We start from the raw sequence: 60,948 nt of genomic DNA, 5'->3' as shown, positions 1-60,948 counted from the left end.
AATGAATAAGTACTAGTGTCTATTTAATAGGTAGTAGTATCTAATGAATGAGTACTAATATCTAAAAAATACACACTAGTACCTAATGAATAACTACTAGTACAAAAAAATTAAGTACTAGTCCCTAGTGGAATACATACTAGTCAAAACTCAATAGTTGATATCTCAATGACGGATCCCCATAGAAGTCAATAGCAAAAAAATTAAATTTGTTACTGGTAACAATATAAAAGTTACTAGTCACTATTGAATTAAGTACTAGTATCTAATGAATAAGTACTAGTGTCTAATAAATAAATACTAGTATCTAATAATAAGCACTAGTATTTAATTAATAAGTACTAGTATCTAATTAATAAATACTAGTACCTAATAAATAAGTACTAGTATCTAATGAATAAGTACTAGTATCTAATTAATAAATACTATTACCTAATAAATAAGTACTAGTATCTAATGAATAAGTACTAGTACCTATAAATAAGCACTAGTATCTAATGAATAAGTACTAGTATCTAATGATTAAGTACTAGTATCTAATTATTAAGTACTAGTATCTAATGATTAAGTACTAGTATCTAATGAATAAGTACTAGTACCTATAAATAAGCACTAGTATCTAATGAATAAGTACTAGTATCTAATGATTAAGTACTAGTATCTAATGATTAAGTACTAGTATCTAATGATTAAGTACTAGTATCTAATGAATAAGTACTAGTAACTTTACAAAAGACACTAGTACCTAAAGAATAAGCACTAGTACCTAAAGAATAAGCACTAGTACCTAATAAAATGAGCTATAGTACCTAATGAATAAGTAGTAGTACTTAATGGAAAAGATAATAGTATCTAAAAAATAAGTACTAGTAACTTGAAAAAAAGATGCTAGTACAGCCTATAGATTCATTGTTAAAAAGGCTTTCCATAGTGAGTCTCACTTGTGGAGTTTCTGCGGGAGGGCGCCCTCCGGCAACCAGTACGAATTAAAAATAAATTCATTGAGTACTCATTATTGCTTGCAAAACCCTAATTTGAGTAAAACTAGCTAAAATAATTAAGAAATTTGAGGTTAAAATTGGCAATATGGACACCCTTGGTAAATATGATCAAAGAAGGCTGTGAAAATTAATCTGCATTGTTAATCCTTTTGATCTTTTATTTAAAAAATGCAAAAAATTCTAACCTTTCATTGAATAATAATAATTTGAAATGGGGGGAAATATCATTATGAAATAAATGATTTTCTCTAATACACATTGGCCACAATTAAGGACACCTTTTTATTGAATTATTTTTTAAACCTCCATTTTCCAGTTTAACAGGTCTAAATTTTCTCCTATAATGCCTGATGAGGTTAGAGAACACCTGACAAAAGATCAGAGACCATTCCTTCATCCAGAATCTCTCCAGATCCTTTAGATTCCCAGCTCCATGTTGGTGCTTCTCCTTCTTCAGTTCACTCCTCTCATTTTCTCTAGGGACTGGAAGGGCTATAGCAGAAGCTTGGTTTTGTGCCCAGTGACCCATTTTTGTGTTGTTTTTGAGGTTTGTGTTTGGATTATTGTATGGTTGGAAGATCCAAACATGTTCATTATAGGATTTCTAACAGAGTCAGTCACTTTTTGATTTTTTATATTTTAGTATTTGATATAATCAAAGCCATGTATTTAAACAAGATGTCCAGGACCTTCAGCAGAAATATAGCCCCACAACATCAAAAATACAGCAGTATATTTCATTGTACACATGGGTTACTTTTTATCTCTGTGTTCACCAAACCCATCTTGGGTGTTTGCTGCTAAACAGCTCATTTTTTATTTTCATCTGACCATGGAAGCCAGTCCCATTTGAAGTTCCAGTCATGTCTTATAAATTAATATGCTTTACCTTGTTTTTGGATGAGCTAGGATAATTTTCTTGTAACCCTCCTAAACAACATGTGGTGATGTAGGTTCTGTTTGACAATTTTTCTTTAAGGTTTTCTGAGCCCGTGGCTCAACTATTTTCTGCAATTCTCCAGCTGTGATCCTTGGAGAGTCTTTAGCCACTCAAACTGACCTCCTAACCGTGCATTAGGACGATATAGACACACGACCTCTTCCAGGCAGATTCATAACATTTTCTGTTGATTGGAAATTCTTAATTATTGCCCTGATGTTGGAAATGGGAATTTTCACTGCTCTAGCTCATTTGTTAAAATCACTTTCTAATTTGTGAAGCTCAATTATCTTTTGCTGCACATCAGAAATATATTCTTTGGTTTTTCTCATTGTGATGAATGATTAAGTGCATTTGGGCATTGTTTTCCCTCCTCTTTATATTTCTGTGAAACAGGAAGCAATGGCTGGATCATTTCATGTTTATAATAATGCTGGAGTGCTCAAAATTGTGAATATGACTGGGAATATACTTTAGAGTTATTTTACTCATAAGAATTTCTAGGGGTGTTCTTAATTGTGGCCAATGTGTATTAGAGACAAACACTTATTTCATAATAATATTTCCCTCCATTCTTATTATAATATCCAATGAAACGTTAGATTTTTGTGAATTTTCGAAATAAAAGATCAAAAAAGATTAACAATGCAGATTAATTTTCACAGCCTTCTTTGATCATATTTACCAAGGGTGTCCATATTTTTGGGCATTACTATATATGAAAAAAATATATAATAAAGTTAACATACAGCTCATGTATGATATGTATTGTTTTTACTGGAGGAAAAATAGGAAAATAACAGCTAATGCAATTGGTGTCGTATCTCCATCCTGCCAGCCGAGGTCACTCAAAGACCAACAAACACATTAGGCTACTATATTTACGAAATTACAGTTAAAAAACTGACAAAATACGTTTTCTGTGTGCTTGTGTACAAATAATCGTTTCTTTTCTATTTGGTTTTCTTAAAAAAAGTACGTCCATCTCCTTTTTTATGTTTCCTTTTTAATCTCTCTCCTATATGTTGCTGGCTCATTAATATTCAACATACAATTAAGATACTGGGCAGAAATGCAAATTTAAAAAGTACTAGTATCTATTAAGTTTAGGATATCTCTGGTCTAAAAAGTTACTAATAAATAACTAAGTAACTAAGTACTAGTTCTATTTTTTGTTAACACGAACAGTTCAATTAAATACTAGTCACTATTGGAATAAGTACTAGTATCTAATGATTAAGTACTAGTCACTTTACAAAAGACAGTAGTACCTAAAAAATAAACACTAGTACCTAAAGAATAAGCACTAGTAGTTAATGAATAACCACTAGTACCTAATAAATAAGTACTAGTGCTTAATGGAAAAGATACTAGTGTCTAAAAAATAAGTACTAGTAACATGAAAAAAGATACTAGTACAGTTTATAGATTAAATGTTACAAAGGCTTGCCATAGAAGAGAATATATAGTCAATATATGCCAATAGTGATAATTGGCAACAGATGTGTGTGTGTGTTTGTGTGTGTGTGTGTGAACAGATTGTGACCAGGTGTGTGGAGTAAAGGTAAATGAGTCCGGGATCATGGGAAATGGTGCCCTCTGGTGGTGAGAGGGTGGAACACCGGGTCCGGACTCATGACAAGGATTTGATCATCCTGTTACAACAGCAATTCTCAGGCTTTTGGCACCCTTTGCAGCCATTTGTAATAATATAATAGCCTATGTAAGGTACATAAATTGTTTATTTTGTATTACATTATGTATTTTAACAGTGTTATTCAGTGAAAGCATATGCTTTTTATTAATTAACAAACTCATTATTGCCTCATTGTTTTTATTTAATGTATTTTATGGCATTTTAAAGGTTATTGTTAGCTAAGGTCTGTTTTTGTAACCACAATAATATTATCTGAATTACTTACTTCATAAATTATTATTTGAAGCAATTTAAAGTATCAAAGCATGGTTAATTTGTAGTTACTATTGCTACAAGAACCAATTTAAGGAAGGGAACATGAAAATTCTAAGAGAATAATAAAGCAGATGCAGTGGTGATATTTTCACCCATATTAAAACACAATATTAACCTAATGTTATCAAGATCCAAAAAAGTTTCACAGAATTATAAACGTAGGGTGAATTGCCCTAATGTGGGACATTTTCTGCATTACTAATTTATGTGACATATTGCAATGTGTAGCCAAAATATTAAACCCACACCTAATACCATTTCAAAAAACCCAGGATGTGTTCTAAATAAATCAAAAGAGAAAATGCAGATAGCACTTTCATAAAAAAAATGATAGACATATTTGTGCTCTTAGTACAAGTCGTCTGAGAAAATCTGCAGCTTCTTAATGTGGGACAGAAGTGTTGATAATGTGGGACACTAATAAGTCTATGATAAAATATAAAAGTTAGTATTTCTATTGGTTATGGATGGATAAAATAATCAAACACCATCAGACAAATAATACAATATGATAGTTTTGATGCATTTATTATGCATTTATTAAGACATTAAGTTACTATTATCATAGACCTGTGCTGTGTTATGTTATGTAGGTAGAATTCTACAACCACAGTTAAGTCAAAGTTGACTTTAGGCTAGATCAACCTTAATTCAGAATACTGAGCGTGCAGTGAAATGCTGTTAATAACATTTAAGACCAATTTGCCTAATTCTTTCTCTTTTACCAAACAAACATAAAATCATAACTGTCTTTTTGAAAACCTCTAATAGCTAGCCTGCACAGACCTTGAGAACTACCTGAATAAAAACCACCTACAGAGGTTGAACTCATTGCAACTCTGAAAACAAGCAGTCTTTTGCATGTCAAGACACCACCTTTATCATCTACAATCCCGTGCTTTATCATCTACAATCCCGTGCAGTAACAGCATTCTAATATTGCATAACAGCAATAAAACCCTGTAAATAATCATTTTTACCCCACAAACCATGCCCCTCCACACATTTTTGACTGAGTGAACTACTGTCCCACATTAGGCTAATCATACTGCCCCGTTCTTAAAACTACATTACGTGACACAAAAACTATATTTGATCATTTTTGTGGATTTGGGTGTCCATCATGACACTTGCTGTGAGAAATACTGGAAGCAGAGAAACAGTGAAAGGGCATTTCTGTAGGATACCAGTACAATATATCATAGTTCTTAACCAATCAGATTTGAGAACAAGGACGAACTGTTGTACAAACCTGATTCCAAAAAACACTGGGACACTGTACAAATTGTGAATAAAAACAGAATGCAATGTTGTGGAAGTTTCAATATTTTATTCAGAATACAACAAAGATGACATACCAAAGGTTTAAATTGAAAAAATGTATAATTTTATGGGAAAAATAAGTTGATTTTAAATTTCATGTCATTAACACATCTCAAAAAAGTTGGGACAAGGCCATGTTTATCACTGTGTGGCATCCATTCTTCTTTTTATAACAGTCTGCAAACATCTGGGGACTGAGGAGACAAGCTGTTCAAGTTTAGGAATAGGAATGTTGTCCCATTCTTGTATAATACAGGCTTCTAGTTGCTCAACTGTCTTAGGTCTTCTTTGTCTCATCTTCCTCTTTATGATGCACCAAATCTTTTCGATGGGTGAAATATCTGGACTGCAGGCTGGCCATTTCAGTACTAGGATCCTTCTTCTACGCAGCCATGATGTTGTAAGTGATGCAGTATGTGGTCTGGCATTGTCATGTTGGAAAATGCAAGGTATTCCCTGAAAGAGACAACATCTGGATGGGAGGATAACTTGGATATACCTTTCAGCATTGATGGTGCCTTTTCAGATGTGTAAGCTGCCCATGCCACACGCATTCATGAAACCACATACCATCAGAGATGCAGGCTTCTGAACTGAGCGCAGATAACAACTTGTGTTGTCCTTGTCCTCTTTAGTCTGGATGACATGGCGTCCCAGTTTTACAAAAAGAACTTCAAATTTTGATTCGTCTGACTACAGAACAGTTTTCCACTTTGCCACAGTCCATTTTAAATGAGCCTTGGCCCCGAGAAAATGCCTGCGCTTCTGGATCATGTTTAGATATGTCTTCTTTTTTGACCTACTGTATAGAGTTTTAGCCGGCAATGGCGAATGGCACGGTGGATTGTGTTCAACAACAATGTTTTCTAGAAGTATTCCTGAGTCCATGTTGTGATTTCCATTACAGTAGCATTCCTGTATGTGATGCAGTGCCGTCTAAGGGCCCAAAGATCACGGGTATCCAGTATGGTTTTCTGGCCTTGACCCTTACGAACAGATATTGTTCCAGATTCTCTGAATCTTTGGATGATATTATGCACTGTAGATGATGATAACTTCAAACTCTTTGCAGTTTTTCTCTGAAAAACTCCTTTGTGATATTGCTCCACTATTTTTCGCCGCAGCATTGGGGGAATTGGTGATCCTCTGCCCATCTTGACTTCTGAGAGACATTGCCACTCTGAGAGGCTCTTTTTATACCCAATCATGTTGCCTATTAACCTAATAAGTTGAAAAATGGTCCTCCAGCTGTTCCTTATACGTACATTTAACTTTTCCGGCCTCTTATTGCTACCTGTCTCAACTTTTTTGGAATGTGTCGCTCTCATGAAATCCAAAATGAGGCCAATATTTGGCATGAAATTTCAAAATGTCTCACTTTCAACATCTGATATTTTATCTATATTCTATTGTGAATAAAATATAAGTTTATGAGATTTGTAAATTATTCCATTCCTTTTTTATTCACAATTTGTACAGTGACCCAACTTTTTTGGAATGGGGTTTATATAAAACTTTATGATTTCATTCTTTGTTTTTCGTTTCTGAATAATGAATGTAAAGGTTTTGTGTGTTGGTTTAAAAAACAATTCTTCAATTACCCTAATGTCTTTCTTTATTCTTTGAAACGTGTTGGACAAAATCCTGACAAACTGTGTGGAAAAAGCATAATATCTCACTACACTGTTATAGTAAACGGTGCCAAGATCCAAAAAAGAAAGAAAAAGCCTAAGTGGTATTCTTTTATTGTCCATTTTGGTCCATGGTTTATTAGTCATCAAAGGGATAATTAACCCGAATATGAAACTTCTGTCATCATCTTTATGTCTTCAAGTTATTTTTAATATTCTCTCATTTTTGTCAATCCATTAAAAGTTCATACAACCAAAATGTTTACCTGTTAAAAAAGACATTTAAAAAAAAAAGTATTCTGTATGAATCTAGCAGTTTAATTTCAGGGTTTATGAAAAGAAACAAAAATGTCAAATGATAAACATATTTAATTTAGGCTTTTATTTATATATAGACATACAGACTGATGCATACAGAGCACATTAAATATAATATATGGTATAAGCTCAAATATTCTTGCTAATCATGCAAGCTTGGTTAAGCTTTCATGTTTACTATATTTAATTAGATATTTGATGACATATTTGTATTACATTTGTATAGTTAACGCTGCTTCTGTGAATTTCTCACAGGATTATAATTATTAGAACACTCAGTAGTGGAAGCACAGCGATATATGAACACCAGAGCAGTTTCACTGACTCCAAGCTCTGGAGCTCCACACAGACAACAACACATGAAATGGTCAGTTGTGTAAAAGCCCAGTTTAAACACACATACAGCCATTTCCTCCACTTGGAGGTAAGCATTGGATGCAAGAAGTGATGCATTTTATAGTCCCCTTGCACGGTGACAGACCAGATGATAAAGCCCAGAATCTGACCTGGATGAAGGCCATGCCACCATGCTGAAAACAAAAAGGTCATAAACAGTGGAGATATGTTGGATCTTTTGAAGACCATTCTTCGAAGCCACACTGCCGTGGTTCTGTTCCACTGGCGTGCAAACGCTGAAGGACGACTCAATGCTTCAGTCACCCATGGACTGCCATCAGAAAACCCATCCCATGATTTTTTTCCACTGTGACTGTACCCATGGAAACCTATGCCTGCAGCATTGTTAACACATTCACTGACCTTCCAGTGTGCATAATAGTTCATCTTAAGTAGCAGTGACAGGATCCAGATCCATATTATGTTTTGACAAACGCAAGGGCTGTTTACTCTAAATGTGATTGATTTTAAGAGCTCCTTGAGAGGATATTTAATCCACACCAAAATTATAACTTGCAATATCTTTGAAGTAAGTCTCCTTAAATATGGAGTCAAATGTGGAGTCACACTCATTTGCCTAACAGACTGCACAAAAGTGTTAAAACTGCAAAGTGGCCCTCCAAGAAGTGCAGGAAAATTAAGCGAGTAGCTTAGAAATGGTATAAGGACAGACAGATCTTGACTGCTGTTTTGAAAAGAACTAGTGATTGTTCCCTCCTGCAGATCAAGAGATAGAGAAGAAACCCTCTGTGTCATCAACATTAGAGCAGATATGGCCAGTAATAGCCTGTTAGGAATAAAACGAGAGCTCACAATAGGTTCAAATTAAGTAAATTTATACAATTCATAATTTTAGAGAAATACCTGGAGTCTGGTGTCTCTTGAAGCCAGTATAACTGGTACTGGATGTACAAGTGCCAGACGGTTTGCCAACACATCTGCAGTCCCAGTGTCCAATGATGAATATGCGTTGGGTGTAGACAATATATCAGCAGCAGGAGAAGGACGGCACTGAAGAACAGCAATAAGCTGTATGAACCCATTGTTAGAATAGCAAAGATGAATCCTCCCAGTGTCAAATAGACATACCTTACAAGAGGAGATAAATGTAATTTCATAAATGATCTAAGAAAACGGACACAAGGATTATGTTGTCATACTGTACCTGTTAATTACTGAGAGATGTCCTTGCCTGGCTAAACAATAAAACAGAAATGCAAATGGCATGTTCACAAACTGGTAAAACAGCTGTGGGTTTCCATCACAAAATAGCCAAAAGAGATCCATCACCAGCCCAGAACTCTTCTAGTAGGCTAATGTGTGTGAGTAAAAGAGATAGCCTATTATAAATATGTACAGTATGGCTGACTTATTTGAATTTCAGAGTAAATTGTGTTTCTGGATTCCAGACGTGCATAGATAGACAGATATTCAGTATGTCACAGCTGTGTACTTATTTCCTAAATAGAATCTGAAAGAGTGCCAACCAAGTTATGAGTAAACAATCCTCTAAAACAGAATAATGGAAACACTTTTTACACACACAACAGGCAGAAAGACAGACAGACAGACCAACAGATAGAAAGACAGACAGATAGACAGGTAGAAAGAAAGACAGACAGACAGACAGACAGAAAGTGACAGAAAGACAGACAGATAGAAAGAAAGACAGATGCAATGACAGACAGATAGAAAGACAGATGGACAGACAGATAGAAAGACAGACAGACAGAAAGACAGACAGATAGAACAGATAGAAAGACAGACAGATAGAAAGACAGACGGACGGACAGACAGACAGACAGAAAGACAGACAGAAAGACAGACAGACAGAGAGAAAGACAGACAGACAGATAGATAGAGAGACAGATAGACAGACAGACAGAAAAACAGATAGAAAGATAGATAGATAGATAGATAGATAGATAGATAGATAGATAGATAGATAGATAGATAGATAGATAGATAGATAGATAGACAGACAGACAGACAGGTAGACAGACAGGTAGATAGATAGATAGATAGATAGATAGATAGATAGATAGATAGATAGATAGATAGATAGATAGATAGATAGATAGATAGATAGATAGATAGATAGATAGATAGACAGACAGAAAGAACAGATAGAAAGACAGACAGACAGATAGAAAGACAGATAGACATATAGAAAGAGACAGAAAGACAGACAGAAAAGATAGAAAGACAGACAGACAGACCAACAGACAGATAGAAAGATAGACAGGTAGACAGAAAGTCAGAAATAAAGACAGACAGACGCAATGACACAGACAGACAGACAGACAGACAGACAAACAGACAGACAGACAGACAGACAGACAGACAGACAGACAGATAGATAGATAGATAGATAGACAGACAGACAGACAGACAGATTGAAAGACAGACAGATCGAAAGTGAGCCAGACAGACAGACGGATAGAAAGATAGAGAGACAGAAAGTCAGACAGACAGAAAGAGACAGAAAGACAGATAAAAAATACAAACAGAATGTCAGTCAGACAGACAGACAGACAGAAAGAAAGAGAGAAAGACAGATAGACAGATAGATAGAAAGACAGACAGATGGAATGATAGAAAGACAGACCGACAGATAGATAGACATATAGAAAGACAGACAGACAGAAAGAATGAAAGACAGAAAGACAGAATGTCACATAGGCCTATAGATAGATGTATTCCCCACACTCAAAAAAAAAAAAAAAAACATCTCCATCCACAACCCTATGTGCCTTAGATGTCCTATTGTGTATATGTAGGGAACTTAAGTATGTAATTTATCTGGTAGTGTAATGTTTATTTAACAAAGAACACGTGACTGGGACAGGAATTTACATTTGGTTTGATTTTTTAAGGACTTTGCCGCCTCAGTTGAGAGCACCACCCCTCACCATATAAATATATATATATGTACAGGTGCTGGTCATATAATTAGAATATCATCAAAAAGCTGGTTTCACTAATTCCATTCAAAAAGTGAAACTTCTATATTTATTCATTACACACAGACTGATATATTTCAAATGTTTATTTCTTTTCATTTTTATGTTTACAACTGACAACTAAGGAAAATCACAAATTCAGTATCTCAGAAAATTTGAATATTGTGAAAAGGTTCAATATTGAAGACAACTGGTGCCACACTCTAATCAGAGTATTAACTCAAAACACCTGCAAAGCATTTAAATGGTCTCTCAGTCTAGTTCTGTATGCTACACAATCATGGGGAAGACTGCTGAATTGACAGCTGTCCAAAAGATGACCACTGACACCTTGCAAAGGAGGCAAGACACAAAAGGTCATTGCAAAAGAGGCTGGCTGTTCACAGAGCACTGTGTCCAAGCACATTAATAGAGGGGCGAAGGGAAGGAAAAGATGTGGTAAAAGTGTACAAGCAATAGGGATAACCGCACCCTGGAGAGGATTGTGAAACAAAACCCTTTCAAAAATGTGGGGGAGATTCACAAAGAGTGGACTGCAGCTGGAATCAGTGCTTCTAGAACCAATACACAAAGACGTATGCAAGACATGGGTTTCAGCTGTTGGATTCCTTGTGTCAAGCCACTCTTGAACTTCAAAAAGGACTGGACTGCTGCTGAGTAATCCAAAGTTATGTTATCTGATGAAAGTAAATTTAGCATTTCCTTTGGATATCAGGGTCCCAGAGTCTGGAGGAAGAGTGGATAGGCACACAATCCATGTTGCTTGAGGTCTAATGTATAGTTTCCACAGTCAGTGATGGTTTGCAGTTCCTGTCATCTGCTGTTGTTTGTGCACTGTTTTCTGAGGTCCAAGGTCAACGCAGCCATATACCAGGATGTTTTAGAGCACTTCATGCTTCCTGCTGCTGACCAACTGTATGGAGATGCAGATTTCATTTTCCAACAGGACTTGGCCCCAGCACACAGTGCCAAAGCTTCGAGTACCTGGTTTAAGGACCATGGTATCCCTGTTCTTAATTGGCCAGCAAACTTGCCGGACCTTAACCCCATAGAAAATCTATGGTGTATTGTGAAGAGTAAGATGCGATATGCCAGATCCAAAAATGCAGAAGAGCTGAAGGCTACTATCAGAGCAACCTGGGCTCTCATAACACCTGAGCAGTGCCACAGACTGATTGACTCCATGCCATGCCGCATTGCTGCAGCAATTCAGGCAAAAGGAGCCCCAACTAAGTATTGAGTGCTGTACATGCGCATACTTTTTAGCTAGCCAAGATTTCTAAAAATCCTTTCTTTGTATTGGTTTTAATTTATATTCAAATTGTCTGAGATACTGAATTTGTGATTTTCGTTAGTTGTCAGTTATAATCATCAAAATTAACATTTGAAATATATCAGTCTGTGTGTAATGAAGGAATATAATATAGCCTACAAGTTTCACTTTTTGAATGGAATTATTAAAATAAATCAACTTTTGATGATATTCTAATTATTTGACCAGCACGTATATATATATAAATGTGACTAAGGAAGCTCTAAACCGTGTCCCACACACCCCCTTCGGCACATTCAAATTACGGCGGAACCTGAGCGAGTGGGGCTTGTCTCTGCGTCAGAGAGAGTTCCCTTATCGATTGGCTGCTCCCTGTGCAACGAGGAGGCGTACGTTATAAAATAGTCACTTTTAAGGAATTTCCCAGACATTTAGTGGGTCAAACGCTGTCTGGCTGAAGGATTCTCCCGTACGATTTTCGTCAATCACAAGTGAAGAACATGCAGAGCTGCGCTAAAGCCTGGCGTGTTGTCATCAGCAGGTTGATGAACGCTCGCGCGCCGTTTAGGAATATGAGCAATAAAGGGGATGTTTTTAATAAACTTCAGCGTTTAACCGCAGACGTGTCTGCAAATGTGCGGTGTATGGGCACCTCACAAGTTTTGTGGTCTAGAAAGATTGAACGAATCCTGCCGAGACATGATGATTTTTCTGAAAGACACATTGGACCGGGTGACAAAGACAAAAGAGAGATGCTCAATACCCTTGGACTTGAGGTAAAAAAAAAAAAAAACGTTAAGTTTTTATTAAATGCAATGTTTATACACTAATATGCCATATTTGAACGCTTCATGTCAGCATTTTACTCGTATTGTAAACTTTGAATCAATTTTGCAAAGAAATACTGCAACGATTTTCGCTGACGACGACACTGATGATGATGATGATAAAAAATAAACCAAGTAACGTTAACGGTTTAACTTTTCTGTTGATTTCAGTCAATTGCTCAGCTTATAGAAAACACCGTTCCCCCATCCATCCGCCTTGGAAGAAGTTTGAAAATGGACGATCCTGTGTGTGAGTTGCTCTTTTACTTCTCTCAGCAGCCGCAGACCCAGGAAACACGTGTCGTTTGTTGTTATGAATTCATCATATAACGTTATTTGCAGCGACGACTCTGTATAAGACAAACTGCAAACGTCATTTCAGCGGTATTTGAAAACTGTGTCTGGAGTCATATTTTAGAACACTGGAATTATTCATTCCATTAAGCATTTTTAACAATTCTATATATTTTGTTTTACGAAATCTGTCGAATTAGGGTTTAACTAACCAGATTCTGACAAAGGAGTCCATCTGAGCGAGAAATGTAGGTTACACGCTCTTTGTGTGCCAACAGACCTTACTGGAGTGTTTTTCTCCGTTAAGTCTTCCTTTGAACATATTTGGAGTTGTTTTTGCGGAGCCCGACGAGCAGCACCAATCTCCTGACGCCCTCAGCCGCTGACAATTAGAGTGTAAAGTTCAGCGTCACACGGCCAGTTTGATCTGGTTAGCAGTAGCATTACATCTCGCGTGCGCCGCTCAACATGCAACTTTCCCTAAAGATTCAAAATTGAATTGCATTAACAATTAATAACAGGCGGACCTTTCATTTGCTTTTGCTATTATAAAGTGATCATTATTTAAAAAACGTATTCTAGGAAAAGGGTGTAAAACACGTTTTTAACAAGAATCTTAAAATGTAAAACACGTTTTTTTATATATATATTTATGCAGATGTTTAAAGTCTCGAGCTATAGTCTTCTGACAACATTTCACCAACCCTTTGTCAAGTCACAAGACCGTTTTCCCCCTCCACAAACTATAGTGTGTATGGCAAGATGAGCGTTTTAAAAGGAATATTGTCATTAAATAAATAATTTATTATAGTTAGTCTAATGTTTGACGTATGGCAGGGGTCAGTTTTCTCATCTGCTTTTGTGTGTCTTTAATGAAGCAAGCCATGCTGAAGCTGATGGGAGGGCTGGACTGGATTCTGCTGGTTCAGCTGCACAGAACTCGGTCTGCAAATCATCACTGCTTAATGAGATCTCTGATCTTTCCCTTTTGTAGTTTTATTAATATATTTTTTTTATTGCTCAAAATGGTCATGTTAAAAAAAGAGTACCTTTTAAAACAAATTTAAACGCTAGGCTATACATCAAGACCTCAGACAGCTGCTGCCTCATTCCCGTGCACATATTAAGCGTAAAACTTGTCATAATAACACCCCCCAGACATGTCAGTAATGTGTATTTCTTAACCCCCTCTCTAGCTGTTTTTACTACAGCATTATCTTTGGCCTGTTCACTTGCCATGCTGCTAAGCTGCAGCACAATGCCTCGGGAATTCGAGTGTTTCTGTATGAACCGGCTCCAGAGCCCTCAAGCTATTAAACTAGTTACCTAGCCATCAGGAAATGTCCCATATGTGCCTTACTTACCTTTTTTCTACTGCGTTAAGAATTGCGAAATTGGTTAATGCATATATTAATCCGTGAGATCGTGTGCTCTTGTATTATTCATCAGATCAGTGTAGGTCATGCCGTTGTGATGTTTTCCTAGGGTGTGTGTTTAAATGCCAGGTGTATTTGCCAATATTTGTAAAGATTTCTAAAGCAATTGTTTTGCACTTGCGAGTCATTTGAGAAGCTTCCTAAAAATATCAACTCCTGAGTCACTTGCGAAACAGAAGATGAATTTAATTTGATGCAACACAAACAATACAGGTTATTTACTAGGGGTGCTCCGATCACGATCGGCCGATCGTTATGCGCATCTCAACAGTAAAGCCGGTTTTCTAATCAGCGGTTAATTCCATCAGGTGCGTGATTTCACATAGAGCAGCTGTTACTACACAGAGCCGTTGTTAATAGAGAAGATGCGCAAATCCACTTCATTTTCAGCGTTTTTTGGAGCATCTTCTCAGTTAACAACGGCTCTGTGTAGTAACAGCTGCTCTATGATTAGAGAACCGGCTTTACTAACGAGATGCGCATTAACGATCGGCCGATCGTGATCGGAGCACCCCTATTATTTACTGTCAAATCAGACCAATTCTTTCATTACTATATAAATGACTCGCAATATACCGTATTTTCCGGACTATAAGTTGCACTTTTTTTCATAGTATGGCTGGTCCTGCGACTTATAGTCAGGTGCGACTTATTTATCAAAATTAATTTGACATGAACCAAGAGAAATGAACTAAGAGAAATGAACCAAGAGAAAACATTACCGTCTACAGCCACCAGAGGGCGCTCTATGCTGCTCAGTGCTCCTGGAGTCTACACTGAAATCATAGAGCGCCCTCTCGCGGCAGTAGACGGTAATGTTTTCTCTTGGTTCTAAATAAATGCGACTTATAGTCCAGTGCGACTTATAGTCCGAAAAATATGGTAAATGCAAAACTACTCCGTAAGCATGTGAGCACAGTTTTATTAATCTAGGGTGTTTTATATGGAGTCAAAATAATGCGTATATATACACAAAAAAAAAATTTGAGTAAAGTATTGAGGAAAATAATTTAGCTTTTTGCAAACAAAAATAAAGAATTGCAAAACATACATGGAATTGCGCAAAAGCAATGATTTTGCAATACTTAATTTCTATGGCCATATCTTTTTATTTATTTGCAACACTGCTTTTATTTTGCATGTCAGTCTAGTTTGAGCTTGCGATACCGTTTTTTTTTCCCTTTGCGCTTAATTTTTCTGCACGTCTCGCTTTGTGGCACTGTTTTGATGTGGGGGTGGAGTCAAGGCATGGGGGCGTGTACAACATGCCTCCCTGGAAGTGATGTCATCTGCCCGAGACGCAGCTCACTGGTCCGGGTACTGTCATGATGAACAGAGGCTTGCGAGTGGATCGTTTCTTCTTATTCAATAGCATTAAAACATTCATGTTTTCGTTTTATTTACTTTATTTACTTTATTAGCAATTAAAATATAGCGCCTAAAAAAGCTTTCTCCTTCTCCAAAGCACTCGGGTAGTTGCAGTCCTGAGGCGTCTGCTGTTGCTAAGCAACCATGACCTGCTCTCTCCATGAAGACGCGGAAATTTCAGCAAAGGATAAATGGATTTGCAGCACTGAAAATCACTTGCAGTAGCTCTGCTACTACATTTATTTCAAAATGCCAATCCATGTATAGCTATGTTCAGCTGCTCCTTCATCTTGGCTGAGCTTTCAACGTTGTTACGGGAAAGGATGAAGCTTATTGGTTAGTTCTTGTCACATGACCTGCGGTGCGCTTGCGGCTCTCTGAAAAGTTGATGTTTTTAACTCCGTATGGACGCGCCTGGAAAAAATGAGCGTGTGTGTGTGGCGACCGCGTAGCTTCCATTATGAGCATAGACCGTAAAAGAAATGGACACAGCGACCCCATTGGATTCAATGGAGACAAGTGAAGTCAATTAGAAGCACTTACTTCCTGGGGGTCGGGCGTACTGTGCAGACTCAAACTGAGCTTGTTGACGTAGATGTCACGTGAGCAACCTGTAAATCTTCTAATCGCTGTGCCCAGAGAAATCTGAATCACCCACCGAATCTTCCAGAGAAGGCGAGCATGAACAGGAGCAAATTTGGTAAGGATTCTGATTAATTATCTCCCTTGACTTCATGCCTCCACGTCCCCCGATAGCCTCATGGACAGTAAAAGATTGTCTGCGAGCTTTTCCTCGGTAATTTCTCTACTGTGCGACAGAGAGTCGCTGGTTATGACGCAATCGTTAGCCTATTTTTTACAAAAACTGCTTCCACGGGACCATAATGTAAGATACAAGGTAATGGAGCCTTTTATACATTTTTGTGTTTCTTTAGAAATAATTAATGGACAAATGGAGTCTTTAAACGCCTCAGATGTAAAGTTATTCGCTGTCAAAGTGACGCCAAAATGAATGGGATTTAATGGAATGCTAAAAGCAGGTGGGGGTCCGCTAGCCAAGGGCGGCGCCCAGGGGTGCTTCAAAAAAATATGAAACGCTGCCCCCCTGATTATTCGCTTGATTTGGTCATGTGCCTATGCTACAATACGTCTAGAGTGCCCTCTACTGGGTAAGATGTCAAAGAATAAAATAAAAAACAAAAGGTCTAATGATAGACCGTAAAAAATGCGCTACACATGGCATTTTAAAAACCGGATATTTTATTTTTAGTTTGATTACGGATATTTCACGTCATGTTTGAATGCATATTCGAATATCGAATAAAAAGTGACATCCCTAGTTTGCTCAAGTTAAAGAAGTTGTTGACATGAACATCTGCTGTTTATTTCTCTCGATTAAAATGTGTATTGTTTCATTTGGTTAACTGCATGTGTATTAACTGATTGTTTAAAATCTCTTAATTTGTGGAGGATGTCAGTGCACAGAAGCGTTGTTCACATTAGTTCAGTATTTACTGCTAGTTTTAATTTGAAAAAATGCAATTCACTTCATAAACTATAAATTACATAATTAAAGAGGTCTACGAATCAAGTTTCATATCAGTCTCGACTTCGCTTTCCTTTTACACAACTCCTGGCATAAATTAATATATGACTGTCATTGTAAGATAAAGCTTGAGTCTTTTTCGTTTCGTTTTGTCGTGGCCACGAGTTAAATGCATAAACAAACCCGTGTGACCAGAACAACCTGAGATTATCAGACATTGATAAAATATTTTTATCCATCCCACAGTCCGTTGATTGTGTCTTTTATGCATTTATGTGCATATAAGGCTATTATAATTTTTATCATTTTATAATTTTATCATTATTCATATAGGCTAACCGTATATAATAATGAATTAAAAGTATAATAATAATAAATTAATAGATATGGCCATGGAAAATAAGTATTGCAAAATCATTCTCATCTTCATGCTTTATGACTGCAGGTGAGAACGAAATTCTTGATTCGCTCCAAAAGATTGCTTCAAGGAACAAGATGTGGAGGTCCTATATTGGAATGGGTTATTATAACTGCTCCGTCCCACCAGTCATACAAAGAAACCTGCTAGAGAATTCGGGATGGTATGTATCTCTTGCAGTTTGAATTTCACCTTCTGCTGGCCCAAAATAAAAAAAAATGGACCCATGAAATTTTTTTTAGACAAACATCAACTCATTGTTTCAATCAAGGGACTAAATATTTACAGCCTCGAGCTGAAACCTTGTATATTAGTTTCTCATGGTCTGTACAGTTTTAGTCAAAAAGCTAATTGCATTTTGATTATTTTATCACATAAACTATCAGTAGCGTGCACAGCATAAGATAAATCTTGTGACTGGGGCTGAAGGTCTTTGGTTTAGGCTTCAGTGATTTTTTTTTGTGTTCTCTAGGGTGACCCAGTACACCCCCTACCAGCCTGAGGTCTCTCAGGGGCGCCTGGAGAGCTTGCTCAATTATCAGACCATGGTCTGTGATATCACGGGAATGTCAGTAGCCAATGCGTCACTGCTGGATGAAGGTACTGCTGCTGCTGAGGCCATGCAGCTCTGCAACAGGTCAGTGAACTAACTGCTGGAAACATCTGTGAAGAACAGGATTCCACTGATCAAAGAGACATTAAGTCTGTTAGCCAACACCTGAACCAGCTCATTCAGGTCTTTGGTGTGCAGGATGGTGTGTCCCCAGGGCTGGGAGTGCTAATTAACACTCACCTTTTCCTTTTCAAAGACAAAACAAAAGAAGAATTTTCTACATTGACCCACGCTGCCATCCACAGACTATTGCAGTTGTGCAAACCAGAGCCAAGTAAGGAAGTACACCAACATATAAAATAAAACAATATAACTTTGTCCACCCGTCTTTGTATCTCTCTAGCTATCTATCCATCTATACGTCTCTGTCTCTCCATCTGTTTGTCAGTCTACCTGTCTGTCATCCATATATCAATCCGTCTGTCTGTGTGTCTTTCTTTTTATCTCTATTTTTCTATCCATGTCTCTGTTTTTTTTCTCTCTCTGTCTGCCTGTGTATGACTGTCTGTCTGTACATCTAATAATCTCTCTGACCATCCTTCTATCCATCGGTCTGTGCCTCTGACCCTTTGTCTGCGTCATTCTTTTGTCCATCCGTCTATCCTTGTGTCTGTCTGTCTGTCTCTCTAACATCTGTCTTTGTCTCTCTCTCTATCTGTCCTTCTGGCTATGTCTCCGTCTCTATCTCTATCTCTCTATCTGTCTGTATTGATTAAAAATTTGTATCCTTTAGTTACATTGGTGTGAAGACCGTTCTAAAGCTTCCTCATGAGATGGACTTCAGTGGGAAGGATGTTAGCGGGGTGCTCTTCCAGTATCCAGACACTGAGGGCAGAGTGGAAGATTTCACTGCACTTGTTGATCGGGCTCACAAGGGTGGAGTATGTACCACGCTGTTATTATAAAATTCACATCTGCACTTTGCTGATACCAGTTTTTGCATATGGGTTGTTGATGTGACGTGGCATTTTCACTGTCCCACAAGATAAAAATATAATATAATTAATATTGTCATTTTTAAAAATGCAGTAAATCATTAAACATTTATTTGTCCTACATGGAACTGTTGTTTATAAAAGCAGCAGTTTTATTCAAATGTTTTTTTTTTTGTTTTTTTTTTGAGGCAACTCAAATTGTCCCATGGTGTGACTGTCCCAAGCATTGTTCAATAAATTACAACTTTTATAAATTAAAAAAAGCATAAAATTAATACCTCCGGCATAATTTTACAAGTGTGTCTATTTTGAAGGACTCAATTCATGATCGTGTTCAAGAAAGCCCCCTGTCAAGCCCATGACATGTGCATATGGTCAGCTAAACTGTATGTTAAACTACATAATCATGGAAAATTATGCAAATGCTAACTGCTGATGGCAGTCATTAATTGACAGAAAATGTCCTCTGGTGGGACGCCTCTACTGTTACACCACAGGACAAAGATGTCACACCAGAGGACAAGGTCTCTTTAAAAAGATTTTAAAAATATTAAATAAGACTGGTTTAATTCATTTTATTCATATTTTTATATATATATTTTTTTAATAATTACATTAAACTATTTTCTGATGTTAGAAAAAGTCATGAAAATAAGTCTAAAATGTCATCCTGTTTTTAAATAGAAAGATTGAGGGAAAACAATTAGTGGAAAAGAGAGGACACGGAAATATAGACAGAAAAATAGAAGAATTTCATTAAGATACTAATTGAGAGGTTTTTTTAATTTTATTGTTTTGTTTAAAAAAACATGTTGCTATTGTTTGTATTTAAATTAAAATTTCTTTCTCCTTTTTACGTTCAAAATGAAATCAAAATAATTTAATAACTAGAATTTCTGTCCTATGGTGTGACGTGACCACAGATCTGTTTTTATCTCAAAATATCTTAAAGAAGAAAAAAATTGTGACAATTGCAATAGGGGAGATATAATAATTACAAAATGTTATAATTTTCAGCAGTTTTGGATTTCTTCAAAAATGGTCTTTTACTGCCTATTTGTCAACTACCCATCAATCGGGTTTTACTCGAACCATTTATTCCGAATTAATTTATTCACCCCATGCCACTCCAAACCTGTTAGACTTGTATTTTTATTTATTTTTCTGAGAGACATGAAAGGGGAAAGAACACACTGTTCTTTTTGAGCTACTAAATCGTTTAGGGCTCTCATCACTGATGTGAAACCTGGTGTGTCTTATCTTCATGGAAAGTTTTAATATGGAAGTGAGATTGGGTACATGGAGGAAAAAAAAAGTCATACAGGTTTAGAATGACTTGAGGGTGAGTAAATTGATAAGTCATTTTTGGGCGAAGCAAACTATACAAGTGTTTGCTTAATTGCAACAACAGAATCCGTTACTAGTTTTTGTGCACATATCTATTGCAATAGCCGATTTGGTCATGTTCAAAGCACCAGATCTGATTTTTATTGTTTTTACTTATTTTTTTCAAAGGCACTGGCTTGCTGTGCCACAGACTTGCTGGCGCTCTGTGTGTTGCGTCCTCCGGGTGAGTTTGGAGTGGACATCACCTTGGGCAGCTCTCAGCGCTTTGGGGTGCCTCTCTGCTATGGTGGGCCTCATGCTGCATTCTTTGCAGTCAAAGAAAATCTGGTTCGGATGATGCCAGGAAGGATGGTCGGAGTGACCAGGTGACTCTGTAATTTATTGTCTCAAGGCTTCAGTGAACTTTGCTTCATCTGTGCTGGTATCAGCTGACAAATGTTTTGTGTTACAGAGATGCAGCTGGTAAAGAGGTTTATCGTCTGGCTCTCCAGACCAGAGAGCAGCACATCCGCAGGGACAAAGCCACCAGCAACATCTGCACTGCTCAGGTAGAGCTTCACAAATCTGAAAATACTTGAGATATTTGTGAAGTTAAATGTCTGTACTCAATTTTATTGTTTTATTTAGGCTCTTCTTGCAAACATGGCTGCCATGTATGCCTTGTATCATGGCCCTCAAGGATTGAGGCACATTGCAGAGAGAACCCATAATGCAACATTGATTCTGGCAGAGGGCAAGTTGTTCGACTTCTGTTTACTTTCTTCTTTTAAGAAGAATTTAATAAGAAATTTTGTGATGCTGATTGTTTCTCATTGTTATAATAGGGCTGAAAAGAGCAGGGCACAAACTCCAACATGAGAACTTCTTTGACACGCTGAAGATCAACTGTGGCGTGGCCGGAAAGGACATCTTAGAAAAAGCTATGCTGCGGGAGATCAACTTACGAGTGTACAGTGATGGGCTGGTGAGGCCCGTTTTTAAAAAAAAATATGAACAAGTTTGCACTTTTTTAATTTTTACCATTATTTTACTAAAGTTTATTGATGTGGTTTTAGCTTGGAGTGTCTCTGGACGAAACAGTCACCGAGAGAGACTTGGACGATCTGCTCTGGATCTTCGGTTGTGAATCCTCAGCTGTAAGTTCTTGCCTAAATCCAAAAGATTTCAATTATTCTTTAAAAATAATCTAGTCTCCTTGCCCCAATGAGATCTCATCTTTTTGACATTTATCAGGAGCTTATTGCTGAGAAAATGAGTGAACGAACAAAAGGATTGTTGGCAAGCCCTTTCAAGAGAACCAGCAAATTTCTTACCCATACAGTGTTTAACAGGTTTGTCTGCCAGTTTTAATGCTAGTTGTTGTTTCTAACAGATGTTTATCAATGAAACTTGCTTCAAAATCAGAAAAGCTGGCTCTTGTTCATCTACGTGTATAGATCTATTGAAAAACAGCAGAATAATAACTGTAATATATCACTTCAATTTCAGCTATCACTCAGAGACCAATATTGTACGTTACATGAAGCGCCTGGAAAATAAGGATATTTCCCTCGTACACAGTATGATTCCTTTGGTAAGTAAAGAATCCGTTTACTTTGGCGTTTATCCACTGTAATGATTTAACATGCAAACTTTAAAAGTAAACTCTGCTGTTGAATCCAGGGTTCGTGCACAATGAAGCTGAACAGTTCCTCAGAGCTCATGGTGAGTCGGTATTAATTTGCTCTTTCCTTTGTATTGCTGTATGCAAAATGGTATCTCTGACATTGCCTCATTTCAACCAGTCTGATCTTTTCACTGTTTCACTGTAACCTTTCCACAACAGCCAATCACCTGGAGAGAATTTGCAAACATCCACCCTTTCGTGCCACTGGATCAGGCTGAAGGTTATCAGCAGCTCTTCAGACAGCTAGAGAGAGACCTTTGTGAGATTACAGGATATGATAAGATCTCCTTTCAACCAAATAGGCAAGTGTCCTGCCTGATATTGTTGTTACAAGATCAAAAACTTAATTTATTTTAATCTGTCAACAGTGTTCTTGTAGTTGACAAGTCAAATTTCAACCTGACGCATTGTTTCATTCAGGTTTCTGGTGCTGATAAGTTTTGGGGGGGGGGGGGGGGTGTAGGCATTTATACATTCTGCATTGTTGACACTTTATCAGGATCATTAGCATACTGTACTCTTGGACAAGGGCCTTTTGAAGCAATCTTTGATCTCTGCTGTGCTCAGGCAGAAAGGTTACATGTACATGATTTAGATTTTTTTTTTTCTCTTTGTCCCATAGTGGTGCGCAGGGGGAATATGCTGGCTTGGCTGCAATCAAAGCTTATCTAAATTCCAAAGGAGAATCTCACAGAACAGTGAGTATCATCCTGCAGTTCAACACTCTGTAGCAAAGTCTCCTTTCATTTAACTTCAAGACTGTTTTACCTTGGGGCCATTTAAAAACATACGTGATCTTTGAAGTATCAAATTGACCCTTGTGACTTTTCCTAATCTTAATCTAATAACACTCTGTTAACTTAACAACTATCTGTTATTTCTTGAATGTCCTCCTTAAAAAAAGTGGAAAATGGTTGTGTTTTATACCTGAGAGAAAATGGTTGGAAAAGTGGTAAATTGTTAGTGAAGAGTGGAAATAAGGTCAGCGACAAGAAGTTTTTTATTTTTTTATTTTCATCATCTTGCTAATAAGCAGATCTTAGATAGCAGATGTAGCTCTTAAAACAGCCAAAGTTCAAACTGCCATGGTTGAGGAAATAGTCATAGAAAACAACCCCCCTGTTACAGGATTCAACTTTAGTGCAAGACTCCATATTTGGAGATTAAGATATACAGTCCAAGGATGATAAGTTTGTTCATGGTGACCTATTGAAAATTGCATAATGCTAAGTGTTGTGTCCTTGGTTCTGAATGTGTGTCATATAGTCCGTGACATTTTATTTGACATTTAAAGTAGAATTGGAGATGTTCAATTAAAATTTAATACACCCAAATGAAAAATTGCCAAATGCCAATTTGGCAGCCTCATGCCAATTTGTATATCTCTGGAACACAAAAGGATTGATAATAAAAGTAGACCTAAACATATGGCTCCATGAAAGTAGTCCATATGAGCTACTGTATAAAAGCTTCAGGAGGAACAGACCAAAATTTGTTTTGATGAAAGTAATTAGCAGAATATGTGTAAACTCAAATGTGAGATCACATCTTGCCAAGCGTAGTGTTTAATATATTCCCTGGGTTTCACAGACAAGGGTTAAGCTTAGTTTAAGACTATAATTCATGTCTGAGAAACTTCCACTGACATTTCTTAAAATAAATTAGTGGCATTGTTTTGTCACCAGTGTGCAGATGTACACCAGTAATGCTTTTCGTAAGGCATGTTTATAAAAGGTACTTACCTGTCCTAATTGGACAGGTCTAATCCTGGTTTTAGCTAAACTCTGTCTGTGAAACCAGGCCCTAGTGTATAACTAAGACAACAAAAATGTGCATGTTAAAGATGAATACAATTTCTGTGCTATTAGTGTCACCATGTGAAATTACAAAGCAGTAACCACTGCAGATGCTCTTTCTGCAATGGAAAAATAAATGTTATTTTCCCATGCAACGTGCCAGCTATTGTCCCACACTGGCTAAACACCCTCTGGATCAGTCCGCTACAGTAGCAATGCCCCGAACTCTCGCTACTGGTTGATCTGATCCGAGCAGACCTCTCTAAATGTTTTGATGGTGCCTGGGAGACTCTGTTTACACACTTGGGGGAGACATAACCATGAATGGCATATTTTGTATACATGTATGCTTGTTTTGTCCATGTAATCTTCTATATCAAATCTGTTGGATTTATCAGGTTTGTCTGATTCCCAAATCTGCTCATGGAACCAACCCTGCCAGCGCTCAGATGGCAGGCATGAAGGTTCAGGTGGTGGAGGTGGATAAAGATGGCAACATTGATGTGTCTCACCTGAAAGCCATGGTATGTACAGTGATTTAAAATGTCACATTTAGTATCTTTTGTCAACAGGAAGCCTTTATCTTCTGTTAGAGAGCTATTTACACTGATACCCTTGTCTATGATAACATTATCTTGTAGGTGGCAAAGGTGAAGGGTGAAATTTCTGCCTCACTAGCAGCACCAATTATAAAAATAATGACTAGGATAAAAACCATTTTCCTGAACTCATGTCCTAACTGCCACTGATTGAGCAGACTAGTCCAAACTCTCATGTTGCTGCGGTGTAATGATGCTCAAACGAACAGCTATGTTTTGAAAGCTCAGTGTTTATACTGTAGGTTTTGGAGGGAATCAACCTATAAATAGCTTGGTTGTAGATGGGAGAAAGTGTTTTTAACATTAAAACAATTACATCACCTTTAAAAATAGACTTCACTGAATCAACCATGTTTTCTTGGTTTTTGTCAGGTGGACAAACATAAGGCCAACTTGGCTGCCATTATGATCACATACCCCTCCACTAATGGTGTGTTTGAGGAGAATGTGAGTGAATTGTGTGAGCTCATCCATCAGAACGGCGGACAGGTCTACCTGGATGGTGCCAACATGAATGCACAGGTCAGACGAAGAACGAACCGTAACGCTTTAGAATATGGCAAAATTAAAATCGACTAGCAATAAACAGTACATTTTCCAGAATTTATTAATCTTGGTTAATGTTAACTCCCTCATTTTTACATTAACCGTTGTAGGTGCTGTACGAATGAACCATGCACCATATTTCTGAATTAATTAAAATAAATGCTAACCGGTTTAGAAACAAGAAGTGTTTTCAGAGAGCTGTATTCACAGTGATGTAAGCTTTTTACATTAAGTGTGCATGTTCTTATAGCGTTTTCATGTTGTTCTGATTCAGGTTGGATTATGTCGCCCAGGAGACTATGGCTCAGATGTGTCTCACCTGAATCTCCATAAAACCTTCTGCATTCCTCACGGTGGTGGCGGCCCTGGGATGGGACCAATAGGAGTGTAAGTGTTTAGAAGGGAGCAGACCTGCTCTACTGAATCTTTCAGAAAGGTTGAACTGTTGACTTTAGCTTACCATATGGCTTTTTTTGACAGGAAACAGCATCTCGCTCCCTTCCTTCCCAGTCATCCAGTGGTGAGCATGCAGTCCAGTAATGCAAGTTCTCTGGGCACCATCAGTGCCGCTCCCTGGGGCTCCAGCGCCATCCTGCCCATCTCTTGGGCTTACATTAAGGTCAACACTCACATCTTACCTTTTTGTTTATCTGAATTGCTGAATATCTGAAAATAAAACACTTAAATCATTTCAGACACACAACATTAAATGGTACAGTATGAACAAGAGATAATCATTTTGAGTAGGGGTGCTCCGATCACGATCGGCCGATCGTTAATGCGCATCTCATCAGTAAAGCCGGTTCTCTAATCAGTGGTTAATTCCATCAGGTGCGTGATTTCACATAGAGCAGCTGTTACTGCACAGAGCCGTTGTTAACTGAGAAGATGCGTCAAAAAACGCTGAAAATTAACGTGATTTGCGCATCTTCTCTATTAACAACGGCTCTGTGTATTAACAGCTACTCTATGTGAAATCACGCACCTGATGGAATTAACAGCTGATTAGAGAACCGGCTTTACTGACGAGATGCGCATAACGATCGGCCGATCGTGATCGGAGGACCCCTAATTTTGAGGTTTGCCAAGTGAGCAAACCTTATTTGTAAAATTATTGGTGGATTTAAAGAGTAACTTAGTTGACCAAAGATCCAATGCAAATTGTCATTTATCACCCTCAAGTTGTTAAAATCTACACAAGTTGTTGAGTTCAACACAAAAGATGATATTGTTGATTGTTGCCACTGACTTCCATATTATGGAGAAAAAAAACCCTATGGAAGTTAATGGCTACTGTCAACTGTTTGGTTATTTACATTCGTAAGAATATATTTTGTGTTTGGGAAGATTTGGACTACTAAAGATTTGAAACCAATAAAGGGTGAGTTAATGAGAAGTTTTTCATTTAGAGTGAACTGAGTTTAGTTTAAGGCAAAGGTCATCTAAATGTAAAAATTAGGAAATATCCATTATAAAGCCAATACCTATAGAAAATAATATAATCTAATAAGGTACCAATAAATCATGCATCCCCAATTTATTCATCTAATATTTGATTTATTTTCCATTTAACAGATGATGGGTTCAAAGGGTCTTGCTCATGCTACAGAGGTGGCCATCCTTAACGCTAATTACATGGCTAAAAGACTGGAAAACCACTACAAAATTCTTTTCAGGGGCTCTAAAGGTTTGCTTTATTGAATTTAGTTTATTTTTTTGATGTTAAATTAATCGAAATACCTCACATTTATTTTGCATTTGCAGGATTCATTGCTCATGAATTTATTCTGGATGTGCGGCCTTTCAAAAAGTCGGCAAACATTGAAGCAGTTGATGTAGCTAAAAGACTGCAAGATTATGGTAAGTGGAAAAACCTCTATGAAGTAAATGTTTGGCTTTAAATATGTTTGATTAATTTATTGATTCACCACCATCTTTTATGACAGGCTTTCATGCACCGACCATGTCATGGCCTGTGGCTGGTACTCTGATGATCGAACCCACCGAGTCTGAGGACAAGGCCGAGCTCGACCGCTTCTGTGACTCGCTGCTGGCCATCCGGCAGGAAATTGCAGACATCGAAGAGGGCCGGATGGACTCCAGGGTTAATCCTCTCAAGGTGAGCGTTTTAAAGCTTAACTAACTTTACTTGAACCCGGAACATTCCTTATCTGCAGCATCGGTGCAGCTTTAATCACATGTATAGTAATGCACACATGCTGGAAGTCTATGGAGCATAGAACTATTTGTATTCCTTGTCATATTTTATGCCCAGAAGAATTAATAGAAGCACTTTTATTAAAAACACAAGCTTCTCATTTCTGCATTTAAACCCTATAGACTTTCAGTAATTGCTTTTTGAGTTTATGCAGTAATCACATTGATTCTAGGACTGAACTTTTATTGAATCTGGATCTTTCTGTAGTTCCTCTAACTTGTCCTTTGATGTTTTCCAAAGATGGCTCCTCACTCACTGGCCTGTATTACCTCCACCACATGGGACAGACCTTACTCCAGAGAGTATGCTGCTTTCCCCATGGTGTGTGTCTTGCATCAATATAAAAATATATAAACCTTGCGTAAAGTAAATGTTTTTATTCACTCAACCCTGTTATTTCAGCCTTTCGTGAGACCTGAGACCAAGTTCTGGCCCACAATTTCAAGGATCGATGACATCTACGGAGACCAACATCTCGTCTGCACATGTCCACCCATGGACGTCTACGAGTCGCCATATGAAGAAAGGGCTTCGTCATGACCTCATTACTCAATGAAATGCTTCTTCATCCAAATGAACCATTCCCATCAAATATGATCATTTATTCTTCCCTGTGATTACGGTCTCTTCGTAATGTACATGGTGCTTCATATTTCCTTTTGCATACAATGCACAAATAGCTGGCCTCTACTCCTCTGTTACTCTACTAAAATGATCCAAATCTGATTCAGATACTGTAATTGGCCTTGTTGTTGGTTTTATATTTTTATTTACTGTATAAAAGTTTTTTTCTTTTTTTTTTTTGTCAGTTTGTGGGCATAACTTACTGGCAATGTTCTCAATGTTAACATTAATTTTATAGATGTAAGTTTTCTTATTATTTAAGAAATCGAGCCTGTTCGTAACAATTCAATAAATATTTTAAGAATATTTACTGGTTAACATGTTTCCATCAATGGTACTATTGGAGTTAAGTTATGTTTCACACTGATGGTCATTTCTCATTTTCCATAAGTTTCCAGTCACGATTCCTAAAAATAAAAGCAGTCCAAGGTTTCGGTTTGAAGCAAACTTTTTCCAGCAGTCCTCAGGTCTGTTGATGTCCACGGCGTAGATCTGTGGCACACAGAATAAATGATTGTCAAAGTAACCATTTATTTTATAAATTCATTATTTTCCATCAAATATTGATATGCAATTAATCTGGTGTGTAATCATTTAATTTTAATTAAAGGGGTGCTATTATACTTTTTTCAACTTTAGTCTGTAATGTTGCTGTTTGAGCATAAAAAAATCTGCAAAGTTAAAAAGATCAAAGTCCAATTCAAAAGGAGACCTTTTATTTAACAGAAATCACTTTTCAAAAACTCATGGTTGGAATAAAACTCATTTTCCGGGGTTTGTAATATCACAAAGATTGACGAATGGCACAAGACCTGGTTGAGCAGCACTAGAGAAGACAACGAGTGTTATCGCTATGTAGGAGACGCGCTAGTGTTCCCAACACAGACGAGCTTAGAGTGGTTACAAACATCCACTCAAATTGATTTGGTTTTGACCATAGACTGTATAAAAACAGCGGCAATCCATCTGTCACACTGGTGGTCATGCCTTTAATCATGTACAACTTTAAGGCTTAATATAATTTAAAGTTTAAAAAAATAATAATCCCCCTCAAAGTAGTCATAATGTGTAAAATTAGCACATTTCCCGACCAGGTGCCGAGTGCTGTCAATCATAACACACACTGGCCCAGCCAACCAATCAGAGCACATCTTGTATTCCAGAAGGCAGGCCTTCATTTGATACAGGGACTGTTTGAGCCATTCATGCCAGACTGGGGAGAGAGGTATCGTAATAATGTAGAATATGTTAAAAAATAATGTGTATGAGAGCCTGTTCTAGTATACCCCCAAAAACAAAATCAAGACTTAGTAAAATAGCATAATAAAACCCTTTAAACCCACTGATAAGCCAACGTTTTTTCTTCAAAAAGCTTAATTTGTTTTCTTGTAACCCAAGGCAGGCTACAACTATCAAGTACAGTTTATCTTGCTCACCTGATGTGCTAGATGAATGGCCACTGCAGACACTGCACAATAGTAGGGCAAAGTCTGGTCAGCATTAGCTCCTGCTAGAACCAGCCCTGACAGCATCGCCCCAGTGAAGCCACTCAGCCACAGTTTGGTGTTCTCCTGAAACCTCAGAGCTGTGGACTTCACACCCACTTTTAAATCATCATCTTTGTCCTACTTGAGAAGAAAAAAATGGATCACCAAATATACACTATGCAAACAATAATGTTTGGTTTGATATTAACTAATCAGATACTGTACCTGATGGGCATAGATTGTGTCATAAATCAATGTCCACATGACACCAGATACATAGAGAGGTAAACACACCGACCAATCACATGATCCCTTCACAGCAGACCAACCCAGAAGAGCACCCCAATTAAAAGTGAGACCTACAGAGAGAAAAATTAACAGAAACACTTTCAACATTGTTTTGGAAGGGTTTGAGAAATTGGTATAGAAATATTTAGTACATTAATAGTAACACACCTAAAACAAACTGTGGCCAGTATGTGATTCTCTTCATGAGAGGGTATGTGACCACCAGCGACAAAGAAGCGGCTCCAAGAGCAATGCTAGAGGAACACAGTTTATCAGTTAGAAAAATTAAAGACGGCATGAAACGGAAATTGCAATCGTCTCTTAATCTTTATCTAAAGACTTGAGATATACTAAAGACTAAAGATATAGCAACAAAATAAACATTAAAGTGCCCCTATTATGCAATTTTCAATATGGCCTTTCATGCAGTGTGTAGCTGTAGGTGAATGATCTGCAAAGTTGTTAAACCCAAAGTGCACAATAAAGTTATCCAAAAAGAAAGAATCGAGTCAGAAAAGACTAAACGAGTCTGCATATTGCATAATACCCGCCTATATTCTTTGTTGGCTGTCTGCAAACAATTTGACCCTGCCCTCAAACACGTAATTTTACTGACAATTGCTTCTCTAATTTTGGGGAGTTTAACACTGGAACCATTTATTTGGACCAGCTGGCTCCACTCCAATCACAACAGACTGGGACTTCTGACCAATCTTAGCAGATCAGGCTCACGTAAAGGAGGGATTTAGAGAGAACTGCTTCGAATGAATCGTTGGAAAATGAGGTGATGCATTTTCGATAAAACGAAAGGGTTGTTTGAACTTGCATGCATGTAAACCTGTTGTAGGAGATTCCAAAAGCAATATTAGGAACTTTAAAAATAGCAAAATAGGTGCACTTTAATATAATATCAACCTGAAAGTTCAAATACTACTCCAGTCCCAAATATTTGCAAAATACTGTTAACACTTTAGTTTAGGGACCAATTCTCACTACAAAGTAGCTGCTTATTACATACATATTACTATCATATTGGCTGTTTATTAGTATATATAAAGCACATATTAATGCCTTAGTCTGCGTGACCATATTTTAGATCTTATACCTTATTCCTAAACTTAATGTTTACCTTACTCAAATTAAGAGTTTTTGAGGTATCAGTTGTAAATAATAAGTTAACTGTAAGAATTGGTCCTTAAACTTATGCGTGACCAACATATTGTGTGAAAATACTGTAAAATAGAAAGCACCTGTAGTAATTGAGGCAGAGCAGAACCCCCAGTGCTAAACTCAGCTGGCCTCCAAGGAAAACCAGGGCCTGAAACTGTGTGATCTCCCCTGATGCAATGGGCCGAGTGGCTGTCCTTGACACCTATCACAAATATGCCATATCCCAACATCAGATTCCAGCAGCCAAGAACATATCCATCCCAAGTGCCTTTTTTTGTCCTGAACCTTGCTAACCGTCTAACTGTACACTTTCATTCGACCCACTTTTTAAAGATTCAGCCGGATTAAAGTGATAAAAAAAAGCACAAGTTGACTTTCTGGGAGGACTAAGAGAATAACATGATGAGGAAACAATCCATCTTCTTCTACATATGTACTCTTACCTTCACGTCAAAGTCTTTGTCCCACATGTCATTGATTGTGCATCCTGCTCCTCTCATAAGTAAAGCTCCCACACCGAAGAGCGCAAGCATGCGCAGATCAGGAAGGCATCCTGGGTCGGCCGCCAACCCAATACTCCACGTACAAGGAAGATAAAGCAGCCACGTTCCTACAAGAACACATTGAAATGTCACAGAAACAAACAACTACTTGTAATTTGGATAACAACACATTACATCTATGTTTCACATGAGCTCACCTATGGGTTTGTCCAGCCTCATCAATCTGAGGTACGGCTGAACAGAAGCTGGGGCTGAGTTCACAATCCCAGCAGGAGTGAGGCTGAAAAACCTTCTGCCACAGCTGTGACCTGCCAGTGAAGGAGGCCATATTCTCTGCCTGTGGTCATCAGTTTTGTTAAAGCCAGATCCAGGCTGACAGAAGGCTCTGGCGATGTTTCCATGCTGTCTTCTAAAACCTGAAAGACGGGCAGCGCAGATCTGTGGTAGACTCCTCTTCAATGCATGCGGCTCAAGCAGTGCCAGTAGTCTGGTGCACGACATCATCTTGTCTGCTGAGCTGTCATGACCAGCTGTCAGTAAGAGATGTCACGCTTCATTGTGTACTTGCATTCAAGTGCAAATCAGGGAACAGTGAACCTGACAACACTGACAGCAGGGAACAGATTACTGACGAGTGATGAAAATGCCAACTTGAGTGAATCTTGTGCCAGTATCCTGTACGTGTAGTGAAACTAAACACAAATTTAAGATATCAAATATTATGCTGCATCTGTTAAACTGAACACTTGCTATGTGTCAGTGTAGTCAACACTTGCTTTGACCATTGAAACGCTCCTGATTGACTAACGGTGTTACAAGCAGCAACAAGCCTCGCCAATATGTAATATACGAATAAAAATGAAAGACCAGTAGTGTCGATTACCTGAAATATTGAATTTCAGTGACAGCTGAACAATTTTGAAGTCCTCTTGTCCTTCACGTTGTGTGCGCCGTCGTCGTGTTCCCCCTGAAGCGTTTGTTCTTCTGTATGGTTCCGCCTGTGACTGTGAAACGTTTGCTGGTTTGAATCCTCATTTATTCTACTGTACATGCCGTCTTTCGTGTTATTCTGTATTTGTGAGCACATATTTAAGATGACGTGTACAGGAATATATACAGATGCTATTATAAAATAATGAACACAAAGAAAAAAATAATTTGTGTGCTTTTAATGTTGGGTGGGCTTTGTTTTATACTATTTTATTCAATAAGTGATAAGTATTAGGTTTAAGTAAAATTAGGTTTGGTTTAAATAAAATGACAATTCTTTCCCATAAATGTAACACTCAATTTATATTAATTATTTTCCTGGCGGTCACTATATTCCCTGAACATCACAGGCAAAATAAAAGAAAAGAAGAAGAAAAATGTTGATTTTAGTCGGTTTTGATGTTTTCACAAAAATGAGTTCACTAAGCCCTCGTCTAGCGATCTCAGTGCTCCAATAATAATAATAATAATAATTTAAGATGTTTAATTACCTTTATTTGTACGTTTTTTGAGAGGAGTAACGTTAGCCTACCTTTCCACATAAAGGCACTTCGGCCCGCGATCCCGATAACTATACACAGACTTGTGCAGTATTTAAGTGTTCACACAAATATAATCTGTTATGTCTTAACTGAACGTCCGGTGAGCTGTTGGGGCATTATATCATTATCATTATATTAGATCCATGGATTAAAGTAGGCCGTTCTGTCGCATTAATGATAGATACACACAATTTGCTTATAACATTATAAATTAACTCCATCGTGTGGTCATGGAAACCACTACAATGTGGATTATCAAACCAGTGATGTTAAAATGTAAAATTAACAAATAAATTCACATATTAGGCTGTTTGTTTTTGTATGTGCATGTTCTATGATTATCTGTTCTGACAGATGAGGAATTTGTAACTTTGTCTACACATGTTCCAGAAATCAGCTCATTGCTCCACAAGTCACTATGGTCGTCGCTGAAGTGTGGCAAGCCATTTTAGCTTAAAATATTCCTTTAAAATATTATTTAGCTCTCTTAAACTATATTACTAGTAAGAATTACAATTACAGAGCTCTTTAATGCAATTTGTACTTGTACCAATTTGTACTTGTCACCACGCGACTCTCCCGGACAATCAAAAATGGGCAAAAAGGCGGGAGCTAGTTGCTGAAGCCACACCCACCTAGCACAATGGCAGTGTCAGCAGCGGCAATCCACCTGTCACTCAAGTGGCTACGCCCTTAATTATGCAGAACTTTAAGTCTTAATATAATTTAAACGGATTAGTTATAAAAATTCACCCCCCTAACAGTTGTCATGAAGGGCAAAATTAGCTATGTAGACCAAAATCATTTTTTTGCACCAGGCTGTAAACATGTTTTTTCCTGCTGTAAAGTTGGGCATTTTAACATTGGGAGTCTATGGAACTGACTCCCTTTAGCAGCCAGTCTCAAGCGGCCAGTTAATGAATTGCAGTTTTAGTCACTTCCTTATTGGCCCCAAGAGAGAGAGAGCGGGAGGTTGGCGCTCGGTTTTTACTAGTAAGAATTCCAATTAGAGAGCTATCTAATTCAGTTTTTAATAGTAACAATTATATTTAGAGCACTCTCAAATTATGTAATGGAATTAAATAGCTCTCTAATTCTAATTCTTACTAGTAAAAGTTAAATAACAGTTGAGCTCCGTAATTAAACATACCTTTAATGTGATATTTTATAGTAAAATTTAATTATAGAGCTCTATAATTGCATTTTTACCAGTAAGAATAAAATTAGAGAGCTCTCTAATTTAAATTGTTACTAGTAAGGATTCAGTTGTAGGGCTCTCTAATTTAATTGTTACTTGTAAAAATGCAACAACGACTAGTAACGCTGGGAAGATTTTAAGCTAAAATGGCTTGCCATACTGGTGAAATGAGACACCTCTTCCTGGTGTGTGTTCATGATGGGGAGTGTGTGGGGAAGTAGCAGCATCTTCTGGGAACTTTGCGCACTCCGAGCTCAAGGTAGGAAATCAAGTGAACTGTTCAGTCGAGTCTAATCGAAGAAAATATTCGACTTAAATGAGGCACAGACGGGCAAGTGTCATAGAATTTATTACAGTTGATTTGAGAGTTGCGTGATGTCCCAATGACTCTAAGCAGACTAGATTCATGTTACTGTATGGGCAGTGTCGTTTACATGACCATCTGCCCTGTGCATGATTGTTAAGTTTTGGTGTTTAAGTATGTTAAAGCTATAGTTTAGTTCTTTAGTGTCAGTCATTGACTAATTAAGAATAAACTTAATTATTTATCAATACGTTTTGGTAACACTTTGGTTTACACGTTACATGAAGGCTGCTTAGAGTAATTAGGAGCAACTAACCATAAACCAAACTTTAACTCGAAGTAGGCTACATGTTGTTAATTAAGATTGACCAGTACTTTTTGTGTAATTGTACTGTAACATGAAAACCTTAAAGCAAAACCTAGATTTTTAATTTATATATAAAAAAAAATGTAAATGTGGTAAACATTGTACTTTATGACTCCTAAATCTATAATATATACATGACTGTAAAGAATACCATGGTGCAAATACACATGTTAAACCATGTGTATGTACCATGTTAAAGAAAACGTTACCATACCAGTGCAATTTTTGGTACTTTTGAAATTGAGTTAGGACAAATGTTATACTTTTGTTCACTGTGCTGATTTGTTTTTGTTCAGTGATTCAGTTCAGTGACCACAGGAGATGCTTTAAGAGTTCTCAGCTATCAAGAAAACCTTTGGGAGACTGGAGTGGAGAAATGGCTGGTGACGAAACTACATCTGAGGACGTGCGCTCCTCCAGAGTCATCAAGGTGGTTTTCTTGGCACTGCTGCTTGACTTGCTGGGCTTCACGTTAATACTTCCTCTGCTCCCCTCAATCTTGGACCACTACAGTCAAACTGGGGTGAGATCATATTTTTATGGTTATAATTTGGATATGTTGTTGGTATAAAAACTCAAAATATGTTTAACTGGTTTGTTTAGTTTGCTGTTGTATCTGGCCTAGATTAGTCATGCATGCATCTAATTGTTGTTACCTTATAGAAAGGAACGTTTCCTGTACAAAAGGCAGCAGTGACTGGAAGTAATCACATACTGAATGAATATATGCTTTGTTCAAGATATGTGTCTGTGGAAAGCCTTCAAGCTCTGAGCTGTTCTTTCTCATTAAATGAAGCTGACAATGGCTTCATTCACTTTTTCATCTAGTGCACACTCATTGAACTATTCCAATTACTGTTATACTTGGCAGTGTGTAACATTTCTTTACTCCGTTAACATTTTTCTCCACTGGATAGCAGCTGTAGAATGGAAACATAATAACGTGCACTAAAAAAATGGGGTTCTTACACAGCATTTTGGCTTGTTTTCCCGGTTTAATATCTAAAAAAAAATTTAACATCAAACTACATTTTCTTTATAAGAGATAATGCAAAAGAAAAATTGTCATTGGATTAAGAAAAATAAACTTAATTAAATATAATTTTTTACCCCACTTTCTTGTCCTATATTAAGCATAAATTGACTTAGTTCTGATATATTTTTATGTATAAGACATAATGTCTTATATATTTTATATATTTATAATGGAAAGCAACAGGAATACTACAATTTTTTTTTATGTGTGTTTGTGTATGTATAAAAATAGCTTTCACTTCTGATTTTGATGTTGCATCTTACAGGACGGTGTGTATCAGTCGTTACGGAGCGTAGTGGACTGGTTCAGAGGGGCGGTTGGAGTTCCTATGGAAACTAAATATAACAGTGTTCTTTTTGGAGGTAACTTCGTTACTCTGACTGAAGTTCGGGGTTTCTTCAAATGCAGCACATAATTCAAACTGACCTTTGTATTGAAGACAGGTTTATTGATTGTCTTCGTCTCTGGTGTCTTAGGTCTGATAGGCTCTCTCTACTCTCTGCTACAATTTCTGTCGTCACCCATTACTGGGGCTCTTTCAGATGTTTATGGAAGAAAACCACTGCTGCTGTTAACAACCGTAAGTGTAGACCACACTGACAAAACTAGATCATTGTGGGGCAGGGACTCCCAAACCGTTTTGTCAGTCAAACCACTTTGACCTAAAGTAAATACCCTCTGAGATTTTAAGTTAATATTTCAGTACATGGTTTTCTTTTTGGTAAAAATCACATGGCATGATTTATTCATTTGTATGATTTTATTAATTATTAGCTTTTCTAGGGGTACTAAATAAGGTATTTAGTAACAGAAAATTTAATTAAAACATTTCCTTTAATGTGTTTCTATGCCTTTTCTTATGGAAACTTGTTTCTGCCATGGAATAAAAAATTATAAAAAATAAAAACATTTAATTGTGACATTTTATCTCGTAATTCTGACTTTTTTCTTTCAATTTTCAAGATATAAACTCAGATTTGTTAGAAACGAAGTCGAATTAGCAGATTAAAAAGTTGCAATTCCCTTTTTTGTTTAATTTTTTTTAATTTCATGGCAGAATCTGGATTTCATATTTTCTAGACCTAGTAGATCTGAGTACTATTTTCCTTGTTTTCCAGGTAGGTCTTGTGGGATCCTACGTTCTGTGGGCTTTTTCTCACAGTTTTACAATTTTTCTGCTGTCTCGAGTGGTTGGAGGAATTTGTAAGGGTAATGTCAGCCTGTGCACTGCTATTGTGGCAGACCTGCCTTGCCCTAAAGCAAGAAACAAGGGAATGGTGAGTTAGGGTCATCATTATCTGAAATGAATGTTTTACATTTGAGCTTTTATCTTTGGAGTCATTTGAAGATTGACTGGGTTTGTTCTCTTCTGTTGTCAGGCAATGATTGGTGTTGCTTTCTCCTTGGGGTTCACACTGGGTCCATTAATGGGAGCATACTTTGCTCTGAGGCTCAAAGATGCTGAGGTGTTTTATCAAGGCCCCGCCTGGCTGGCTGTCCTTTTTTCTTTAGCAGACCTGCTTTTTATATTCTTCATGCTGCCAGAGACATTACAAAAGGACAGCAAGGTGACCGTATGCAACAACCAGAAGCTAACTTTTAATAATAAGTGATTAAAATAATGCTGCTCAGTTATGTTGTAATAATGTACTGTAAGTATGTAATTGTATGTAATCAAATGTGCATAGAAATTTAAGTGACATTTAAAGCTAGCATGAAATGAATTAATAGGATAGAGAAAACAAGATTTGTTGCTAGTTTCGATACTTTGTGACTTTTAATGTAATCACTTCCTGAACGGACTTCAACTTAGTTTTAATTGTCAATAGAATTGTCTTTAATTACAAACGTAATGAATGTTTTTCACGATTTAGGGTGCATCACAGTCTTCAGGTATTCAACACTCTGGAGATCTTCTTCACCCTGTTGCACTTTTCAATTTCACGGCCCTCACAAGAACAAAGAATCCACCATCTGAGCAAAGTAAGGCCATAAACTTTCAGTCAACGCAAATGTCTTAAATTTGACCAGGATGAATATCTGTCACAGCAATTGATCGTGATGATTATTTTACTTTTTTTTTCCACAATAGAAATGCTAAATCTCAAGGCGCTTGGATTGGTTTACTTCACATATCTGTTTCTCTTCTCTGGGTTGGAATTCACCTTGAGTTTTCTGACACATCAGCGCTTCCAGTTTTCCAGGTAAGGCCTGAATCTATAGCTAACACAACAACTTCCAACAGCCTTTAAAAAAAACAGCTACAATAGGCTTTGGTTACTGCTTCTACACATCAGTTGCCTGCACAACAGCATTCAGTTTGTAACATTATAAAGCACACCATTGTCTCCAACTGCTAAACTGTCTGTGGCAAATCGAGCTAATTGATTTCAAGTTCAAACAGAGGCAAACTTAAGCCATGAGATGTGACTCATGAAAATGTGACATCTTTTGAGTTTATTTGCATGAGGAACAAGGAAGTTTTGGAAAATTTATTATAAATCATAAACAACTAAAGAGGACAAAGGTTGAAGTAAAGTGTAGCTGCCACTGATGATATATGATTTCAATTGACCAATTCACTCTTGTACACATGTCTTTTGCTTAATCAGAACCGTGAGATACTGGGATCATTGTGTGTGTGTGTGTGTGTGTGTGTGTGTGTGTGTGTGTGTGTGTGTGTGTGTGTGTGTGTGTGTGTGTGTGTGTGTGTGTCATGGAGCAGCTGAATCCTGTGGTCTTGCCTGAGATTTTTTTAATAAAACTATGTCTTCTTCTTTCATAGCATGGAGCAGGGGAAGATGTTCTTTTTCATCGGCATTACCATGGCAGTGATCCAGGGCGGATATGCCCGCAGGATCAAACCAGGTCATCAGATCCAGACTGTTAGCGTGGTAAACTCTTTCATGCATTACTGAAATTTTCTTGCAATTTTCTTGGAACTCTGAATATGATTTAATGATTAACTACTGAAAGGCCTGCACATTGTGACTACATATTTGCTTTCATATATGTGTATTTCAGGCAATTATATCACTTATACCAGCATTCTTGCTCATTGGAATAGCATGGAATTTGACACTGCTTTATTCTGGATTATTTTTGTACTCTTTTGGTAAGCAAGTATGCATCTGTCAGTATACAAATGCATTATTATTATCATATAAAAATTTACTTATTTTATGTGTTAGTATTTGAATTTGTAATTTTTTTCCAGCTGCTGCTATTGTTGTTCCATGTCTTTCAACACAAGTGTCTGGACACGGTGGGATTTATTTAACATTTTTCCTGTGTCTAGTTTTGTCTGAGATCTATTTTAATGGGTTAAGTAAACCTTTTTCTAAAAAAAAAAAAAAAAAAAAAAAAACATTATTTAAAAGGATAGTTCATAAAAAAATGAAAATTGACTTGCTTTCTACTATGGTACACAAAAGAGGACATTTTTAAGAACTGTGATTTGTGATAATCAGTTTTGATTATTACAATTTTTTTTTAAATAATAATAAAAAATGGATAGATAGATAGATAGATAAATAAATAAATATATATGCCAGAAGTTTTATTGTTAAGTGAACTGTCCCTTTAATAGTGATGGTAACATCTCTCACACCTCTTTTAGTTTGAATGTGTGTTGTGTTATTGATGTCATTGTTTGTTTTTTAGGCTCAGCTAGTCAGAAGGGGACAGTAATGGGAATCCTTCGGAGTCTTGGAGCTTTAGCTCGAGCACTGGGCCCTACTGTGGCTTCTTCAGGTAAAAAAAGAAAAGGAAAAAAGATTAAATTATATGTAATATTAGAAAGCTTAAATAATTATTTGCATTTATGTTAACAACCCTAACAGTAATCTGCAATTGTATGGAAATCATTTAAATGAGTCTGTACCTTTTTTTATTGTAGTTTCCAGCAAATCTTAACATTATTTAATTTTTTTTTTTCAGTGTACTGGTTGGCTGGAGCAGAATTATGTTTTATAATCAGTTCAACATTCTTCATAGTGCCTCTGATTTTACTGAGCCGGATGAGGAGACAGAAGGAGGAATGAGATTTAGAGTTTAGGATTCACTCTTGTGTCATATGAGGTCAGACCTCATTTTCCTTATTGAAAGCATTAAAGTCCACTCAAGAAAGTTCCTCTGAAAGTGTTTACAGTGAAAAACAATAAAAAGTACTTGTGCTTATGGAAATTTGTTTACTTAAATGAAAAAAAAAAGACTGTAAATAGTAAGACATATGTCACACGTTTTTTTTGTGTGTTTTTTTTACAACACTTAATTAACTCAACATATATGCATTTGTTTATGCCTCTGTGTCAGTGGTACTGTTTTATAAAAATGACATTACATGTTTGGCATATGCACTGGTATATTTTTGTGTGTATCTATATATAAAAATATGTGGATACTGAACATATCTTTTCAATCAAATTACTAAAAAAGATGAATAAATAATGGTGATTAATGTCTACTGGAATGTTTTATTTATCTTTCAGTTTATATTAACTTGCATGATTTTAATATGTTTATTTTTTACATTTATTAATTCCAATTCAACATACAAGTATAAATAAAAACACAACAATTCCTACATTTAACTGCCAAGCCAAAGTACAGTGGGAAGCAATTATATTAGTTTTTATTAAGAGAAAAAAGTAAGATTATTAGGAATTAACCTAATAGGGGAGAACAGGGTATAAACGAAAACACATTAAGAGTGAATGTGGGGAAACAATGGTGTCAAAACAATTTTCATTAAGATAATTTCACTCTTACATAGAAGCAACAAATAACATTGTATTATACATGAAATATTGAAATGGAAAGGCTGAAATAATATTTTATTGTAAAACCCACTTTTATTCACAATTTCCAATATATTTATTTTCTGCAGATGTTTTGATCGTCTTCTTAGTAACAGACAATAAAACTCTAAATACAAATCAAATTCTTGCTTAAACACATGAAACTATTGTTCACATTTCATATATTTACATTTATGAATGTACAAAATTAGGTACATGCATGAAGTTATATTGTCCATATTTCTGTTAAGAATAAAAAAAAGAAAAGAAAACAAAAATCTAAAAATAAAAAATGAACAAAATAGTTTTTTTTCCGTGCAACTTTAAATAATGTAAAGTATAATCAACTACATTTTAAATCATATTGGATGAAAATCACACACTGCATTCCTAATGACTGTCTCTCAAACCACCTTCAAAATAAAAGTCCCTCGCACTGACTGCTCTCGTTGTAAACTTTGAGCTCAATCTTTAATTATTTGGCCTAAGTTACCAGTTTTATATCGGAACCGGATGTAAACGGTATGCGTCTTCTTAAAATGGAGTTTGTTAAAGACCGGAAGGTATGAAATATTTTACTGTTTGCTGAATTTCTATATAGTTCATCATCATGACTGTGCATACACTAGCTACACGAGCTATCTAGAAATCCCATCTGACACAGAAGAGCTCCTGAAAGCTGTCGACAGCTAAACATGCGACACAGTGGCCCTCTGTCATCTTATTTCGCATGTAAGCTTGAATCTCATGTGTCTAAGTTTGAATTAAAGAAGTTTGCTTGATGTTGTAGTAGCTGGCTGCTGCTAACCGTTTCTATCCAGTATCATCTATTTTAAGACACCAGTCCTGCACAAAACCTTATATACATTTACTTATGATCCCTAAAAAATAATAAACGTCTGTGTATAGACAATATTAAACCGTGTTTTAACCGACTGGCCCTGAAAGTGACTTTGGTTGAGTGGATTATGACATAAGAGTGATCATGACTAGTTTAATTTGTTTGCTGCGTCATGATTTGTCATTCAGCATCGTTTGTTTAAACGCAGATTTGTGCACTCCATACAGTGATTGTTTTTTTGTTTTTTTTTTCAAAGTGTTTATTTGATTTATTCATCTTGATTTCAGCTCATGCATGTTGTTATGTCACCGGTCTGATCTTTGAACCTGTCTCTGAGCTCACAGATAATGAAGGCTGGGGTTTTGGAGCCTCTGAATTTGTTTGATTCATAGCCTTCCACAGCAACACAAAATGGAGGACCATTTGAAAAGGTAAAAATAACTGACTGTGTGGAATTTGATTTTATTAACCAGTCAGAGCAGGCAGGCATTGAGAAATTATTCATTAATTTATATAGATTTGTGATCAGTGGCCCCAAGAAGTGTTGGGATACTAAAAATGCATGAATGTTTTTATATATAATTATATATCAAACTATCTAACCAAGTGCTTTCTGCAGATGTGATCGAATGACATTTTTTTCAGACCTAACTACACTTTCCCTTGGAGACCCATACATGTCAAGCAAGGGGGAAGTAACAAGATATAGTGACCATAACTTATTAATTTGTTCCCTTGTCCTGGTAAAATCATGGACATGATTTAAATAAACAAAAGGGGGGGGGGGGGGTATAATTATTAGTATGGCCATGAATTAATAAGTTGTGGGAACAAATTCATAATTTTTGACTATGGTATGGCTCCGTGTTTTCTTGAGCAATTTTTTAAAGTAACATTAAACCAGCTCATCAAGTTCAAACAGGTGTCCAATCAAAGTAATCACAGGTGTAGTTCATCAAATCTGAGGGATAGTTCACGGCAAAAAGAAAATGGTCATTTTTTACTCACCTATGTCATTCCAAACCAATAAGACTTTGGTCAACAATTTTTTTATGAAAAATTAGAGGTTTCTGTCCCTCTGTTAAAAGTCTGGCAACCAAAACTTAGATCGAAAAAGGCCATAGAGGCACCATAAAAAAGTATCTAAATGAGTTGAGAGGTTTAGTCCAAGTTCTTTGTGCACTTCCATGTTTACCAAATGTGTGCTTCATGTATGTTGATCATTGTTTAGATGTCAATTTAAAAAAGCCTAAATTAAACCTATTCATCATGTAAAGTGATCATATCTCTTTACAAGAGTTATTTTACTGTAAGCCAGTCGAGGGACAGAAACATCTCAGGTTTCCTTCCAAATAGCCTAACTTGTGTTTCTGTTTACCAAAGTCATATCGGTTTGGAAACAACATGAGGATGAGTAAATGATGACACAATTTTCACCTTTGGGTGAACTTAATGACTGATTATTTTCCACTAGCATTTGACAGCAAGAAAGCGTAACAATACATGTATTAATTTTGAACAGTATATCAGTTCCTTTTAATTGTCCAAATGCTTTTTCAGGCCACTGTACATTGCATTGCATTGGAGAACTAAAGAAATCGGTACTCGTCTCGTTTTGACTCGTCGTATGATTTTCAGTTTTTAACTTTAGACTTTACTGTACTCAGAGCTCCATATAAAAACAAAACGTGCCTGTCTTCACCCGAGGACTGGTTCAAGAGGAGGCAGAGATCAGACGATGATCAGTATGCCACGGCACCAAGGACAAACATCTACAAGAGCAGCACTGATCTCAAAACCCGCAGTGGACTAAATAATGATTCAAACAAGCAAACTGGAAAGGTCTGATCCTAGTATGGCTATTTGGATTATTTAAATCTTTATTACTGTTGCATTTTTGAAAGCCTTTTGCAATCTTTTAGTTATTGAAGGACAGCAGAGCTGAACCTTCCTCTCAGGACAAAAGGATCAGTAGGAGATCAAAAGACAGAGGTGTTTATTCCTTTTAAGAAGACTTTTAATAGTAATTTCCGGGTTAAATTGTAATTGGTTGATTTGGTTCTGCTTCTAGGTGAGAGAGGCATCAAACCTTCCCCAAACCCTGCAGAAAGAGACAAATCAGCCATTACATGTTTTAGCACATTTGAAATGAAACTTGCCGATTTCCCTGAATTGGGTGATATCACACCCAGCAACCCGACAGCAGCTTCCCTGCACCAGGAACCATCTGTTTGTGCTGCTGCAGTCGTGCCAGCAGAGTGTCAGAGATCACCAGCACCCATTTGTAAGGTAACGTTCATGCCTGGTGATTTGAGCCAGAGAACACAATGTTCTGTTAAAGCACAAACTGTTTCCTTAATGAATCTCGGCAACGTTTGGTTTTTATTCTTATTAGAATGCACCAAAACGAAGAACCAAGTCGACACAGCAAGTCCCGTCCAGTGGAAAGTGTGACATGTCATCAGCTGTCACAGCAGGTCAAGATGTGCAAACATGCTTCAGAAATCAAAATAGACCAGATTTTCTTTCTTAATACATTTCTATCTTTGTCTTATGGTAGGTTCAAGTCCTCGTGTTTATGAGTTGGGAAGTTGTAATTATGATATCAGGTGCTTTAGTCATTTTGCTCAAAGAAAGATGTTGAAGCATCTTTTCTTAAAAAAAAAAAAAAAAAAAGACAAATAAAATGTTTTAGGGCTTAACAATTATTTTGTTGTTTTTTTCTTATGGAATATTCAGTTTCACTGGGAAATGCATCATATTACAGAAGTGGATTGTGAATCTTTTTAAATTAGGTTTTTAAGTTAAAAATCAATACTGAATGAATTAAATGCATCGAATTGTTTAAACCTCAATTTGATTTAGATTGGGACAGTGCAGAATTCAATCCCACCGGATCTTCTGCTCAGTCCTGGGCAAACATCGCTTCTCAGCCTCCCAGAGTCATCCAGAAAAGCCCCAAAGCCAACAGATTGCCAGAGGTAAACTGCTGCCCCCGTGACAAGCATTTATACAAAGTAGACAAGTAAAAACCTCTTTTTTTTTTTTTTAAACTGTGTCCAGGATGATTTAACTACACAGCCTGTTGAGCAGACAGAGAAGAAGAAGAGGAAGAAAAAGAAGAAATCCAAAACCTCATCTGAGAACGCAGAGGAGATACTCGAGGAACATCTGATACAGCAGGAACCTCCGAAGTTTGAGGTACAATCTGTGCAATTTGATTTTAGGAGTTTTTAAATTGTTTGTTTGTTGTAAATACATTTCCGCATAAATCAGTTATTGTAAACTAAAGCTATTTTAAAGGCTAATTTACTGTTTTGCACTTATTCTTTTTATAATTGTTCATTTTTTTTCTAATTCTATTATATTCAGTAGTCACCTGACATTAATAGAAGTGTAATGTTGTGTGTTGTATTTATTTTGTAGGATGAAGAGGAGTTTCCAGACCTGTCACATGCATCTGTGAGTTTATTATTTAGGCCTGAGCACCATACCAGCAGTTCACAGAAAATATTTGAATATCAAAGACCGAAATATGCACCTGTTACTTTTACCATCTTTAATTATATGGATTCAGGAACTCAAAGGACATTTAGCAGCACAAAAAGAGGGATCGTCTCTACGTAAAGCCACTACACCCACTTCTGCCTCCAGTGACACTAAGAAGACACAGGTTGGTATATTTCCCGTGTGATGTTCAGACTCCACCAAATCTATGTAAAATGAATGACTAAATATTTTGTCTAAGAAATGAGACGGCCACACATTTTAATTGCTTGTAATCCCATCTTATCTCAGCAGACTAGTCAGAAGAAGTCAAAAGTTCCTGTAAAGCTTGACCTTGGAAACATGCTGACCGTTCTTGAGCAGAAACAACAGTCTCAAAAATCCAGACAAGACCAGCGACCACTAACACTTTCAGGTATTTGGCTGAAATATGGAAAGATCTTTTTAGGAAACTATGATGGTACTCACTGTGTGTAATAAAACCATTAACATTGCTGGTGTGTTAGTCGGAGGAGCTCTGCCTGCAGTCCACAAAGAACCTTCAGTTCAGAAAAAGCCATGGCAGCAAGAGAAGACCCCGCACAACCCGCTGGACTCCACCTGTCCATTAGTGAAGAAGGGAAAACAGCGAGAAGTTCCCAAGGCTAAAAAACCAACACCACTCAAAAGAGTGAGTCCAGTGTCCACTTAAAGTTGTGGTGTGTGAATGTTGTGTCCTCAAACACAACTGGAGTGGCATTTATATCTAATGCAGAAATTACACTTACCTTTGAAACCTTTTATTCTTGTGAATTTGGGATCTGTTTTTGATCAGCATTCTAAAAGATGTTTTGCGATTTGAACAATTGAGGTCATTCTTCGGGAGAGAGAGGAAAGGAAACAGAACCGCCTGCTGGAGGAGAGAGACCCGGCCCGGGTGGCCACTGAGGCTGGTGAAAACGAAACTACTAATAGTGAGAATCCTTCTGAAACCAGCCTCGCTGACCATGACCAACATCTTCACACAAGTATGAAACACTGTGATATATTAACATGTCGTTGTTGGCAATTGCTGTGGTTGATCAGAATATTAAATATCTTAGTGTTGTCTATCTTGGTAGCAGACATGGATGAGGAAGTTGGACTCATTGAGACTGAGGAGTCAGAGAGTGGCCAGCCTGGTTCACCATCTCATCACGAGTTGGATGACGTCGTGCCAGAAAACACAACGCTAAAATCCTGGAATCCCAATTCCAATCCCAATCTTCCCAAAATCCACAGCAGGAAGTTCAGAGAGTAGGAAAATCTTTTTTTTATTTTTTATACATGCATATTGTTCCCAAACAGGCTTGAATTTGAGCAACTGAAAATGTTGTCTTTAATCACTTTACCCCCATGCCGTTCCAAACCTGTAAAAACTTAGTTCGTCTTTGGAACACAAATGAAGATATTTTTGATTCATTTTGACAGCTCTCTGACCTTCCCATAGACTGCAATGTAATTAACACGATCAACATCCAGAAACATAGAAATGAGATTGGTAAAATAGTCCATTTGACATCAGCTGTTTAACCGTAATTGTATGAAGCTACGAGAACAGTTTTTATACGCAAAGAAAACAAAAATGAAAGACTTTATTAAACCATTCGTCTCCTCTGTGGCACTATAGCACCGTTTTGGAAAATATCCACTGAACGTAGTGTGTCATCTGCGCCACACGGATCTCGTTTTCTATGTTTATTTTCGCTTTGATTTGAACAAAAACAATGTATCTGCGTGGCGCAGCTGACACACAACAGCATACACTGTTTACGTTCAGTGATACTCTCCACTACTACAGTGCCGCGGAGGAGACGAATTGTTGAATAAAGTCATTATTTATGTTTCCTTTGCGTATAAAAAGTATTCTCGTAGCTTCGTAAAATTACGGTTGAACCCCTGATGTCACATGGACTATTTTACAGATCTCATTGCTACATTTCTGGACGTTGATCATGTTAATTACATTGCAGTCTATTGGAGGGTCAGAGAGCTGTCACATTGAATCAAAAATGTCTTTCTTTTATGTTCCGAAGACGAACTAAGTTTTTATGGGTTTGGATGGAACCACATGGGGGTAAGTGATTAAAGAAACAATTTCATTTTAGGAAGTGGTAACCCTTAAATACCTAATTTTCAAGTGACAGAAAGTAAATTTGAGAAGCAATAACATTAATTTATTAATATATAATAATAATAATAATATATATTATTAGTTTTTTTATATTTATAGACAATGTATTTCTTTGTGCTAATTTTACAGCTACTGCAACCAGGTGCTTAGAAAAGATGTAGATGAATGTGTGAGCAGCTTACTGAAGGAGCTGGTGAGGTTTCAGGATCGTCTTTTTCAGAAAGACCCCATGAAGGCCAGGATGAAGCGCAGGCTGGTCATGGGCCTACGAGAGGTGCTGAAACACCTCAAACTCAGGAAGGTCAAGTGTGTTATCATCTCGCCCAACTGTGAACGTATTCAGTCCAAAGGTAACGTGAGTTTACAGCACAGAGCTCACATTTCCATTCATATTGCTGCTGTAATTGTTGCTGATGAGGGGCCTGTTGTGTTAATGTAGGCGGTCTAGATGAGGCTCTTCACACGATCATCGACACATGCCGGGATCAAGGCATCCCATTTGTGTTTGCCTTGTCTCGGAAGGCGCTGGGCCGCTGTGTTAATAAAGCTGTCCCCGTCAGCTTGGTGGGCATCTTTAACTATGATGGCGCACAGGTAAGTAGCAGAAGTTTCTGGTTATAGTTGTGTTAAATATCTAGTTCTGTGCACTTTGCCGATTTCTCTTTATTTGATGGCCACAGGATCACTATCACAAAATGATTGAGCTATCTGCTGATGCCAGGAAGGCCTATGAGGTGATGATTGCTAATCTGGAGGCTGCTTCCCCAGAAGAGCAGGAGGAGCAGCAGGAGGTGGAGCCATCAAGAGAACCGTCTGGAACTGAAGAGCCGGAGTACAGTACGTCCTAAATAAAGACCTAAAAATAGCATGAATTTATTGCTTTTGCATGCAATACTGCAATTTCACTATCCTTTTAGTTAACTATTCTGTTAAACGACTCCATTAACTGTTAAATATGTCAATGTGTAACTTAGCTGCTTTGTTTATAGGTAGGTTAGCCATGCATGTATAGACTAAAATTAAATCTGTTTGGTGGTTGGTCAATATGTATAACATGTGTTATGTATAACAATCTGATCAGAAGCGACAGTAGAGGCGTTTCAAAATTCTGTTCTTTTTGAAGTTTTGCTCATCGGTGAATCCTGGGAAAAAAAATACATAGTTTTACATAAAGTTTAATTAAATGCCAGTCACAAAATTAATTGAATAATCCGCTACAATTATCATTTTAAAGAATTATCCACTCACTTATGAATTCTGCTTGTTTTTTCTCAGTTAAAATATGGAAGAAAATGCTCGAAAAAGATTACAACCACCCGTTCCTGAATTTTGAGGACCAGTTTTCATCCATTTCTATTGGTTCAGAGCAACTGCTGGATGACCTTGAAGGAATTTGATGGAAGTACACCGACGGATGAGGCAAAATGTCTGTTTTTGTTTTTTAGCAGCGCTCAGGTCAAACTTCTGCAACACGGAAACCAATCGCTACAGTGTTTCCAACGCCGCGTGAGCCCTCAGCACCCTGTGAAATAAGTCAGGAATAGCTTAAAGTACCAAATGTGCCTGTCTAGAGGATTTTATTAACAAATATAAACATATTCCTGTTATCTGGAATGGTGTATTAAATCAAGAGGCAATACAGCTGAAAATAGAGAACAGCCCTCGACTAAAAATATTTTCGTAAAGATAGCACAGTTTGATGTTTCCACAGTCTGAATGGTGAATATTTTTGCAAATAACTACTAATATCCCTCTATTTCTATTAAAATAAGTCTAGTAGTTTGATGAAATGATAAAAGCAATCTGAATGACTTAATTTATGTACATGATTACACTTGTAAATATGTAAATCAAGAACATGTTTTCTTTCTCCAGTTGGATGCACAGTTTTACTGATCATGACCACTGTGTTTGCAGCCCACGTGTCGTCATTATCGGCAGGGTGCCGTTAGTTGTGAAGGCTCATAAAGCAAATGATTGTTACGACCGTGAACTGTTTGTGGGAATACCTCTCCTTCCTAGAACTTATTAAACATCACTTACCTAATCATAGTCCTGGATTTTAATTTATAACTCTCCTCTGGCTGTTCCTCAACACTAGCTGAACTATTAATACTCAGTGCTTGAGGTGGTTCTCCTTCAGATTCTCAGTGTTCGTTTAGCTCTATGCCTTTATGCCGTTAATAGGGAATGTGTGTGTTATGCAGTTGTGTTGTACGCAGTGCTTCGTGGCATATACTTGGAGCATAGAGCTAATCATTCAAAACTTCACTAAGCAGTATCAAATCATTTTCACATATAAACCTTTTCCCCTCCTTTTGTGTATTTTCAGAATGTTGACTATGGGACCAAAAACAACTTTGTGATTGTGAAGGTTTTCTTTAGTATTTGCAATAAATTCATTGCAATAAGTGATCTTGTGTCAAAACTGTCTGCGTGTCCATCCTTGAAATGCCATTTTAAATTAATTAATAGAAAGAGGAAATCAGTCTGCAGTGCTTAAAGGGATAGTTCACACATCAAAAATGAAAATTCTGTCATCATTTACTGACCCTCGAGCTCTTCTTCAGCTGAACTCAAAACAAGATATTTTGAAGAATGTTGGCAACCAAATAGTTTCTGGTGCTCATCGACATCATACATTTTTCTGTAATATGGTACAAAGTTAATGGGAACCAGCATCTGTTTGGTTACCAACAGTCTTCAAAATATTTTGTGTTCAAGAAACTAGTTCAGGTCTGAAACAACTTGAGGATGAGTAAATTGTGACTTTTGAGTGAACTATTTCATTAAAGGAAACCCATAAGACTATTATTATTATTATTATTATCATCATCTTCAAAACCTTAGAATTGAATGTCCTTTCCCCCATGCATGTTACGATTCAGATTATAAAAGAAATCCACACGAATAGAGCAATCGAATACAAGTCTCGTAAAGAGCCATGGTCACTTTACATAATGAACAGATTTGATTTATGCTTTTATTCAAACAGTGCACAAATACAGTAAAGTGCTCAATCCATATGCATTACTTATATGGTGTCTTTAGATGTCTTATATGTTTGAAATGAGATGAGCATGAGTAAATGATCACCGAATTTTCATTTTTGGGTGAACTATCCCTTTAAATTCCATTAGCAGATAAAACATACCATCACATCTAACCACCACAAAAAGTGGAAAAATGTATGCTTTTACTTACCGGCTGCTTGATAATGTGAAAAGACTGTTAACGGATCTAGAATAAACCACTTGTTGGTTGAACCAGTTCTCTGAAAATGCTGCTTTCAGGATTTGTTCATCTAAGATTTAAGAAAATGTTTGACTTTTTGTTTATAGAACTCTTTATTTGAGCTCAATACATTTTTTTTATTTAGCTTAATAAAAAAAATTGCACAACTGAAATGTGATGGTCAAAAATAAAATCATAACCTTTTAGTGATTTCCTCTGGACATTGTCCAGCTGTGGATAAAAAACACATGCCACTGTCAGTGAAAGAATGTGATGAACAAGAGAAACACCAATGCACCCCCGTGCTAACAGGTTTTACATAACTAAATATTAAATCTCTTTAAGTATTGTATGTCTTAAGCATCACATTGTTACATAAAAAACAAAACACATACAATGTACCACAATGGGTGATATAAAACAAATGGCGAGCATTATAATTTACACTACACAGAAAAGCTGCACAACAGTTCTAGCATTTTCTTTCATGCCGAACCAAATGTTTGTCCTTGTATAGTGTTAAGTCAATGTTTGACTTAAAGTAACTCTTTACTGCTGCACTGCAGACCATAAATGTTCCATGATGAGACCAGCTGACCCATCTATGTCTGCCAATGTAACTAGCTTCTCTGAGGCGCTCTATATTAAGTGGAAAAAAGTCACTGCCCTTGTGTTTGGTTAAGCTTTGACAGTAGCTAGGCTTTGCCAGATCTTGTGCACCAGAGTTTTATGACATTAGTCTTAGATAGATACTGCCTTTACGAGTGTCCAAGTTCAATTCAGAAGGATGCATTCAGTGATGCTGTCTGTATATGCAAAAATGAGTAAATATTGAAGACTATTTTAACATCATACCAGTGTTATAAATCAAGATTAAATCAAGTATAAATAAAATGGATTGAGTGACATGTAATTAGTGGATATATAGTTCAATAAATACACTGTATCGTCATCATTAGATGATTTGACCAAAGAAATCTCACACTTATTATATTCATAGTATCACTGTTAAGAAATATACAAAATTAGCTTTTCTGTATTTTAAAATATGTTTCCAATTAACTATGAAAACTCTTAATAATAATCAAACTTTGAAAGATCAGAAGCAGCAAGGATTTAGAAAAGTGCCAGGTTTCTGAAGAAAGTGTCAGAAACTGCAGTGGGATGTTTTGTGTGTCTGCTATGAGGTAGAAGGTTGTAGAAACATTCTGAAAGGTTTAACAATTACTCTAATGATCTTTAGTGGGGTATTTTTTAACAGCTGTTGGTCGATGTGTAACGGTTTGGAATGATGCTGCCTTTTAAACGAATTTTCGACTCTTTACTGCAGCTTTCTGTTGGTTAGAAACTGTTCTGTAGTTGTGCAAACTGTATCTGTAGTTGTGCAGATTGACAGACACAAGGTAACACAAGTGCGTTTCGCAAAGGCATCATTAGCCAAATATGGTTACAAGTTCCACTGCTCCCAACATTGTTCAACAATTAGCTGTTTCTGAAACCACAGTCCCAACGAACATTCAAAGATAGCATCGCAACGTTCTGTGTTTAGAATTACAGTTCTCGACCTGTAGTTACAACCATAGTTTCTATGACATATGGACTTTAAAAGATCATGCTCTTGAGAAAATAAGCAAGCTAACAGTACAATCTGTATCTCCTTCATTCCATTATATATAATATATATATATGTTATTTTGTCAAGAGAATGAAAGTGCAGTTTTTGAAGAATGTGATTGTGCTCTAGTGCCCAGGGGAAGCTGCAAATGACACTAAAAAAAATGGCTCACAACATTTTTGTAGTCCTCATATGCCATGTTTGTGATTTACATCAATAATCTGACATTAATTTGATCCAAAATGATTGATTAGCAAAAGTAATTACTCCACCACCTGCGTGACTTCAGTAAAAACATTGTTGAGCCAATGTGGTTAAAATGATAAAGAAGCAGTTTTGTGGATCAATTATGAATAGCTAGTTAATTTCTCCAGCGATTCTTTGTATTCAGGTAGTTTAGCAGCATGTCATTGTATGGGAAACGCACCCCTGATTGCCGAAAGAACCCTTCTCCCATCTCTACTAACAAAGTGCTTGACAGTTGGAGTAGGACACTAAGACACAAAACAATCCCAAACCTCTGAAGTTTAAGTCGCAAGAAAACAGTCAAGATCCCCTTAAAAAAGTTGTCAGGGTTTCCAAGTATCCCAGAGGTTCGAAAACCCCTCCTGTTTCCTCGGCTTTAAATGTTTTGTCACATTTGACCTCTTTGTGACCCTGTATGGGGAGGCTGTCTTGTAGTACAAGGATATTATCACTGATAACGTCAGTGACCATGCTGTAGTCCTCCCCTGCCAGAGGTGTCTGGTCTCGTTTCTCCTCATCAACCTCAACATACCCCATAAGTCCAGCAGGGTGGATGCTGACGATCTCACATTTGCTACCGGAGCTCATTAGAGCGTTTTGATCCTGAGCTTTCTCTGGTGAGCCATTGCAATTAAGCTGAAGTAGTTGTCGTGGCTCTCCAAGGACACTGCTGGTGGCACTTAGCTGATTGGAGACGGTCCCAGGGTAGACGTGTTCGCTCAGGGTGGTGCTTAGATCCTGACTGCTGTTCAACGTGATCTGGATGCTGTTTTGAGAGACCTTTTGTGCAGTTTCTGTGAGACAGTTGTCTCCCTTTTGGCACTCAAGATGAGCTTTGCCATTAAAATCCATTTCCTCGTCATAGTCAGAGACCACGAGGTAGTCCACTTGACGGTCTGATCTCTGGGCTATTTGGGGATATCCCGGAGTAATCAGAGCACTGAAGATTTCCTCGGACTTACCACTCTGTGAAATGAGAAGTAAAATACCCTTTGTAATCTGTAACTGCAGTTTTGTGGGGTCAATTCATTGTCTGTTGGAAATGTTTAAAAACTCCCTCCTATTTTTGGACAATGACAGAACATTTCAGAAGATTGTTTAAAGAAATTGTCACAATGTAATCTACTTTTATGTTCCACAGGAAAAACTATCCATTTAATTCTAAAGAATATTTTTTTAATTTTACTATTATCCTATTATCCTGTAAAAAAAAAAAAAAAAAAAAAAAACTTCACTACTACACATCTTATTAAAACTACTTTAGAAATGCATGAATTATGGTAGTGTCTGCTGTACCTTAAGGAGCCGAGTGTCTAAGCCACTGATCTTCGGTTCTGGAACTGGTGGCAGTAAAAAATGCTTCACCCTAGAGAAGAATACAGAAATACAGAATTAACTTTATGGTGTTATCCATCTTATTCCAGTTTTTTTGTTTTTTGATGTGAAACAACAGTATATTATGCTGCTTATTTGCTATTTATTTAAAGTGATTATAATAAAAACGTATTATTTTAATCATAAGAATACTGGTTTATAGTGCAAGTTGTTTTACCCTTCTGTCAGGTATTGCATTTTTACAACAGTTTTGCACATATAACTGCTAATAAATAAGAAGGACATTTTTTTTGTATTAAAAAATAACGTGCACACAGTGTTAATGTTAATATTAATATATTAATTTGTGTCACATATTAGGTTGCAGAATACTGATTTTGAAAGAAATAATCAGAGTAAATTCTTTTGACATTGTGATGAGGTGGGATGTCATGCTTACGGTTTCATCTTGACTGTCAGCACTCCTGCAGTCAGCAGGAAAATGATGACCATTAGTGTGACAGCAATGATCATAAATGCATTCTGTGTGTCAGATGTATCTGCAATGCGAGAAACACAAAGCCTGTTTAAGCTTGTTTAAATTCATCTTTTAATGCTTTACTGTATAATTGCTTTAAATGGATCTAAAGGCAGAATTACAAATGTATTTGGTATATGTATCCGCTACTGTTATGTAAGGCTAAAAATGCTGAGTAATGCAGCACAATGGCTGGAGGTGTGAAAGATTGAGTTGCTGGTGCTGGTCTCATCTTACTGTCTGGAATCTTGATGAAAGCAGAGGGGCTCCATTCACTCCAGAGACCTTGGTCTAGTTTACAGCGCACCTGAACGATGTAATTTGCTCCTGGCTGTGGACTGTAGATGCTAAACTCCAATTGTTTTCCAGCACTATATGACTAAAACACAAGAATTTAAACTATGTCTCAATCATAATTATTTTACACGGTATCAAAACTTTTAAATGCAAAAACTAGTCAACTCACAGGCTCCCAATACAGATTTTTTTCATTATAATACATTGATAATTAATAAAAACATTTTAAAGCAAATTTGTATAAATACAGTATATGGAATATTTAATATGTGTGACCCTGGACCACAAAACCAGTATTAAGTGTACATTTTTCGAAACCGAATAAGCAAGCTTTACATTGATTTATAATTTGTTATGATCGGACAACATTTGGCCGAGATACAACTATTTGAATATCTGGAATCTGAGGGTGCACAAAATAAAATCTAAATATTAAGAAAATCGCCTTTAAATTTGTCCAAATGAAGTTATTAGCAATGCCTATTACTTATCATAAATTAAGTTTTGATATATTTACGGTAGGAAATTTACAAATTATCTTCATGGAACATGATCTTTACTCAATATCCTATTGATTTTGGGCATAAAAGCAAAACATTGTTTTGGGCTATTGCTAAAAATATACCACAGCGACTTAAGACTGGTTTTGTGGTCCAGGGTCACATATTATTTATATATGGACCCCCAGTCGAAAGCCTTGGACTTAAAATGTTTTGATTTAAAAAATAAAATAAAATTACAAACTAAAAGAACATTTTTAAGAACCTTGATGACCTTGAAACTATTTAAATCTCACCTCCCAATCGCTGTCCTCCTCATGTCCTCGGTTCTCAATTTTTAAGCGAACTTCATATTTGATTGTTACCCAGCCTGAACGTGTGTCTGCGTCATGTGGAGGCTGCCACTGCACCAGGAAATAGGGACTGTTCGTGGTCTGCATGAGAGTCACATTTACGTTCTCTGGAGGGTGAGACTGCACTGTGTGGCAGAAGATGAATCATCTTAAATGACAATCAACTTCTCAGAAATAATGTACCAGTAAGTGACAACAATATATGAAATAAAAAAGGAAATAAACTGAATGTGGTCTAAATGGATACTTGACTATTCTTCATATACTGTTTAAATATTCAAGATTAGTATGTTTTTTTTTTCTTGGAAAGAGAAGAATACTTTTTCTTCAGTGAGAACACATGAATTGCTCAAAAGTGACATTTATAAAGACATTTATAAAGTCGTTCTATGTTGTTCATTAAGGAATCAAGAAAAAATGTATTACAGTTGCCACAAAAATATTAATCATCATGATATTTTTTCAACAGTTTCTTGAGCCCCAAGTCAGAATGTTTCTTAAAAAGATTTCTAAAGAATCATGTGACACTGGAGCAACACTGGAATAAATTACATTTCTTAAAATGTATTATAATAGAAAATTGTAACGATATTTCACAATATTACTGTTTAATTGTATTTGTATCAAATAAATGCATCCTTAATGAACATTTATAATGAGTCCAGCCTTTAAACAGTAGTGAATTTATGCTCTTAATGCATTTTTTAAAAATTAGTACATCAACCATATGCCAGCAGCACATTCAATCATGTGCAGTGGGATATTCAATACATGGCTTGAGTTCTCCAGAATACAAGACACAAACCTGATCATCCTCATTCTGTTCAGAGCTGCCTCTGTTTAGTGCCATCTAGTACTTTTCCATTCCATTTAGATGCATAAAATCATCATCGTTTAACTCATGGAAGAGCCTAGTGTGCACACGTTTCTAGCAGTAACTGAACTGTATAACTTTACATGCAGTGTAATCGGTTTTGTTCTAGTATGACAATCTAACTGAAAGCCTTTGCTGATTGTGCTGTGCGTGCCGTTATGAAGTGGTAGGAAATCTTTATATACACTATATTTAGCAGGCAGCTCACTGCACTGTGGCTGTTGTCAAAACAACGCTGAAATTGGCCTCTGTAGTAAAACATCATTAGCCATTCATGCATGGTCAGTATACACTAGGGGCATATAAAAACAAAAGCGATTCTGGATGCATTTGAATGTTTTGTAAACACATTAAATGAACTCACCGATATCCATAACATCAACTTCTACAGATTCTGAATAGGCTTCTCCCAGTGCATTGGAGGCCACCACTGTGATGTTGTATGTGATCCAAAGAGACGTGTGGCGCTTATCAAAATAACACGAATTGTTCCCTGCCTTATGATAATCCGGACATTCAGAGACTTCCAAAGAGCTGAAAAAGTTTAAGATGAATGACAAATGAACAGATGAACCAAAACCTGATATTTATAGGTTTGGTGTGTTTATTAGTAAACGCGTGTGGGATAGGAATTAGAAAAATATTTTGAATATAATACAAGATGAAGATCTGAACTGCCATTCAAATCCTTGCTTTTGGAAGAAATTAATACTTTTATTTAGCAAAGATGCATTATATTCATAAAAAGGGGCATTAAAGACATTTAAATTGTTACAAAAGATTTTTGTTTCTAACACATGTTCTTTTGACGTTTCCATTCGTCCAAAAATTCTGAACAAAATGAACTCATGAAGGATCATGTAACGCTGAAGACTGGAGTAACGGCTGCTGAAAATCCAGCTTTGCCATCACAGGAATCAATGACATTTTAAAATAGGTTAAATATCTAAAATATAAGAAACTAGAAAAAGAAAATTGCACTAATATTACCGTTTTTACTGTATTTTTGATCAAATAAATGCAGCCTTGGTGAGCACAAGTGACTTCTTTTAATATTTAATTAAAAAAAGCTACCCATGCTTTGATATAGAGAAAAAAATAATAATTCAAATATACTTTTTTGACAGCAGGATGAATGATGCTGAATAGTGATGCAGGCTGCACTCACCTCTCTTTTCTGTAATACAGGTGATAGCTGGAGGGCAATCCACCTGTTGATCCAGGCTCCCACCAGCAAGTAAAAGTCTCTTTCTCAGGCGACCGGCATCTTGTTATTCTGGGCCTCCCTGGGGGAGAATGACCTGGAAAGGTATTGTAATTGAAGAGTATATTATAAGATATCTGTAAGAATAATAGGACTAGATAAAGTGATATTTCAAACAGGCCTCCAAATGAAAAAAAAGACAGGAGAACACAATGGCAACTGTCTGAATGTAATCTTTGAATTTTAAAGCTGTACCTCCCTCACTTACACATGCTGTGTGAGATCCACGAGAGGAGAAACATCAGAGTCAGCGCCTGTTCTGCATCTCTCCACATTTTTCCTGCACGAGAAACAAACATCTACCAAAAGTCAATAAGATGTCCACAACAAGCACGTTAAGTACCACCTGTAGAGCTTGTTTCTACTTTAAACATCAATCTAGACATGCAAAACAACCACTTAGCATGTGTAAACACCTTCACTCATCACAGCAGCTGAAAGGTCATCATGTGTACAAAATTGTATGCAATTTTGCATGGAGTTTACTCTATGCCAAGATTAAAAAAAGACGCTTCTTATCTGATTTCATGACTATGTTCTAAACGTGATCAGTAAAGTAAATACACAGTGAATTGTTTTTGGTCTGGATTTTTTATCTCGGCAAAGTAAAATTATAAAATGTGTCATTTTGATTATGAAAGCAGAACAATCACAAACACTAAATCACATTGAATTTTATTTTATTTTATTTTTGAGTTAATCAATGAAGTTCTCAGTTCAGCACATCATGATCACAGAAGTGTCTAACACAGTCCTGAATGATGGTTATTTCTCACAGCATGGTAATGTACAAGGTTATGAACACAAGGCATCAACAAAAGATTTGAGCACGCCAAACACAGGTGCAGAGAGCTGACTTAATGGAAAGATACTGCCTTGGAAATGGATGAGACACAGACATAAAGGGCAATCAATGTGCTTTATGTTTTTGGATCATTTTAGAAACACTTTGCTACAATCTTTATATTGCATCTATATTTTTCATTTTACATTTACTTGTTTCAGTTTCTATGAACATGCCATCGGCATTATATGTACTTATTGAGAAGGAAGTGGGTTAAAGTCCAGGTTTAAATGACCTCAGAACATTTGACATTAACTATTTCGGTGCCAGACCACTTCAAATAATTATTTTCATTTTAACAGCAGCAAGTTTGACAACACATCTCATGAATAATAATACATATTTTAAATAATATACATTCCTACACATTCTTATCAAATACATATAAGGTGATCAATGTGGAATAGAAAGAGATGGCAGCTGAGGCCCGGTATCATATGGGATTCAACTAAATGTGTAAAGTCATGTCAATCAATCACCACAAAAGCAAGTCTTCTCTGAAAATCTGTTATTCAAAATATCTCATATTCATAATATTACTAAGGCACAACAAACTAGACTAATTACTGAGTCTACACAAACTACTGTCTCCTTCTGACATTCCTCCAGGGGCCAATTTTTGCCACAGCATTCTCACTGGTGTAATAGCCATAAACAAACACATTTTGCTTCAGTAAGCCATGACAAGGCAGGTCAGACAGCCAAACTGTGATCTCAGGTCAACCCAGCTGAGGTACAAGAGATAGAAGAGCTTATGTCATTTTTTGACTGTTGAACAATAGATCTGCCTATCATTAAACCTCTAACCTTCTTTACATGAAAATAATAATAAAAATAATAATAATAATATATATATATATATATATATATATATATATATATATATATATATATATATATATATATATATATATATATATATATATATATAAGATAGACCATAAGATGCAATATTAAAGAATTACAAATATAATGCAAATCTTAATGACTCATACTGTTTGACGCTATTTAATAATCCTTGTATACATAATAAATGAATCCCGGTTTCGATTGCGATATTATTGGACGCAAAAAAAAACAATATATATATATATATATATATATATATATATATATATATATATATATATATATATATATATATATATATATATGCATAGTTATAGGCCTATAAGATAAATATTAAGCAAGTATACCCGGCATCACAAAAGAATAATTTGTAATAGAGTCGTCGCTTTTGACGGAGACTCACCTTGATCTGCTACTGCTTCACCTGTGATTTTCCAGTATTCCACTCACGTGCTGCATTTTGGATCGAAAACAGTCTTTCCGCGCACTATGAGAGAGGGAAAGGCCAAATGAAAAGTCACCCTGTTTGACACCGCAGTGCTTCTGAGTCTCTAGTTGCACACAAACAGCACTAAAGCTGCAAGGAGAGTCTCGAGGAGTGGCATACAGGCGATGACGTTGCATCACACGCACGCACGCACGCACTCACACACACATTACCTGCCAATGACACAGAGCAACTGTACACAAGATGAGTAAAGTGCATCTAATAAAACTTTGGTGTTCGTCTAATAAAGCCTTGTTTGGAAGTTTGAAAATAGTGGAATGTCTGAACCAAAATAAATAGAACACGTGCGTCTGCAAGATGTCTCTTAAAGGTCGCTTCATCTGATGTGAACAAAATATTTGATAAATGTCCTAAAGATGTCAGTTTGACACACATAATGAATCATAAACATCTTAGACATTTTTTAGATGTCTATTCAGTGTCTGACAGGAAATGTCCTACAGACTTATTGCAGACGTGCAAACACAAAAAATATCTACATCGCAGGTGTCAAATAGTCATCTCTGTATATGTGTGCTATCAGTCTCTATTTCTTAACTTTAGTTATAAAAATGTTTTGAAGTTATATAGGTCTAAAGCAGTCAGACAGAAAGACCAAAAGATAAGGGCCTACAAACAGACAGAAATAGATAATGTGTTGGAGGTAGTCTGAGTGTTTGCCCCTGAGGCTCTGACTGGTTGCTTTGCATTCTTTTAGGGTGTTGCTAGAGTGCTCTGTCTGGATGATAGGACTAGTGGTTTTCAACCAGGGGCCTGGGGCCCTCTAGAGGCCTCAGCAAACTCCCAAAGGGACCCCAAGACAACTTAAAATGATTTAAAAATAAGGCAAAACAACCTTTTTATATAATCAAGTTATTTTTTATTTTAATTCAGCCCCTCAACAACATTTTTTTTTTTTTTTTTGCTTTTCTTTAAAATTAGCTCACTATCTTGAAAAAACAGGACATATGAAGAAACTACATTTTAAATGTGTGATTTTTAGACCTAGAAAAAAAGAGTAAATTAACAAAATCTTATAACTCCATAAGAATTAACAGAATCAGATATATATTTTCAAAATATTTATAAAAATATATTTAACATTAATCCTTATCCAGTAAATCAGGAAAAACAAACATTTTCATATAGTTTTGAACAGTGGGTGGGCACTTTCCTTGATATATATATTATATATATTTTTTTTTTATTTATTTATTTATTTTTTTGGGATGAATGGAAACGTCAAAAGAACATGTGTTAGAAACAAATATGTGTGTGTGTGTGTGAGAGAGATCGAGT

General features: G+C 36.6%; 6 protein-coding genes across 19 annotated transcripts; 3 read left to right on the top strand and 3 right to left on the bottom strand.

Annotated features, from left to right (window-relative positions):
* Nucleotides 1-7,249: 7,249 nt before the first annotated feature.
* Nucleotides 7,250-14,595, bottom strand: mboat4 (membrane bound O-acyltransferase domain containing 4). Of its 7 annotated transcripts, XM_026252811.1 has the most exons (4): nt 13,219-14,595; nt 8,747-8,777; nt 8,446-8,670; nt 7,250-8,368 (listed from the first exon to the last, which is right to left on the bottom strand). In XM_026252811.1, the coding sequence occupies exons 3-4, from the start codon at nt 8,622-8,624 to the stop codon at nt 7,435-7,437; spliced, it is 1,113 nt and encodes a 370-aa protein (XP_026108596.1). In that variant the 5' UTR covers nt 8,625-8,670; nt 8,747-8,777; nt 13,219-14,595; the 3' UTR covers nt 7,250-7,434. The 7 variants fall into 7 exon arrangements, with proteins under 7 accessions (XP_026108596.1, XP_026108594.1, XP_026108599.1 ...); XM_026252809.1 differs by lacking the exon at nt 8,747-8,777 and having other exon boundaries at nt 13,151-14,595; XM_026252814.1 differs by lacking the exon at nt 8,747-8,777 and having other exon boundaries at nt 8,446-8,592; nt 13,151-14,595.
* On the top strand, nt 12,136-28,204 carry LOC113080683 (glycine dehydrogenase (decarboxylating), mitochondrial-like). The gene is made up of 25 exons (XM_026252806.1): nt 12,136-12,593; nt 12,816-12,894; nt 17,734-17,869; nt 18,179-18,343; nt 18,516-18,593; nt 19,053-19,200; nt 20,770-20,966; nt 21,053-21,149; nt 21,229-21,334; nt 21,426-21,565; nt 21,657-21,737; nt 21,835-21,932; nt 22,090-22,174; nt 22,264-22,305; nt 22,427-22,569; nt 22,890-22,965; nt 24,462-24,587; nt 25,035-25,184; nt 25,483-25,595; nt 25,689-25,827; nt 26,784-26,895; nt 26,973-27,068; nt 27,155-27,327; nt 27,667-27,747; nt 27,829-28,204. Exons 1-25 carry the CDS (start codon nt 12,318-12,320, stop codon nt 27,964-27,966), a joined length of 3,075 nt encoding a protein of 1,024 aa, XP_026108591.1. The 5' UTR covers nt 12,136-12,317; the 3' UTR covers nt 27,967-28,204.
* A 30-nt stretch (nt 28,205-28,234) lies between these two features.
* LOC113080767 (4-hydroxybenzoate polyprenyltransferase, mitochondrial-like) lies at nt 28,235-32,502 on the bottom strand. The gene is made up of 8 exons (XM_026252824.1): nt 32,382-32,502; nt 31,696-32,190; nt 31,439-31,605; nt 31,076-31,197; nt 29,994-30,079; nt 29,763-29,896; nt 29,487-29,675; nt 28,235-28,542 (listed from the first exon to the last, which is right to left on the bottom strand). The coding sequence occupies exons 2-8, from the start codon at nt 32,000-32,002 to the stop codon at nt 28,402-28,404; spliced, it is 1,146 nt and encodes a 381-aa protein (XP_026108609.1). The 5' UTR covers nt 32,003-32,190; nt 32,382-32,502; the 3' UTR covers nt 28,235-28,401.
* A 1,903-nt stretch (nt 32,503-34,405) lies between these two features.
* Nucleotides 34,406-40,400, top strand: LOC113080657 (major facilitator superfamily domain-containing protein 10). 2 transcript variants are annotated; one of them, XM_026252804.1, is made up of 13 exons: nt 34,406-34,487; nt 35,196-35,422; nt 36,201-36,297; nt 36,412-36,515; nt 37,054-37,212; nt 37,315-37,503; nt 37,810-37,918; nt 38,028-38,139; nt 38,721-38,829; nt 38,960-39,050; nt 39,153-39,200; nt 39,599-39,688; nt 39,875-40,400. In XM_026252804.1, exons 1-13 carry the CDS (start codon nt 34,424-34,426, stop codon nt 39,976-39,978), a joined length of 1,503 nt encoding a protein of 500 aa, XP_026108589.1. In that variant the 5' UTR covers nt 34,406-34,423; the 3' UTR covers nt 39,979-40,400. The 2 variants fall into 2 exon arrangements, with proteins under 2 accessions (XP_026108589.1, XP_026108590.1); XM_026252805.1 differs by having other exon boundaries at nt 34,440-34,559.
* Nucleotides 40,401-41,144: 744 nt separating this feature from the next.
* Nucleotides 41,145-49,662, top strand: LOC113080603 (selenocysteine insertion sequence-binding protein 2-like). 7 transcript variants are annotated; one of them, XM_026252793.1, is made up of 19 exons: nt 41,162-41,256; nt 41,336-41,466; nt 41,863-42,006; nt 43,243-43,417; nt 43,498-43,567; nt 43,647-43,864; nt 43,971-44,052; nt 44,441-44,556; nt 44,639-44,776; nt 45,002-45,037; nt 45,153-45,248; nt 45,374-45,497; nt 45,589-45,752; nt 45,933-46,089; nt 46,183-46,357; nt 47,364-47,584; nt 47,674-47,828; nt 47,915-48,071; nt 48,510-49,662. In XM_026252793.1, exons 3-19 carry the CDS (start codon nt 41,987-41,989, stop codon nt 48,629-48,631), a joined length of 2,226 nt encoding a protein of 741 aa, XP_026108578.1. In that variant the 5' UTR covers nt 41,162-41,256; nt 41,336-41,466; nt 41,863-41,986; the 3' UTR covers nt 48,632-49,662. The 7 variants fall into 7 exon arrangements, with proteins under 7 accessions (XP_026108587.1, XP_026108556.1, XP_026108584.1 ...); XM_026252802.1 differs by having other exon boundaries at nt 41,145-41,466; nt 46,186-46,357; XM_026252771.1 differs by having other exon boundaries at nt 41,146-41,466; nt 41,920-42,006.
* Nucleotides 49,663-50,195: 533 nt separating this feature from the next.
* Nucleotides 50,196-59,738, bottom strand: LOC113080593 (prolactin receptor-like). Its single transcript, XM_026252755.1, has 9 exons — nt 59,566-59,738; nt 57,678-57,749; nt 57,374-57,506; nt 56,570-56,739; nt 55,275-55,456; nt 54,419-54,560; nt 54,104-54,203; nt 53,626-53,695; nt 50,196-53,295 (listed from the first exon to the last, which is right to left on the bottom strand). The coding sequence occupies exons 2-9, from the start codon at nt 57,742-57,744 to the stop codon at nt 52,630-52,632; spliced, it is 1,530 nt and encodes a 509-aa protein (XP_026108540.1). The 5' UTR covers nt 57,745-57,749; nt 59,566-59,738; the 3' UTR covers nt 50,196-52,629.
* Nucleotides 59,739-60,948: the final 1,210 nt, after the last annotated feature.

Source organism: Carassius auratus, chromosome 5, assembly GCF_003368295.1.
Source record: "Carassius auratus strain Wakin chromosome 5, ASM336829v1, whole genome shotgun sequence".
NCBI classification, from domain to species: Eukaryota; Metazoa; Chordata; class Actinopteri; order Cypriniformes; family Cyprinidae; genus Carassius; species Carassius auratus.
The sequence above is the reverse complement of the archived record's forward strand: the minus strand, read 5'-3'. Positions and strand labels throughout refer to the sequence as shown.

Bases quoted from the DNA above. Each gene is read 5' to 3' on its own strand.
- mboat4 (XM_026252807.1), bottom strand. From the start codon at position 8,868: ATGGATCTCTTTTGGCTATTTTGTGATGGAAACCCACAGCTGTTTTAC. The intron at 8,671-8,746 runs GTACAGTATGAC...TCCTCTTGTAAG, and splicing joins CATCTCTCAGTAATTAACAG to GTATGTCTATTTGACACTGG. The intron at 8,369-8,445 runs GTATTTCTCTAA...TATTCCTAACAG, and splicing joins CAAGAGACACCAGACTCCAG to GCTATTACTGGCCATATCTG.
- LOC113080683 (XM_026252806.1), top strand. From the start codon at position 12,318: ATGCAGAGCTGCGCTAAAGCCTGGCGTGTTGTCATCAGCAGGTTGATG. The intron at 22,175-22,263 runs GTAAGTAAAGAA...TGTTGAATCCAG, and splicing joins TACACAGTATGATTCCTTTG to GGTTCGTGCACAATGAAGCT. The intron at 27,069-27,154 runs GTAAGTGGAAAA...CTTTTATGACAG, and splicing joins TAAAAGACTGCAAGATTATG to GCTTTCATGCACCGACCATG.
- LOC113080767 (XM_026252824.1), bottom strand. From the start codon at position 32,002: ATGATGTCGTGCACCAGACTACTGGCACTGCTTGAGCCGCATGCATTG. The intron at 31,606-31,695 runs GTGAGCTCATGT...GTGTTCTTGTAG, and splicing joins GAGGCTGGACAAACCCATAG to GAACGTGGCTGCTTTATCTT. The intron at 28,543-29,486 runs GTGAGCAAGATA...TGTGTGCCACAG, and splicing joins CCATTCATCTAGCACATCAG to ATCTACGCCGTGGACATCAA.
- LOC113080657 (XM_026252804.1), top strand. From the start codon at position 34,424: ATGATGGGGAGTGTGTGGGGAAGTAGCAGCATCTTCTGGGAACTTTGC. The intron at 34,488-35,195 runs GTAGGAAATCAA...GTTTTTGTTCAG, and splicing joins TTGCGCACTCCGAGCTCAAG to TGATTCAGTTCAGTGACCAC. The intron at 39,689-39,874 runs GTAAAAAAAGAA...TTTTTTTTTCAG, and splicing joins CCCTACTGTGGCTTCTTCAG to TGTACTGGTTGGCTGGAGCA.
- LOC113080603 (XM_026252771.1), top strand. From the start codon at position 41,987: ATGGAGGACCATTTGAAAAG. The intron at 43,865-43,970 runs GTAACGTTCATG...TATTCTTATTAG, and splicing joins CACCAGCACCCATTTGTAAG to AATGCACCAAAACGAAGAAC. The intron at 47,829-47,914 runs GTAAGTAGCAGA...TGATGGCCACAG, and splicing joins TTAACTATGATGGCGCACAG to GATCACTATCACAAAATGAT.
- LOC113080593 (XM_026252755.1), bottom strand. From the start codon at position 57,744: ATGTGGAGAGATGCAGAACAGGCGCTGACTCTGATGTTTCTCCTCTCG. The intron at 57,507-57,677 runs GTAAGTGAGGGA...ATACCTTTCCAG, and splicing joins GTGGATCTCACACAGCATGT to GTCATTCTCCCCCAGGGAGG. The intron at 55,457-56,569 runs GTGAGTTCATTT...TCTGCCACACAG, and splicing joins AGTTGATGTTATGGATATCG to TGCAGTCTCACCCTCCAGAG.